Below are 72,089 nucleotides of genomic sequence, written 5' to 3'. Positions count from 1 at the left end.
TTATTACTATATCATTATTACCATCGCTCAATATTTGACCTTAAGCACTATTATTACTAGAATATTACCACCATCACATTCAATCCCACTTTCTTGGGCCTATGAGCAAGACTGTTATATTTTGTTTACACCTTACAGGCTTGGCTTGTGACTGGGTGATTAGTGTACTTTAGTGGATATACAGAGTTCAGCACATCCATGTTCTTTCGTATTTTCAGCAGTGGGAGGGAATAGGCATGCTTCTGCAGTTATGTGTTCGTGTCGGGTTCTTACAAGGGAATGCTTTATTGAGAGGATATGTTAGGTTAAGTATGAAAATATATATATGTCCATTACACTATTATGAATCCTTATCGGGCAATACGTGTAGACAATATTGTTGACGTCTTACTACATTCCCCATGATGATCATCCATTATAGGACCTGTCATGACCTCTTCTGTTTGGCCACTTACCCCTAGTACTGTCTATCTATGCCTTGCTATATAGGATGTGTTTATACCTCTTTAACATCACCACATACCTCCCCAGTCCTAACCGTTTACCTACTTGCCTTAACTTAATCTCCATCTGCCATAGGTTACTTTTACATGTGGAGTTTTATCACGGATACTTTATGTATCTCCCAACTTACATTCTGTGGAGACATAAGTGCATTCTATTCTAGAATGTAATCCAGCTACAAAATAGACACCTATTTGACTATGCAATTCAGCTACAAAATTGACGCCTATTATCTTTTCTATAAGATCCAACTACTGCGCATTCCACTATATGTCTATTTACGATGGATGTGTCCAGTCTGATAGTTAGACTAAGATAGACCATTACACATAGTCGGTCAAAAACACCTTTCAATGACAAGAACAATTCTCCAATTTCTGTATTGTACAGGAGGATTTTGGAGTTATTATGGGAGTGCTGTGTCAGGTTTCATCCACCAGAGGGTGCTCTTGGTCTTCTTTTAGACAAGCCCACAGCTCCTACAGATTAGAAAAACAATTAGATACAATATATACTAACTAAAACTAGACTCCTTATAGTATATATATATTTATAAATAATATTGTGTCTACAATTCAAGTTGAAACAAACACAAAAATTAAAAACTGTACATCTAACAACAATTAATAATATAATTATTAAATAATATATAAAAAAATATCATCATTCCTACTCTAATACCACCAGGCCTTGATAGGAGATAGATATCATTACATACATAGATATTAGCGAGTACACTAACCAGTGGGCAGTCTTTGACTGTCTGCTGTCCTCTCTTAACCTAACCCCGTCAGTGCTGTTTTTATGTTTTGTCATAATATTTATTTCCACATCGAGTGACATTATCCGGCGGTCTCCCCGGGTAGTGTCTTAGTCATGTTGGTTACGAGGGAACACTTTTGTGTCTACCACCTCAAACCTGAAGTTACTTTTATTTCTCTTTTTTCACTTTTCCATGTCCATTGCATGTACAGTATTACCACCGTACGTGTCATTGAGATATAGTCAGACACATAGACTGAGCGATCACTGTCACATCTACCTTTCTATATCTCAAGTTTGTTTTATTTCTCTTTTTTCAGTTTTCCATCTCCATCTCATGTAAAGTATCATTACCATACATGTCATTGGGATATAGCTATGTAATATATGTTTCTATATATTCAGGTAACACTCTTGTGTCCACCACCACTAATCCAAAGTTAATTTTGTTTTTCTTTGTTCTATTTCACATATCCATCTCATGTAAAGGATTACCATCGTGCATGACATTGGGATATAGTAACATATGTAGATGGGCTGTACACTGCCATTGTCACCTCTCTATATTTGAAGTTAATTTTTTTTCATTTTGTTCAATTTTCCACATCCTTTTCATGTCAAGTATTATTACCATACATGTCATCGTGATATAACTGTGTGATATATGTTCCTATATATTGAAGTAACACTCTGGTGTCCACCACCGCTATCTAAAGTTATTTTTATTTCTTTTTGTTCTATTTTGCATGTCCATCTCATGTAAAGTATCACCACCTACATGACATTGGGACATAGTTATATTTATTTCAATATCTATCACGTATACCTACTGTGTAAATGCATAATATGCTTACATATGACTATAGGAAAATGATGTTTCTGAAAGGCCTGTACGAAGCATGTCACCACTCACGATATCCATGATGATCACCCTTTACCCGCTATGGTCCACATCGGCCACGGGTCCAATATAGTCCATTGACGTGGCAATTTTTGTATTGGTGCACAGTATCCTTACGTGCCTAATCCTAAGTCACAGACCCCCCAATTAGATTGTTATTATTATTATTTATTAGTGGAGGTTAACACCTTCCCTTCCCCTTACTCTAAACCTAACCATTCGGGCCTTATGCCTAATCCTAAATTCACATCCATCCATTTCATTCATGTAGTCTTCATTTTCCCCACAATTGGCTTCCATTATTCACGCAGGAGCTTCTGGACTCCTGGAGTCCCTGAATGCAACCATTCACCGGCTCAAACCACCTTTTCTTCAAATTTCCGAGGGCCCCTGAATGCAACCATTTCCGGTCCAATTTTTTACAATTAGTTTATATCCAGTTTAATATTATTTTTTAGGTCTGCGCCCCCCTCTGGGGTCTAGACATTTTTCTAATCCCTTTCCCCTTGGGAAATTTTATTTCTTTACTTTTAATTCGTCCGGGATATCGCCAACTTTAGAGGTCACGGGGTGAAAGGTATATCCGCCCAACCCCCGCTTTCATCTCCCTCTTTCACTTTGGTCTTCATGCTGGAAGCACACCAATTAGCGCTCGTACAGGTACTTTCTCAAGATTGCTAGGCTGATGAAGGTTTTTTTGTAACCGAAACGTCCCGCCGTTAATTGCAACTGTAAATAAACAAATCCTTTTGATTAACATCATTTTCCGATCTTTTTTCGAATTTTTTTCGCAATCTAAGAATATTTACTGACGAGGAAACTTAACCCTAATGGATGAACATTGCTACCCATATCATTGGACTAAGGTCCTGAGCGAAAGAGCTGGTAAGAACCGTGTTTAATCTCTTTATACCAACCAACTGAACTTTATTCACGGAGAGCCACGAGATCCGTTAGGACTACAAAAATGGCGGCCATGAGGTCCGCAAAAACTACAAAAATGGCGGCGGCTGCGAGGCTGAATGTGCGCCATTTTACGCGCCAGTGGTCAGATGGGGCCTTGGAAGATCTTGTCCTTCACCGGACAATCCCGGAACCAGGTACGATTACCCAAATCTTGGGCACGAACCTGCGCTATGGCAAGCACCGAGGTCCTAACATCACTCCATACTGTGTAATGACGACCACTGCCATGAATACCTCCACCTGCCCGACAAGGTTTGCATCACCACCACAGAGGGACAACTTACCTGGAGATGACGTCATTCCTACCTACGGCTTCTCTACTGAAGTTCCAGATGAGAAGAAGAAGACCTCCACTTGTCCTGCCAGGTTTGCAATACCACCACAGAGGGACATTCTACTTGGAGACTACGTCATGCCTACCAGCTGTTTCTCCACTGAAGATATCTATCCCTCCTCCTTCTGCTTGGCTTAACCCCATCGGGGGAATCCAGGTTTTACATTGGGACTGTGAAATTCATATACCTGTCATACCTATATTAGAAATAGAACACCTCCATTGCCTTAAAGGGCGTAAATCACTGTCATAGAGGGGTAGCCTATTTAGATGACGTCATGCCTTTCAGCTGTTTTTCCATTTAAGGTTTTTATTCCCCTCCCCTTATTCCTGGAGGCTAGCTCATAATTTGACCCTAAACACTATTATTACTATATTATGATTACTATCGCTTAATATTGACTCTAACACTATTATCACTAGAATATTATCACCATCACATGTGAAATCTATATACCTGTCAGACCCATATTAGAATCAGAACACCTCCATTTGCCTTAAAGAGCCTTAATTACTGTTATAGAGGTATATCCTATTTAGAAGACGTTATGCCTCTCAGCTGTTTTTCCATTTAAGGGTTTTATTCCCCTCTTCTTATTCCTGGAGGTTAGCTCATAATTCGACTCTAAGCACTATTATTACTATATCATTATTACCATCGCTCAATATTTGACCTTAAGCACTATTATTACTAGAATATTACCACCATCACATTCAATCCCACTTTCTTGGGCCTATGAGCAAGACTGTTATATTTTGTTTACACCTTACAGGCTTGGCTTGTGACTGGGTGATTAGTGTACTTTAGTGGATATACAGAGTTCAGCACATCCATGTTCTTTCGTATTTTCAGCAGTGGGAGGGAATAGGCATGCTTCTGCAGTTATGTGTTCGTGTCGGGTTCTTACAAGGGAATGCTTTATTGAGAGGATATGTTAGGTTAAGTATGAAAATATATATATGTCCATTACACTATTATGAATCCTTATCGGGCAATACGTGTAGACAATATTGTTGACGTCTTACTACATTCCCCATGATGATCATCCATTATAGGACCTGTCATGACCTCTTCTGTTTGGCCACTTACCCCTAGTACTGTCTATCTATGCCTTGCTATATAGGATGTGTTTATACCTCTTTAACATCACCACATACCTCCCCAGTCCTAACCGTTTACCTACTTGCCTTAACTTAATCTCCATCTGCCATAGGTTACTTTTACATGTGGAGTTTTATCACGGATACTTTATGTATCTCCCAACTTACATTCTGTGGAGACATAAGTGCATTCTATTCTAGAATGTAATCCAGCTACAAAATAGACACCTATTTGACTATGCAATTCAGCTACAAAATTGACGCCTATTATCTTTTCTATAAGATCCAACTACTGCGCATTCCACTATATGTCTATTTACGATGGATGTGTCCAGTCTGATAGTTAGACTAAGATAGACCATTACACATAGTCGGTCAAAAACACCTTTCAATGACAAGAACAATTCTCCAATTTCTGTATTGTACAGGAGGATTTTGGAGTTATTATGGGAGTGCTGTGTCAGGTTTCATCCACCAGAGGGTGCTCTTGGTCTTCTTTTAGACAAGCCCACAGCTCCTACAGATTAGAAAAACAATTAGATACAATATATACTAACTAAAACTAGACTCCTTATAGTATATATATATTTATAAATAATATTGTGTCTACAATTCAAGTTGAAACAAACACAAAAATTAAAAACTGTACATCTAACAACAATTAATAATATAATTATTAAATAATATATAAAAAAATATCATCATTCCTACTCTAATACCACCAGGCCTTGATAGGAGATAGATATCATTACATACATAGATATTAGCGAGTACACTAACCAGTGGGCAGTCTTTGACTGTCTGCTGTCCTCTCTTAACCTAACCCCGTCAGTGCTGTTTTTATGTTTTGTCATAATATTTATTTCCACATCGAGTGACATTATCCGGCGGTCTCCCCGGGTAGTGTCTTAGTCATGTTGGTTACGAGGGAACACTTTTGTGTCTACCACCTCAAACCTGAAGTTACTTTTATTTCTCTTTTTTCACTTTTCCATGTCCATTGCATGTACAGTATTACCACCGTACGTGTCATTGAGATATAGTCAGACACATAGACTGAGCGATCACTGTCACATCTACCTTTCTATATCTCAAGTTTGTTTTATTTCTCTTTTTTCAGTTTTCCATCTCCATCTCATGTAAAGTATCATTACCATACATGTCATTGGGATATAGCTATGTAATATATGTTTCTATATATTCAGGTAACACTCTTGTGTCCACCACCACTAATCCAAAGTTAATTTTGTTTTTCTTTGTTCTATTTCACATATCCATCTCATGTAAAGGATTACCATCGTGCATGACATTGGGATATAGTAACATATGTAGATGGGCTGTACACTGCCATTGTCACCTCTCTATATTTGAAGTTAATTTTTTTTCATTTTGTTCAATTTTCCACATCCTTTTCATGTCAAGTATTATTACCATACATGTCATCGTGATATAACTGTGTGATATATGTTCCTATATATTGAAGTAACACTCTGGTGTCCACCACCGCTATCTAAAGTTATTTTTATTTCTTTTTGTTCTATTTTGCATGTCCATCTCATGTAAAGTATCACCACCTACATGACATTGGGACATAGTTATATTTATTTCAATATCTATCACGTATACCTACTGTGTAAATGCATAATATGCTTACATATGACTATAGGAAAATGATGTTTCTGAAAGGCCTGTACGAAGCATGTCACCACTCACGATATCCATGATGATCACCCTTTACCCGCTATGGTCCACATCGGCCACGGGTCCAATATAGTCCATTGACGTGGCAATTTTTGTATTGGTGCACAGTATCCTTACGTGCCTAATCCTAAGTCACAGACCCCCCAATTAGATTGTTATTATTATTATTTATTAGTGGAGGTTAACACCTTCCCTTCCCCTTACTCTAAACCTAACCATTCGGGCCTTATGCCTAATCCTAAATTCACATCCATCCATTTCATTCATGTAGTCTTCATTTTCCCCACAATTGGCTTCCATTATTCACGCAGGAGCTTCTGGACTCCTGGAGTCCCTGAATGCAACCATTCACCGGCTCAAACCACCTTTTCTTCAAATTTCCGAGGGCCCCTGAATGCAACCATTTCCGGTCCAATTTTTTACAATTAGTTTATATCCAGTTTAATATTATTTTTTAGGTCTGCGCCCCCCTCTGGGGTCTAGACATTTTTCTAATCCCTTTCCCCTTGGGAAATTTTATTTCTTTACTTTTAATTCGTCCGGGATATCGCCAACTTTAGAGGTCACGGGGTGAAAGGTATATCCGCCCAACCCCCGCTTTCATCTCCCTCTTTCACTTTGGTCTTCATGCTGGAAGCACACCAATTAGCGCTCGTACAGGTACTTTCTCAAGATTGCTAGGCTGATGAAGGTTTTTTTGTAACCGAAACGTCCCGCCGTTAATTGCAACTGTAAATAAACAAATCCTTTTGATTAACATCATTTTCCGATCTTTTTTCGAATTTTTTTCGCAATCTAAGAATATTTACTGACGAGGAAACTTAACCCTAATGGATGAACATTGCTACCCATATCATTGGACTAAGGTCCTGAGCGAAAGAGCTGGTAAGAACCGTGTTTAATCTCTTTATACCAACCAACTGAACTTTATTCACGGAGAGCCACGAGATCCGTTAGGACTACAAAAATGGCGGCCATGAGGTCCGCAAAAACTACAAAAATGGCGGCGGCTGCGAGGCTGAATGTGCGCCATTTTACGCGCCAGTGGTCAGATGGGGCCTTGGAAGATCTTGTCCTTCACCGGACAATCCCGGAACCAGGTACGATTACCCAAATCTTGGGCACGAACCTGCGCTATGGCAAGCACCGAGGTCCTAACATCACTCCATACTGTGTAATGACGACCACTGCCATGAATACCTCCACCTGCCCGACAAGGTTTGCATCACCACCACAGAGGGACAACTTACCTGGAGATGACGTCATTCCTACCTACGGCTTCTCTACTGAAGTTCCAGATGAGAAGAAGAAGACCTCCACTTGTCCTGCCAGGTTTGCAATACCACCACAGAGGGACATTCTACTTGGAGACTACGTCATGCCTACCAGCTGTTTCTCCACTGAAGATATCTATCCCTCCTCCTTCTGCTTGGCTTAACCCCATCGGGGGAATCCAGGTTTTACATTGGGACTGTGAAATTCATATACCTGTCATACCTATATTAGAAATAGAACACCTCCATTGCCTTAAAGGGCGTAAATCACTGTCATAGAGGGGTAGCCTATTTAGATGACGTCATGCCTTTCAGCTGTTTTTCCATTTAAGGTTTTTATTCCCCTCCCCTTATTCCTGGAGGCTAGCTCATAATTTGACCCTAAACACTATTATTACTATATTATGATTACTATCGCTTAATATTGACTCTAACACTATTATCACTAGAATATTATCACCATCACATGTGAAATCTATATACCTGTCAGACCCATATTAGAATCAGAACACCTCCATTTGCCTTAAAGAGCCTTAATTACTGTTATAGAGGTATATCCTATTTAGAAGACGTTATGCCTCTCAGCTGTTTTTCCATTTAAGGGTTTTATTCCCCTCTTCTTATTCCTGGAGGTTAGCTCATAATTCGACTCTAAGCACTATTATTACTATATCATTATTACCATCGCTCAATATTTGACCTTAAGCACTATTATTACTAGAATATTACCACCATCACATTCAATCCCACTTTCTTGGGCCTATGAGCAAGACTGTTATATTTTGTTTACACCTTACAGGCTTGGCTTGTGACTGGGTGATTAGTGTACTTTAGTGGATATACAGAGTTCAGCACATCCATGTTCTTTCGTATTTTCAGCAGTGGGAGGGAATAGGCATGCTTCTGCAGTTATGTGTTCGTGTCGGGTTCTTACAAGGGAATGCTTTATTGAGAGGATATGTTAGGTTAAGTATGAAAATATATATATGTCCATTACACTATTATGAATCCTTATCGGGCAATACGTGTAGACAATATTGTTGACGTCTTACTACATTCCCCATGATGATCATCCATTATAGGACCTGTCATGACCTCTTCTGTTTGGCCACTTACCCCTAGTACTGTCTATCTATGCCTTGCTATATAGGATGTGTTTATACCTCTTTAACATCACCACATACCTCCCCAGTCCTAACCGTTTACCTACTTGCCTTAACTTAATCTCCATCTGCCATAGGTTACTTTTACATGTGGAGTTTTATCACGGATACTTTATGTATCTCCCAACTTACATTCTGTGGAGACATAAGTGCATTCTATTCTAGAATGTAATCCAGCTACAAAATAGACACCTATTTGACTATGCAATTCAGCTACAAAATTGACGCCTATTATCTTTTCTATAAGATCCAACTACTGCGCATTCCACTATATGTCTATTTACGATGGATGTGTCCAGTCTGATAGTTAGACTAAGATAGACCATTACACATAGTCGGTCAAAAACACCTTTCAATGACAAGAACAATTCTCCAATTTCTGTATTGTACAGGAGGATTTTGGAGTTATTATGGGAGTGCTGTGTCAGGTTTCATCCACCAGAGGGTGCTCTTGGTCTTCTTTTAGACAAGCCCACAGCTCCTACAGATTAGAAAAACAATTAGATACAATATATACTAACTAAAACTAGACTCCTTATAGTATATATATATTTATAAATAATATTGTGTCTACAATTCAAGTTGAAACAAACACAAAAATTAAAAACTGTACATCTAACAACAATTAATAATATAATTATTAAATAATATATAAAAAAATATCATCATTCCTACTCTAATACCACCAGGCCTTGATAGGAGATAGATATCATTACATACATAGATATTAGCGAGTACACTAACCAGTGGGCAGTCTTTGACTGTCTGCTGTCCTCTCTTAACCTAACCCCGTCAGTGCTGTTTTTATGTTTTGTCATAATATTTATTTCCACATCGAGTGACATTATCCGGCGGTCTCCCCGGGTAGTGTCTTAGTCATGTTGGTTACGAGGGAACACTTTTGTGTCTACCACCTCAAACCTGAAGTTACTTTTATTTCTCTTTTTTCACTTTTCCATGTCCATTGCATGTACAGTATTACCACCGTACGTGTCATTGAGATATAGTCAGACACATAGACTGAGCGATCACTGTCACATCTACCTTTCTATATCTCAAGTTTGTTTTATTTCTCTTTTTTCAGTTTTCCATCTCCATCTCATGTAAAGTATCATTACCATACATGTCATTGGGATATAGCTATGTAATATATGTTTCTATATATTCAGGTAACACTCTTGTGTCCACCACCACTAATCCAAAGTTAATTTTGTTTTTCTTTGTTCTATTTCACATATCCATCTCATGTAAAGGATTACCATCGTGCATGACATTGGGATATAGTAACATATGTAGATGGGCTGTACACTGCCATTGTCACCTCTCTATATTTGAAGTTAATTTTTTTTCATTTTGTTCAATTTTCCACATCCTTTTCATGTCAAGTATTATTACCATACATGTCATCGTGATATAACTGTGTGATATATGTTCCTATATATTGAAGTAACACTCTGGTGTCCACCACCGCTATCTAAAGTTATTTTTATTTCTTTTTGTTCTATTTTGCATGTCCATCTCATGTAAAGTATCACCACCTACATGACATTGGGACATAGTTATATTTATTTCAATATCTATCACGTATACCTACTGTGTAAATGCATAATATGCTTACATATGACTATAGGAAAATGATGTTTCTGAAAGGCCTGTACGAAGCATGTCACCACTCACGATATCCATGATGATCACCCTTTACCCGCTATGGTCCACATCGGCCACGGGTCCAATATAGTCCATTGACGTGGCAATTTTTGTATTGGTGCACAGTATCCTTACGTGCCTAATCCTAAGTCACAGACCCCCCAATTAGATTGTTATTATTATTATTTATTAGTGGAGGTTAACACCTTCCCTTCCCCTTACTCTAAACCTAACCATTCGGGCCTTATGCCTAATCCTAAATTCACATCCATCCATTTCATTCATGTAGTCTTCATTTTCCCCACAATTGGCTTCCATTATTCACGCAGGAGCTTCTGGACTCCTGGAGTCCCTGAATGCAACCATTCACCGGCTCAAACCACCTTTTCTTCAAATTTCCGAGGGCCCCTGAATGCAACCATTTCCGGTCCAATTTTTTACAATTAGTTTATATCCAGTTTAATATTATTTTTTAGGTCTGCGCCCCCCTCTGGGGTCTAGACATTTTTCTAATCCCTTTCCCCTTGGGAAATTTTATTTCTTTACTTTTAATTCGTCCGGGATATCGCCAACTTTAGAGGTCACGGGGTGAAAGGTATATCCGCCCAACCCCCGCTTTCATCTCCCTCTTTCACTTTGGTCTTCATGCTGGAAGCACACCAATTAGCGCTCGTACAGGTACTTTCTCAAGATTGCTAGGCTGATGAAGGTTTTTTTGTAACCGAAACGTCCCGCCGTTAATTGCAACTGTAAATAAACAAATCCTTTTGATTAACATCATTTTCCGATCTTTTTTCGAATTTTTTTCGCAATCTAAGAATATTTACTGACGAGGAAACTTAACCCTAATGGATGAACATTGCTACCCATATCATTGGACTAAGGTCCTGAGCGAAAGAGCTGGTAAGAACCGTGTTTAATCTCTTTATACCAACCAACTGAACTTTATTCACGGAGAGCCACGAGATCCGTTAGGACTACAAAAATGGCGGCCATGAGGTCCGCAAAAACTACAAAAATGGCGGCGGCTGCGAGGCTGAATGTGCGCCATTTTACGCGCCAGTGGTCAGATGGGGCCTTGGAAGATCTTGTCCTTCACCGGACAATCCCGGAACCAGGTACGATTACCCAAATCTTGGGCACGAACCTGCGCTATGGCAAGCACCGAGGTCCTAACATCACTCCATACTGTGTAATGACGACCACTGCCATGAATACCTCCACCTGCCCGACAAGGTTTGCATCACCACCACAGAGGGACAACTTACCTGGAGATGACGTCATTCCTACCTACGGCTTCTCTACTGAAGTTCCAGATGAGAAGAAGAAGACCTCCACTTGTCCTGCCAGGTTTGCAATACCACCACAGAGGGACATTCTACTTGGAGACTACGTCATGCCTACCAGCTGTTTCTCCACTGAAGATATCTATCCCTCCTCCTTCTGCTTGGCTTAACCCCATCGGGGGAATCCAGGTTTTACATTGGGACTGTGAAATTCATATACCTGTCATACCTATATTAGAAATAGAACACCTCCATTGCCTTAAAGGGCGTAAATCACTGTCATAGAGGGGTAGCCTATTTAGATGACGTCATGCCTTTCAGCTGTTTTTCCATTTAAGGTTTTTATTCCCCTCCCCTTATTCCTGGAGGCTAGCTCATAATTTGACCCTAAACACTATTATTACTATATTATGATTACTATCGCTTAATATTGACTCTAACACTATTATCACTAGAATATTATCACCATCACATGTGAAATCTATATACCTGTCAGACCCATATTAGAATCAGAACACCTCCATTTGCCTTAAAGAGCCTTAATTACTGTTATAGAGGTATATCCTATTTAGAAGACGTTATGCCTCTCAGCTGTTTTTCCATTTAAGGGTTTTATTCCCCTCTTCTTATTCCTGGAGGTTAGCTCATAATTCGACTCTAAGCACTATTATTACTATATCATTATTACCATCGCTCAATATTTGACCTTAAGCACTATTATTACTAGAATATTACCACCATCACATTCAATCCCACTTTCTTGGGCCTATGAGCAAGACTGTTATATTTTGTTTACACCTTACAGGCTTGGCTTGTGACTGGGTGATTAGTGTACTTTAGTGGATATACAGAGTTCAGCACATCCATGTTCTTTCGTATTTTCAGCAGTGGGAGGGAATAGGCATGCTTCTGCAGTTATGTGTTCGTGTCGGGTTCTTACAAGGGAATGCTTTATTGAGAGGATATGTTAGGTTAAGTATGAAAATATATATATGTCCATTACACTATTATGAATCCTTATCGGGCAATACGTGTAGACAATATTGTTGACGTCTTACTACATTCCCCATGATGATCATCCATTATAGGACCTGTCATGACCTCTTCTGTTTGGCCACTTACCCCTAGTACTGTCTATCTATGCCTTGCTATATAGGATGTGTTTATACCTCTTTAACATCACCACATACCTCCCCAGTCCTAACCGTTTACCTACTTGCCTTAACTTAATCTCCATCTGCCATAGGTTACTTTTACATGTGGAGTTTTATCACGGATACTTTATGTATCTCCCAACTTACATTCTGTGGAGACATAAGTGCATTCTATTCTAGAATGTAATCCAGCTACAAAATAGACACCTATTTGACTATGCAATTCAGCTACAAAATTGACGCCTATTATCTTTTCTATAAGATCCAACTACTGCGCATTCCACTATATGTCTATTTACGATGGATGTGTCCAGTCTGATAGTTAGACTAAGATAGACCATTACACATAGTCGGTCAAAAACACCTTTCAATGACAAGAACAATTCTCCAATTTCTGTATTGTACAGGAGGATTTTGGAGTTATTATGGGAGTGCTGTGTCAGGTTTCATCCACCAGAGGGTGCTCTTGGTCTTCTTTTAGACAAGCCCACAGCTCCTACAGATTAGAAAAACAATTAGATACAATATATACTAACTAAAACTAGACTCCTTATAGTATATATATATTTATAAATAATATTGTGTCTACAATTCAAGTTGAAACAAACACAAAAATTAAAAACTGTACATCTAACAACAATTAATAATATAATTATTAAATAATATATAAAAAAATATCATCATTCCTACTCTAATACCACCAGGCCTTGATAGGAGATAGATATCATTACATACATAGATATTAGCGAGTACACTAACCAGTGGGCAGTCTTTGACTGTCTGCTGTCCTCTCTTAACCTAACCCCGTCAGTGCTGTTTTTATGTTTTGTCATAATATTTATTTCCACATCGAGTGACATTATCCGGCGGTCTCCCCGGGTAGTGTCTTAGTCATGTTGGTTACGAGGGAACACTTTTGTGTCTACCACCTCAAACCTGAAGTTACTTTTATTTCTCTTTTTTCACTTTTCCATGTCCATTGCATGTACAGTATTACCACCGTACGTGTCATTGAGATATAGTCAGACACATAGACTGAGCGATCACTGTCACATCTACCTTTCTATATCTCAAGTTTGTTTTATTTCTCTTTTTTCAGTTTTCCATCTCCATCTCATGTAAAGTATCATTACCATACATGTCATTGGGATATAGCTATGTAATATATGTTTCTATATATTCAGGTAACACTCTTGTGTCCACCACCACTAATCCAAAGTTAATTTTGTTTTTCTTTGTTCTATTTCACATATCCATCTCATGTAAAGGATTACCATCGTGCATGACATTGGGATATAGTAACATATGTAGATGGGCTGTACACTGCCATTGTCACCTCTCTATATTTGAAGTTAATTTTTTTTCATTTTGTTCAATTTTCCACATCCTTTTCATGTCAAGTATTATTACCATACATGTCATCGTGATATAACTGTGTGATATATGTTCCTATATATTGAGGTAACACTCTGGTGTCCACCACCGCTATCTAAAGTTATTTTTATTTCTTTTTGTTCTATTTTGCATGTCCATCTCATGTAAAGTATCACCACCTACATGACATTGGGACATAGTTATATTTATTTCAATATCTATCACGTATACCTACTGTGTAAATGCATAATATGCTTACATATGACTATAGGAAAATGATGTTTCTGAAAGGCCTGTACGAAGCATGTCACCACTCACGATATCCATGATGATCACCCTTTACCCGCTATGGTCCACATCGGCCACGGGTCCAATATAGTCCATTGACGTGGCAATTTTTGTATTGGTGCACAGTATCCCTACGTGCCTAATCCTAAGTCACAGACCCCCCAATTAGATTGTTATTATTATTATTTATTAGTGGAGGTTAACACCTTCCCTTCCCCTTACTCTAAACCTAACCATTCGGGCCTTATGCCTAATCCTAAATTCACATCCATCCATTTCATTCATGTAGTCTTCATTTTCCCCACAATTGGCTTCCATTATTCACGCAGGAGCTTCTGGACTCCTGGAGTCCCTGAATGCAACCATTCACCGGCTCAAACCACCTTTTCTTCAAATTTCCGAGGGCCCCTGAATGCAACCATTTCCGGTCCAATTTTTTACAATTAGTTTATATCCAGTTTAATATTATTTTTTAGGTCTGCGCCCCCCTCTGGGGTCTAGACATTTTTCTAATCCCTTTCCCCTTGGGAAATTTTATTTCTTTACTTTTAATTCGTCCGGGATATCGCCAACTTTAGAGGTCACGGGGTGAAAGGTATATCCGCCCAACCCCCGCTTTCATCTCCCTCTTTCACTTTGGTCTTCATGCTGGAAGCACACCAATTAGCGCTCGTACAGGTACTTTCTCAAGATTGCTAGGCTGATGAAGGTTTTTTTGTAACCGAAACGTCCCGCCGTTAATTGCAACTGTAAATAAACAAATCCTTTTGATTAACATCATTTTCCGATCTTTTTTCGAATTTTTTTCGCAATCTAAGAATATTTACTGACGAGGAAACTTAACCCTAATGGATGAACATTGCTACCCATATCATTGGACTAAGGTCCTGAGCGAAAGAGCTGGTAAGAACCGTGTTTAATCTCTTTATACCAACCAACTGAACTTTATTCACGGAGAGCCACGAGATCCGTTAGGACTACAAAAATGGCGGCCATGAGGTCCGCAAAAACTACAAAAATGGCGGCGGCCGCGAGGCTGAATGTGCGCCATTTTACGCGCCAGTGGTCAGATGGGGCCTTGGAAGATCTTGTCCTTCACCGGACAATCCCGGAGCCAGGTACGATTACCCAAATCTTGGGCACGGACCTGCGCTGTGGCAAGCACCGAGGTCCTAACATCACTCCATACTGTGTAATGACGACCACTGCCATGAATACCTCCACCTGCCCGACAAGGTTTGCATCACCACCACAGAGGGACAACTTACCTGGAGATGACGTCATTCCTACCTACGGCTTCTCTACTGAAGTTCCAGATGAGAAGAAGAAGACCTCCACTTGTCCTGCCAGGTTTGCAATACCACCACAGAGGGACATTCTACTTGGAGACTACGTCATGCCTACCAGCTGTTTCTCCACTGAAGATATCTATCCCTCCTCCTTCTGCTTGGCTTAACCCCATCGGGGGAATCCAGGTTTTACATTGGGACTGTGAAATTCATATACCTGTCATACCTATATTAGAAATAGAACACCTCCATTGCCTTAAAGGGCGTAAATCACTGTCATAGAGGGGTAGCCTATTTAGATGACGTCATGCCTTTCAGCTGTTTTTCCATTTAAGGTTTTTATTCCCCTCCCCTTATTCCTGGAGGCTAGCTCATAATTTGACCCTAAACACTATTATTACTATATTATGATTACTATCGCTTAATATTGACTCTAACACTATTATCACTAGAATATTATCACCATCACATGTGAAATCTATATACCTGTCAGACCCATATTAGAATCAGAACACCTCCATTTGCCTTAAAGAGCCTTAATTACTGTTATAGAGGTATATCCTATTTAGAAGACGTTATGCCTCTCAGCTGTTTTTCCATTTAAGGGTTTTATTCCCCTCTTCTTATTCCTGGAGGTTAGCTCATAATTCGACTCTAAGCACTATTATTACTATATCATTATTACCATCGCTCAATATTTGACCTTAAGCACTATTATTACTAGAATATTACCACCATCACATTCAATCCCACTTTCTTGGGCCTATGAGCAAGACTGTCATATTTTGTTTACACCTTACAGGCTTGGCTTGTGACTGGGTGATTAGTGTACTTTAGTGGATATACAGAGTTCAGCACATCCATGTTCTTTCGTATTTTCAGCAGTGGGAGGGAATAGGCATGCTTCTGCAGTTATGTGTTCGTGTCGGGTTCTTACAAGGGAATGCTTTATTGAGAGGATATGTTAGGTTAAGTATGAAAATATATATATGTCCATTACACTATTATGAATCCTTATCGGGCAATACGTGTAGACAATATTGTTGACGTCTTACTACATTCCCCATGATGATCATCCATTATAGGACCTGTCATGACCTCTTCTGTTTGGCCACTTACCCCTAGTACTGTCTATCTATGCCTTGCTATATAGGATGTGTTTATACCTCTTTAACATCACCACATACCTCCCCAGTCCTAACCGTTTACCTACTTGCCTTAACTTAATCTCCATCTGCCATAGGTTACTTTTACATGTGGAGTTTTATCACGGATACTTTATGTATCTCCCAACTTACATTCTGTGGAGACATAAGTGCATCCTATTCTAGAATGTAATCCAGCTACAAAATAGACACCTATTTGACTATGCAATTCAGCTACAAAATTGACGCCTTTTATCTTTTCTATAAGATCCAACTACTGCGCATTCCACTATATGTCTATTTACGATGGATGTGTCCAGTCTGATAGTTAGACTAAGATAGACCATTACACATAGTCGGTCAAAAACACCTTTCAATGACAAGAACAATTCTCCAATTTCTGTATTGTACAGGAGGATTTTGGAGTTATTATGGGAGTGCTGTGCCAGGTTTCATCCACCAGAGGGTGCTCTTGGTCTTCTTTTAGACAAGCCCACAGCTCCTACAGATTAGAAAAACAATTAGATACAATATATACTAACTAAAACTAGACTCCTTATAGTATATATATATTTATAAATAATATTGTGTCTACAATTCAAGTTGAAACAAACACAAAAATTAAAAACTGTACATCTAATAACAATTAATAATATAATTATTAAATAATATATAAAAAAATATCATCATTCCTACTCTAATACCACCAGGCCTTGATAGGAGATAGATATCATTACATACATAGATATTAGCGAGTACACTAACCAGTGGGCAGTCTTTGACTGTCTGCTGTCCTCTCTTAACCTAACCCCGTCAGTGCTGTTTTTATGTTTTGTCATAATATTTATTTCCACATCGAGTGACATTATCCGGCGGTCTCCCCGGGTAGTGTCTTAGTCATGTTGGTTACGAGGGAACACTTTTGTGTCTACCACCTCAAACCTGAAGTTACTTTTATTTCTCTTTTTTCACTTTTCCATGTCCATTGCATGTACAGTATTACCACCGTACGTGTCATTGAGATATAGTCAGACACATAGACTGAGCGATCACTGTCACATCTACCTTTCTATATCTCAAGTTTGTTTTATTTCTCTTTTTTCAGTTTTCCATCTCCATCTCATGTAAAGTATCATTACCATACATGTCATTGGGATATAGCTATGTAATATATGTTTCTATATATTCAGGTAACACTCTTGTGTCCACCACCACTAATCCAAAGTTAATTTTGTTTTTCTTTGTTCTATTTCACATATCCATCTCATGTAAAGGATTACCATCGTGCATGACATTGGGATATAGTAACATATGTAGATGGGCTGTACACTGCCATTGTCACCTCTCTATATTTGAAGTTAATTTTTTTTCATTTTGTTCAATTTTCCACATCCTTTTCATGTCAAGTATTATTACCATACATGTCATCGTGATATAACTGTGTGATATATGTTCCTATATATTGAGGTAACACTCTGGTGTCCACCACCGCTATCTAAAGTTATTTTTATTTCTTTTTGTTCTATTTTGCATGTCCATCTCATGTAAAGTATCACCACCTACATGACATTGGGACATAGTTATATTTATTTCAATATCTATCACGTATACCTACTGTGTAAATGCATAATATGCTTACATATGACTATAGGAAAATGATGTTTCTGAAAGGCCTGTACGAAGCATGTCACCACTCACGTTATCCATGATGATCACCCTTTACCCGCTATGGTCCACATCGGCCACGGGTCCAATATAGTCCATTGACGTGGCAATTTTTGTATTGGTGCACAGTATCCCTACGTGCCTAATCCTAAGTCACAGACCCCCCAATTAGATTGTTATTATTATTATTTATTAGTGGAGGTTAACACCTTCCCTTCCCCTTACTCTAAACCTAACCATTCGGGCCTTATGCCTAATCCTAAATTCACATCCATCCATTTCATTCATGTAGTCTTCATTTTCCCCACAATTGGCTTCCATTATTCACGCAGGAGCTTCTGGACTCCTGGAGTCCCTGAATGCAACCATTCACCGGCTCAAACCACCTTTTCTTCAAATTTCCGAGGGCCCCTGAATGCAACCATTTCCGGTCCAATTTTTTACAATTAGTTTATATCCAGTTTAATATTATTTTTTAGGTCTGCGCCCCCCTCTGGGGTCTAGACATTTTTCTAATCCCTTTCCCCTTGGGAAATTTTATTTCTTTACTTTTAATTCGTCCGGGATATCGCCAACTTTAGAGGTCACGGGGTGAAAGGTATATCCGCCCAACCCCCGCTTTCATCTCCCTCTTTCACTTTGGTCTTCATGCTGGAAGCACACCAATTAGCGCTCGTACAGGTACTTTCTCAAGATTGCTAGGCTGATGAAGGTTTTTTTGTAACCGAAACGTCCCGCCGTTAATTGCAACTGTAAATAAACAAATCCTTTTGATTAACATCATTTTCCGATCTTTTTTCGAATTTTTTTCGCAATCTAAGAATATTTACTGACGAGGAAACTTAACCCTAATGGATGAACATTGCTACCCATATCATTGGACTAAGGTCCTGAGCGAAAGAGCTGGTAAGAACCGTGTTTAATCTCTTTATACCAACCAACTGAACTTTATTCACGGAGAGCCACGAGATCCGTTAGGACTACAAAAATGGCGGCCATGAGGTCCGCAAAAACTACAAAAATGGCGGCGGCCGCGAGGCTGAATGTGCGCCATTTTACGCGCCAGTGGTCAGATGGGGCCTTGGAAGATCTTGTCCTTCACCGGACAATCCCGGAGCCAGGTACGATTACCCAAATCTTGGGCACGGACCTGCGCTGTGGCAAGCACCGAGGTCCTAACATCACTCCATACTGTGTAATGACGACCACTGCCATGAATACCTCCACCTGCCCGACAAGGTTTGCATCACCACCACAGAGGGACAACTTACCTGGAGATGACGTCATTCCTACCTACGGCTTCTCTACTGAAGTTCCAGATGAGAAGAAGAAGACCTCCACTTGTCCTGCCAGGTTTGCAATACCACCACAGAGGGACATTCTACTTGGAGACTACGTCATGCCTACCAGCTGTTTCTCCACTGAAGATATCTATCCCTCCTCCTTCTGCTTGGCTTAACCCCATCGGGGGAATCCAGGTTTTACATTGGGACTGTGAAATTCATATACCTGTCATACCTATATTAGAAATAGAACACCTCCATTGCCTTAAAGGGCGTAAATCACTGTCATAGAGGGGTAGCCTATTTAGATGACGTCATGCCTTTCAGCTGTTTTTCCATTTAAGGTTTTTATTCCCCTCCCCTTATTCCTGGAGGCTAGCTCATAATTTGACCCTAAACACTATTATTACTATATTATGATTACTATCGCTTAATATTGACTCTAACACTATTATCACTAGAATATTATCACCATCACATGTGAAATCTATATACCTGTCAGACCCATATTAGAATCAGAACACCTCCATTTGCCTTAAAGAGCCTTAATTACTGTTATAGAGGTATATCCTATTTAGAAGACGTTATGCCTCTCAGCTGTTTTTCCATTTAAGGGTTTTATTCCCCTCTTCTTATTCCTGGAGGTTAGCTCATAATTCGACTCTAAGCACTATTATTACTATATCATTATTACCATCGCTCAATATTTGACCTTAAGCACTATTATTACTAGAATATTACCACCATCACATTCAATCCCACTTTCTTGGGCCTATGAGCAAGACTGTCATATTTTGTTTACACCTTACAGGCTTGGCTTGTGACTGGGTGATTAGTGTACTTTAGTGGATATACAGAGTTCAGCACATCCATGTTCTTTCGTATTTTCAGCAGTGGGAGGGAATAGGCATGCTTCTGCAGTTATGTGTTCGTGTCGGGTTCTTACAAGGGAATGCTTTATTGAGAGGATATGTTAGGTTAAGTATGAAAATATATATATGTCCATTACACTATTATGAATCCTTATCGGGCAATACGTGTAGACAATATTGTTGACGTCTTACTACATTCCCCATGATGATCATCCATTATAGGACCTGTCATGACCTCTTCTGTTTGGCCACTTACCCCTAGTACTGTCTATCTATGCCTTGCTATATAGGATGTGTTTATACCTCTTTAACATCACCACATACCTCCCCAGTCCTAACCGTTTACCTACTTGCCTTAACTTAATCTCCATCTGCCATAGGTTACTTTTACATGTGGAGTTTTATCACGGATACTTTATGTATCTCCCAACTTACATTCTGTGGAGACATAAGTGCATCCTATTCTAGAATGTAATCCAGCTACAAAATAGACACCTATTTGACTATGCAATTCAGCTACAAAATTGACGCCTTTTATCTTTTCTATAAGATCCAACTACTGCGCATTCCACTATATGTCTATTTACGATGGATGTGTCCAGTCTGATAGTTAGACTAAGATAGACCATTACACATAGTCGGTCAAAAACACCTTTCAATGACAAGAACAATTCTCCAATTTCTGTATTGTACAGGAGGATTTTGGAGTTATTATGGGAGTGCTGTGCCAGGTTTCATCCACCAGAGGGTGCTCTTGGTCTTCTTTTAGACAAGCCCACAGCTCCTACAGATTAGAAAAACAATTAGATACAATATATACTAACTAAAACTAGACTCCTTATAGTATATATATATTTATAAATAATATTGTGTCTACAATTCAAGTTGAAACAAACACAAAAATTAAAAACTGTACATCTAATAACAATTAATAATATAATTATTAAATAATATATAAAAAAATATCATCATTCCTACTCTAATACCACCAGGCCTTGATAGGAGATAGATATCATTACATACATAGATATTAGCGAGTACACTAACCAGTGGGCAGTCTTTGACTGTCTGCTGTCCTCTCTTAACCTAACCCCGTCAGTGCTGTTTTTATGTTTTGTCATAATATTTATTTCCACATCGAGTGACATTATCCGGCGGTCTCCCCGGGTAGTGTCTTAGTCATGTTGGTTACGAGGGAACACTTTTGTGTCTACCACCTCAAACCTGAAGTTACTTTTATTTCTCTTTTTTCACTTTTCCATGTCCATTGCATGTACAGTATTACCACCGTACGTGTCATTGAGATATAGTCAGACACATAGACTGAGCGATCACTGTCACATCTACCTTTCTATATCTCAAGTTTGTTTTATTTCTCTTTTTTCAGTTTTCCATCTCCATCTCATGTAAAGTATCATTACCATACATGTCATTGGGATATAGCTATGTAATATATGTTTCTATATATTCAGGTAACACTCTTGTGTCCACCACCACTAATCCAAAGTTAATTTTGTTTTTCTTTGTTCTATTTCACATATCCATCTCATGTAAAGGATTACCATCGTGCATGACATTGGGATATAGTAACATATGTAGATGGGCTGTACACTGCCATTGTCACCTCTCTATATTTGAAGTTAATTTTTTTTCATTTTGTTCAATTTTCCACATCCTTTTCATGTCAAGTATTATTACCATACATGTCATCGTGATATAACTGTGTGATATATGTTCCTATATATTGAGGTAACACTTTGGTGTCCACCACCGCTATCTAAAGTTTTTATTTCTTTTTGTTCTATTTTGCATGTCCATCTCATGTAAAGTATCACCACCTACATGACATTGGGACATAGTTATATTTATTTCAATATCTATCACGTATACCTACTGTGTAAATGCATAATATGCTTACATATGACTATAGGAAAATGATGTTTCTGAAAGGCCTGTACGAAGCATGTCACCACTCACGATATCCATGATGATCACCCTCTACCCGCTATGGTCCACATCGGCCACGGGTCCAATATAGTCCATTGACGTGGCAATTTTTGTATTGGTGCACAGTATCCCTACGTGCCTAATCCTAAGTCACAGACCCCCCAATTAGATTGTTATTATTATTATTTATTAGTGGAGGTTAACACCTTCCCTTCCCCTTACTCTAAACCTAACCATTCGGGCCTTATGCCTAATCCTAAATTCACATCCATCCATTTCATTCATGTAGTCTTCATTTTCCCCACAATTGGCTTCCATTATTCACGCAGGAGCTTCTGGACTCCTGGAGTCCCTGAATGCAACCATTCACCGGCTCAAACCACCTTTTCTTCAAATTTCCGAGGGCCCCTGAATGCAACCATTTCCGGTCCAATTTTTTACAATTAGTTTATATCCAGTTTAATATTATTTTTTAGGTCTGCGCCCCCCTCTGGGGTCTAGACATTTTTCTAATCCCTTTCCCCTTGGGAAATTTTATTTCTTTACTTTTAATTCGTCCGGGATATCGCCAACTTTAGAGGTCACGGGGTGAAAGGTATATCCGCCCAACCCCCGCTTTCATCTCCCTCTTTTACTTTGGTCTTCATGCTGGAAGCACACCAATTAGCGCTCGTACAGGTACTTTCTCAAGATTGCTAGGCTGATGAAGGTTTTTTTGTAACCGAAACGTCCCGCCGTTAATTGCAACTGTAAATAAACAAATCCTTTTGATTAACATCATTTTCCGATCTTTTTTCGAATTTTTTTCGCAATCTAAGAATATTTACTGACGAGGAAACTTAACCCTAATGGATGAACATTGCTACCCATATCATTGGACTAAGGTCTTGAGCGAAAGAGCTGGTAAGAACCGTGTTTAATCTCCTTATACCAACCAACTGAACTTTATTCACGGAGAGCCACGAGATCCGTTAGGACTACAAAAATGGCGGCCATGAGGTCCGCAAAAACTACAAAAATGGCGGCGGCCGCGAGGCTGAATGTGCGCCATTTTACGCGCCAGTGGTCAGATGGGGCCTTGGAAGATCTTGTCCTTCACCGGAGAATCCCGGAACCAGGTACGATTACCCAAATCTTGGGCACGAACCTGCGCTATGGCAAGCACCGAGGGCCTAACATCACTCCATACTGTGTCATGACGACCACTGCCATGAATACCTCCACCTGCCCGACAAGGTTTGCATCACCACCACAGAGGGACACCTTACCTGGAGATGACGTCATTTCTACCTACGGCTTCTCTACCGAAGTTCCAGACGAGAAGAAGAAGACCTCCACTTGTCCTGCCAGGTTTGCAATAATACCACCACAGAGGGACATTCTACTTGGAGACTACGTCATGCCTACCAGCTGTTTCTCCACTGAAGATGTCTATCCCTCCTCCTTCTGCTTGGCTTAACCCCATCGGGGGAATCCAGGTTTTACATTGGGACTGTGAAATTTATATACCTGTCATACCTATATTATAAATAGAACACCTCCATTGCCTTAAAGGGCGTAAATCACTGTCATAGAGGGATATCCTATTTAGATGACGTCATGCCTTTCAGCTGTTTTTCCATTTAAGGTCTTTATTCCCCTCTTTTTATTCCTGGAGGCTAGCTCACAATTTGACCCTAAACACTATTATTACTATATTCAATATTGACTCTAACACTATTATTACTAGAATATTATCACCATCACATGTGAAATCTATATACCTGTCAGACCCATATTAGAATCAGAACACCTCCATTTGCCTTAAAGAGCCTTAATTACTGTTATAGAGGGATATCCTATTTAGAAGACGTTATGCCTCTCAGCTGTTTTTCCATTTAAGGGTTTTATTCCCCTCTTCTTATTCCTGGAGGTTAGCTCATAATTCGACTCTAAGCACTATTATTACTATATCATTATTACCATCGCTCAATATTTGACCTTAAGCACTATTATTACTAAATATTACCACCATCACATTCAATCCCACTTTCTTGGGCCTATGAGCAAGATTGTCATATTTTGTTTAGACCTTACAGGCTTGGCTTGTGACTGGGTGATTAGTGTACTTTAGTGGATATACAGAGTTTAGCACATCCATGTTCTATCGCATTTTCAGCAGTGGGAGGGAATAGGCATGCTTCTGCAGTTATGTGTTCGTGTCGGGTTCTTACAAGGGAATGCTTTATTGAGAGGATATGTTAGGTTGAGTATGAAAATATATATATGTCCATTACACTATTATGAATCCTTATCGGGCAATACGTGTAGACAATATTGTTGACATCTTACTACATTCCCCATGATGATCATCCATTATAAGACCTGTCATGACCTCTTCTGTTTGGCTACTTACCCCTAGTACTGTCTATCTATGCCTTGCTATATAGGATGTGTTTATACCTCTTTAACATCACCACATACCTCCCCAATCCTAACCGTTTACCTGCTTGCCTTAACTTAATCTCCATCTGCCATAGGTTACTCTTTCATGTGGAGTTTTATCACGGATACTTTATGTATCTCCCAACTTACATTCTGTGGAGACATAAGTGAATCCTATTCTAGAATGCAATCCAGCTACAAAATAGACACCTATTTTACAATGCAATTCAGCTACAAAATTGACACCTATTATCTTTTCTACAAGATCCAACTACTGCGCATTCCACTCACGATGGATGTGCCCAGTCTGATATTTAGATTAAGATAGACCATTACACATAGTCGGTCAAAAACACCTTTCAATGACAAGAACAATTCTCCAATTTCTGTATTGGACAGGAGGATTTTGGAGTTATTGTGGGAGTGCTGTGCCAGGTGTCATCCACCAGAGGGTGCCCTTGGTCTTCTTTTAGACAAGTCCACAGCTCCTTCAGATTAGAAAAACAATTAGAGACAATATATACTAACTAAAACTAGATTCTTTATAGTATATATATATTTATAAATAATATTGTGTCTATAATTCAAGTTGAAACAAACACAAAAATTAAAAACTGTACATCTAACAACAATTAATAATATAATTATTAAATAATATATATAAAAAAATATTATCATTCCTACTCTAATACCACCAGGCCTTGATAGGAGATAGATATCATTACATACATAGATATTAGCGAGTACACTAACCAGTGGGCAGTCTTTGACTGTCTGCTGTCCTCTCTTAACCTAACCCTAACCCTAACCCTAACCCTAACCCTAACCCTAACCCTAACCCTAACCCTAACCCTAACCCTAACCCTAACCCTAACCCTAACCCTAACCCTCTAACCCTAACCCTAACCCTAACCCTAACCCTAACCCTAACCCTAACCCTAACCTCTAACCCTAACCCTAACCCTAACCCTAACCCTAACCCTAACCCTAACCCTAACCCTAACCCTAACCCTAACCCTAACCCTAACCCTAACCCTAACCCTAACCCTAACCCTAACCCTAACCCTAACCCTAACCCTAACCCTAACCCTAACCCTAACCCTAACCCTCTAACCCTAACCCTAACCCTAACCCTAACCCTAACCCTAACCCTAACCCTAACCCAACCCTAACCCTAACCCTAACCCTCTAACCCTCTAACCCTAACCCTAACCCTAACCCTAACCCTAACCCTAACCCTAACCCTAACCCTAACCCTAACCCTAACCCTAACCCTAACCCTAACCCTAACCCTAACCCTAACCCTAACCCTAACCCTAACCCAACCCTAACCCTAACCCTAACCCTAACCCTAACCCTCTAACCCTAACCCTAACCCTAACCCTAACCCTAACCCTAACCCTAACCCTAACCCTAACCCTAACCCTAACCCTAACCCTAACCCTAACCCTAACCCTAACCCTAACCCTAACCCTAACCCTAACCCTAACCCAACCCTAACCCTAACCCTAACCCTAACCCTAACCCTAACCCTAACCCTAACCCTAACCCTAACCCTAACCCTAACCCTAACCCTAACCCTAACCCTAACCCTAACCCTAACCCTAACCCTAACCCAACCCTAACCCTAACCCCTAACCCTAACCCTAACCCTAACCCTAACCCTAACCCTAACCCTAACCCTCTAACCCTAACCCTAACCCTAACCCTCTAACCCTAACCCTAACCCTAACCCTAACCCTAACCCTAACCCTAACCCTAACCCTCTAACCCTAACCCTAACCCTAACCCTAACCCTAACCCTAACCCTAACCCTAACCCTAACCCTAACCCTAACCCTAACCCTAACCCTAACCCTAACCCTAACCCTAACCCTAACCCTAACCCTAACCCTAACCCTAACCCTAACCCTAACCCTAACCCTAACCCTAACCCTAACCCTAACCCTAACCCTAACCCTAACCCTAACCCTAACCCTAACCCTAACCCTAACCCTAACCCTAACCCTAACCCTAACCCTACTGACGAGGAAACTTAACCCTAATGGATGAACATTGCTACCCATATCATTGGACTAAGGTCCTGAGCGAAAGAGCTGGTAAGAACCGTGTTTAATCTCTTTATACCAACCAACTGAACTTTATTCACGGAGAGCCACGAGATCCGTTAGGACTACAAAAATGGCGGCCATGAGGTCCGCAAAAACTACAAAAATGGCGGCGGCCGCGAGGCTGAATGTGCGCCATTTTACGCGCCAGTGGTCAGATGGGGCCTTGGAAGATCTTGTCCTTCACCGGACAATCCCGGAACCAGGTACGATTACCCAAATCTTGGGCACGAACCTGCGCTATGGCAAGCACCGAGGTCCTAACATCACTCCATACTGTGTAATGACGACCACTGCCATGAATACCTCCACCTGCCCGACAAGGTTTGCATCACCACCACAGAGGGACAACTTACCTGGAGATGACGTCATTCCTACCTACGGCTTCTCTACTGAAGTTCCAGATGAGAAGAAGAAGACCTCCACTTGTCCTGCCAGGTTTGCAATACCACCACAGAGGGACATTCTACTTGGAGACTACGTCATGCCTACCAGCTGTTTCTCCACTGAAGATATCTATCCCTCCTCCTTCTGCTTGGCTTAACCCCATCGGGGGAATCCAGGTTTTACATTGGGACTGTGAAATTCATATACCTGTCATACCTATATTAGAAATAGAACACCTCCATTGCCTTAAAGGGCGTAAATCACTGTCATAGAGGGGTAGCCTATTTAGATGACGTCATGCCTTTCAGCTGTTTTTCCATTTAAGGTTTTTATTCCCCTCCCCTTATTCCTGGAGGCTAGCTCATAATTTGACCCTAAACACTATTATTACTATATTATGATTACTATCGCTTAATATTGACTCTAACACTATTATCACTAGAATATTATCACCATCACATGTGAAATCTATATACCTGTCAGACCCATATTAGAATCAGAACACCTCCATTTGCCTTAAAGAGCCTTAATTACTGTTATAGAGGTATATCCTATTTAGAAGACGTTATGCCTCTCAGCTGTTTTTCCATTTAAGGGTTTTATTCCCCTCTTTTTATTCCTGGAGGTTAGCTCATAATTCGACTCTAAGCACTATTATTACTATATCATTATTACCATCGCTCAATATTTGACCTTAAGCACTATTATTACTAGAATATTACCACCATCACATTCAATCCCACTTTCTTGGGCCTATGAGCAAGACTGTCATATTTTGTTTACACCTTACAGGCTTGGCTTGTGACTGGGTGATTAGTGTACTTTAGTGGATATACAGAGTTCAGCACATCCATGTTCTTTCGTATTTTCAGCAGTGGGAGGGAATAGGCATGCTTCTGCAGTTATGTGTTCGTGTCGGGTTCTTACAAGGGAATGCTTTATTGAGAGGATATGTTAGGTTAAGTATGAAAATATATATATGTCCATTACACTATTATGAATCCTTATCGGGCAATACGTGTAGACAATATTGTTGACGTCTTACTACATTCCCCATGATGATCATCCATTATAGGACCTGTCATGACCTCTTCTGTTTGGCCACTTACCCCTAGTACTGTCTATCTATGCCTTGCTATATAGGATGTGTTTATACCTCTTTAACATCACCACATACCTCCCCAGTCCTAACCGTTTACCTACTTGCCTTAACTTAATCTCCATCTGCCATAGGTTACTTTTACATGTGGAGTTTTATTACGGATACTTTATGTATCTCCCAACTTACATTCTGTGGAGACATAAGTGCATCCTATTCTAGAATGTAATCCAGCTACAAAATAGACACCTATTTGACTATGCAATTCAGCTACAAAATTGACGCCTATTATCTTTTCTATAAGATCCAACTACTGCGCATTCCACTATATGTCTATTTACGATGGATGTGTCCAGTCTGATAGTTAGACTAAGATAGACCATTACACATAGTTGGTCAAAAACACCTTTCAATGATAAGAACAATTCTCCAATTTCTGTATTGTACAGGAGGATTTTGGAGTTATTATGGGAGTGCTGTGCCAGGTTTCATCCACCAGAGGGTGCTCTTGGTCTTCTTTTAGACAAGCCCACAGCTCCTACAGATTAGAAAAACAATTAGATACAATATATACTAACTAAAACTAGACTCCTTATAGTATATATATATTTATAAATAATATTGTGTCTACAATTCAAGTTGAAACAAACACAAAAATTAAAAACTGTACATCTAACAACAATTAATAATATAATTATTAAATAATATATAAAAAAATATCATCATTCCTACTCTAATACCACCAGGCCTTGATAGGAGATAGATATCATTACATACATAGATATTAGCGAGTACACTAACCAGTGGGCAGTCTTTGACTGTCTGCTGTCCTCTCTTAACCTAACCCTAACCCTAACCCTAACCCTAACCCTAACCCTAACCCTAACCCTAACCCTAACCCTAACCCTAACCCTAACCCTAACCCTAACCCTAACCCCCTAACCCTAACCCTAACCCTAACCCTAACCCTAACCCTAACCCTAACCCTAACCCTAACCCTAACCCTAACCCTAACCCTAACCCTAACCCTAACCCTAACCCTAACCCTAACCCTAACCCTAACCCTAACCCTAACCCTAACCCTAACCCTAACCCTAACCCTAACCCTAACCCTAACCCTAACCCTAACCCTACCCTAACCCTAACCCTAACCCTAACCCTAACCCTAACCCTAACCCTAACCCTAACCCTAACCCTAACCCTAACCCTAACCCTAACCCTAACCCTAACCCTAACCCTAACCCTAACCCTAACCCTAACCCTAACCCTAACCCTAACCCTAACCCTAACCCTAACCCTAACCCTAACCCTAACCCTAACCCTAACCCATAGGACCAGACGGGCGCCATTTTACGCGCCAGTCGTCGGATGGGGCCCTCTGGGGTTCTGCCCTTCACCGGAATGCTCCGGGGCCAGGTGTGACTGCCCAAGCCGTGGGCGTGGACCTGTGCTGTGGCTAGATCCCAGAGCCGAACGTCAACCCAGATCCAGGTATGATGATTATTATGACGAAGACCAACTATCACCGAGCAGTGAGGAGGAAGATTACCATTACCAAAATGAGGGGAGGGGCCTCGGTCGCCCAGTGTTTGCGACCAGTGGAGACGGGTCAGGCCACAGACCACATCCGGGCTCACGCACTGCTGGGCATCGGGCTCCTGTTGCGTGCCGCCCCGCACCTCCGAGACGAGCCTCACCACCTCCTAGAGTGCAACCTTGCACCCCACCCCCTAGACCCAGACCACCCAGGACTCGTCCACCGACCACGCCGCCCCCCCAGACTCGTGGATATAGGGGTGCCGGACCAGTGACGCCACCGCCGCCCGACGACCCACCACCGAGAGACCAGAGTTTGGCCACGCCCTCATCTTACGGCATAGATGATCCAGATTTCGTGGCAAAGGCCAAAGCGATATGCAGATTGATCCGATCCACTCATCATATCTCCATCATCGGCGAGTCTTCGGTTCTCAAGATAATTGACACGATCACTGCCAAACTGGCGTACTCCATCAAGGCAGCGGCGTCAGACCCCAACGTCATGTCCATCAGAGATTCTGAGGCCGAACATTGGCTACGTGAGACGCTACTGGTCCTCAAACTCACCACAAAGCCTGCTTGGTTTAACCCCACGTAGGAATCCAGGTTTCATATTGGTAGTGTGAAATTTTATGCCTGTCATACGTATATCAGTAATATAACACCTCCATTGCCTTTAAGGCCTACGTTACTGCCATAGAGGGGTATCCTAGTTGGATGACGTCATGCCTTTTAACCTTTTTGTCCATTCAAGGTTTTTATTCCCCTCTCCTTATCCTTGAGTTTTAACTCTAATTAGACCCTCAACACTATTATACTATAATATTATCACCATCACATGTGAAATCTATAGACCGGTCATATTTGTATTAGAACTATAATACCTCCATTGCCCTAAAGAGTATAATTACTGTTATGGAGGGCCATCCCATTTGGATTATGTCATGCCTCTTAGCTGTCTTTCTATTTTAGGGTTCCATTCCCCTCCTGGAAGTTAGTTCATAATTTCACTTTAAATCACCACTATCACTATACAATCGCCATCGTTATATTGACTTTAAGCAACATGACCACTAGAATGTTACTTCCATCACATTCAATCCCATCTTTTTTCTGGGCCTATGAGCAAGATTATCTTATTTTGTCTAGACCTCACAGGCTTGACGTGTGACTGGGTGTACAGTGTACTTTGTGGACATACAGAGTTTAGCACATACATTTCCATCGTATTTTCAGCAGTGGGAGGGAATTAGTATGCTTTTGCAGTTATGGGCTCGTGGTGGGTTCTCACAAGGGAATGCTTTATTGAGAGGATATGATTGGTTTAGTATGAAAATACATATATGTCCATTACACTATTATGAATCCCTATCGGGCAATACGTGGAGACAATATTGTTGACATCTTGCCACATTCCCCGTGATGATCGTCCATTTTGAGACCTGTCATGACCTCTTCTGTCGGGCCGCCTACCCCTAGTACTGTCTATCTATGCCTTGTTATATATGATGTGTTATACCTCCTTAACATCACCACACACTCCCCTAACCCTAACCATTCACCTGTTTGCTGGAACTCAATTCTTATCTGCCATAGGTTTCCTTTACATGTGGAGACTCTATTCATCTCCCAATTTATATTCTGTGGAGAAATGGGTCGAGCTCATTCTAGAATGTAACTTAGCTACAACATAGTACCTATTTTACAATGCAATTCAATCACAAAATAACGCCCATTATCTTGTCTGTGGGATCCAACCACTGCACATTCCACTATATTCCCATTCACTACGAATGTGGGTAACCTGTTATTTAGATTCAGACAGACCATGACACACAGTCAGTCAAACACACTTCTCAGTGATGATGATAACTCTCCAATCTTTATATCAGACAGGCGGATCTTTTAGTTGTTGTAGGAGTGCTCCGCCAGGGGATATCCACTAGAGGGTGCTCTTGGTCTTCTCCTGGACAAGTCCACATCTCCTACAGTCCAAAACAACAACCATAGACAATATATACCAACTAAAACCAGATTCTTTATAGTATATATATATTTATATACAACATTGTGTCTAAAATTCAATTGAAATAAACACGAAAACTATACATCCAACAAAAAGAGGCGATGTTTGGCCCTTTGGTTCTCAATTGAGAAAAAAACTTGAGTATAGTACTAACTACCAGCAGTAGATACATACTTAATACCAGAAGATATGTACATTTATTGTATACATTTACAAATACCATAAGAACAAAACAATTAATATAATATAATACCTATTAAATCATTATATAATAAATAACAATATCACAATTATCTTCTACTCTAATACCACCAGGCCTTGATAGGAGATAGATATCATTACATACATAGATATTAGCGAGTACACTAACCAGTGGGCAGTCTTTGACTGTCTGCTGTCCTCTCTTAACCTAACCCTAACCCTAACCCTAACCCTAACCCTTTATATGTTGCCAAAAATACACAAGGCCAGAGACAAGTGGAGCCTTCCCAATGTAATTCCACCTGGAAGGCCCATTGTCTCGGATTGTGGTAGTGAGACATATGCCACAGCCCATTTTGTGGAGACATACCTCAATCCCATATCTATCAAACATCCCAGTTACATTAAAGACACATACGACTTTGTCAACAAAATTAAACTACTGCACATTCCAGCTGATGCCTTCCTGTTCACCATGGATGTGGACAGCCTTTACACAAATATTAACACAGACCAAGGCATGGAGGCGGTCAAAAATACCTTTCAGTTATATCCAGATTCCAAACGTCCAGATAAGGAAATATTACAACTCTTATACCTTAACCTTACCAGAAACGACTTTGAATTTGACGATAAATACTTTTTACAAATATCAGGCACGGCCATGGGTAAAAAATTTGCTCCCTCTTTTGCCAATATTTTCATGGCCCAGTGGGAACAATCAGCCTTATCACAGGCTCCCATTAAACCCTTACATTACTATAGATACCTAGATGATATTTGGGGAGTGTGGACACACTCTTTACAGGAGTTTGATACATTCTGCAATTTTCTGAACAACTTTAACAGTTCCATCACCATTAAATCAACACACAGTCTCACTGAGGTGGATTTTCTGGACACGACAACCTTTAAGGGCCCTAATTTCCAGCAAACAAACAGATTGGACATTAAAGTGTTCTTTAAAGCAACAGACACACATGCTCTATTGAATAAAAGCAGCCACCATCCCAAGCACACTTTTGCGGGCTTGGTCAAATCCCAATTTTTAAGATTCCACAGAATCTGCACAAGAATAGAGGACTTTGGGTTTGCCGTGAGGGTGCTGTGCAAGGTCTTGTCCACCAGAGGGTACTCTTGGTCTTTCCTTAGACAGGTCTACAGTACTTTCAAAACAGTTAAACCAATTAACGTGGACCCCATGATACCACTGGTCATATTCTACTCGGAGTCTGCCACTAAATTGGCCAGAGCCTTTAAGAATAATTTCAAAATACTCCAGGAACAAGGTGGTCTATTGGTGGACCACAGAATAATCACGGCCTACAAGAAGAACAACAATATACAGGATATACTCATTAAAGCCAAATTAACACCGTTGACTCAGAAGACTGAGGCTGCTCGCACTGAGTTTTACAAATTTGAACCCTGGGCATACAACAAACACACCAACCAGGTGTTCGCCACCCAAAAAAGTACCAACACTAAAACTAAAAATTGCATATATCTCATAAGTTGTCTCACGTGCTCGATGCAATATGTAGGTGAAACTGGCAATACACTACTGACACGATTCACCCAACATAGATATAACATCAGCCGTAAAAAAGACACTCACCTGCCCTTGGTTAGCCATTTCATTGAGCACGGGTGGAATAATCTGACCACTACTATCTTAGAGGCAAATCCCAATTGGTCCAAGAAACAGAGGAAATATCTGGAAAGACAATGGATTCACAAGTTGAACACCCGTCTCCCCTTTGGCCTCAATGAGAAATAACTCCACAACATGATAATATAATATAATAACATAACAATAATCATATCAAATTTGATAATATATATACAAAAAAACTTTATGTTATCATTCCTACTCTAATACCACCAGGCCTTGATAGGAGATAGATATCATTACATACATAGATATTAGCGAGTACACTAACCAGTGGGCAGTCTTTGACTGTCTGCTGTCCTCTCTTACCCTAACCCTAACCCTAACCCTAACCCTAACCCCTACGGCTTCTCTACTGAAGTTCCAGATGAGAAGAAGAAGACCTCCACTTGTCCTGCCAGGTTTGCAATACCACCACAGAGGGACATTCTACTTGGAGACTACGTCATGCCTACCAGCTGTTTCTCCACTGAAGATATCTATCCCTCCTCCTTCTGCTTGGCTTAACCCCATCGGGGGAATCCAGGTTTTACATTGGGACTGTGAAATTCATATACCTGTCATACCTATATTAGAAATAGAACACCTCCATTGCCTTAAAGGGCGTAAATCACTGTCATAGAGGGGTAGCCTATTTAGATGACGTCATGCCTTTCAGCTGTTTTTCCATTTAAGGTTTTTATTCCCCTCCCCTTATTCCTGGAGGCTAGCTCATAATTTGACCCTAAACACTATTATTACTATATTATGATTACTATCGCTTAATATTGACTCTAACACTATTATCACTAGAATATTATCACCATCACATGTGAAATCTATATACCTGTCAGACCCATATTAGAATCAGAACACCTCCATTTGCCTTAAAGAGCCTTAATTACTGTTATAGAGGTATATCCTATTTAGAAGACGTTATGCCTCTCAGCTGTTTTTCCATTTAAGGGTTTTATTCCCCTCTTCTTATTCCTGGAGGTTAGCTCATAATTCGACTCTAAGCACTATTATTACTATATCATTATTACCATCGCTCAATATTTGACCTTAAGCACTATTATTACTAGAATATTACCACCATCACATTCAATCCCACTTTCTTGGGCCTATGAGCAAGACTGTCATATTTTGTTTACACCTTACAGGCTTGGCTTGTGACTGGGTGATTAGTGTACTTTAGTGGATATACAGAGTTCAGCACATCCATGTTCTTTCGTATTTTCAGCAGTGGGAGGGAATAGGCATGCTTCTGCAGTTATGTGTTCGTGTCGGGTTCTTACAAGGGAATGCTTTATTGAGAGGATATGTTAGGTTAAGTATGAAAATATATATATGTCCATTACACTATTATGAATCCTTATCGGGCAATACGTGTAGACAATATTGTTGACGTCTTACTACATTCCCCATGATGATCATCCATTATAGGACCTGTCATGACCTCTTCTGTTTGGCCACTTACCCCTAGTACTGTCTATCTATGCCTTGCTATATAGGATGTGTTTATACCTCTTTAACATCACCACATACCTCCCCAGTCCTAACCGTTTACCTACTTGCCTTAACTTAATCTCCATCTGCCATAGGTTACTTTTACATGTGGAGTTTTATCACGGATACTTTATGTATCTCCCAACTTACATTCTGTGGAGACATAAGTGCATCCTATTCTAGAATGTAATCCAGTTACAAAATAGACACCTATTTGACTATGCAATTCAGCTACAAAATTGACGCCTATTATCTTTTCTATAAGATCCAACTACTGCGCATTCCACTATATGTCTATTTACGATGGATGTGTCCAGTCTGATAGTTAGACTAAGATAGACCATTACACATAGTCGGTCAAAAACACCTTTCAATGACAAGAACAATTCTCCAATTTCTGTATTGTACAGGAGGATTTTGGAGTTATTATGGGAGTGCTGTGCTAGGTTTCATCCACCAGAGGGTGCTCTTGGTCTTCTTTTAGACAAGCCCACAGCTCCTACAGATTAGAAAAACAATTAGATACAATATATACTAACTAAAACTAGACTCCTTATAGTATATATATATTTATAAATAATATTGTGTCTACAATTCAAGTTGAAACAAACACAAAAATTAAAAACTGTACATCTAACAACAATTAATAATATAATTATTAAATAATATATAAAAAAATATCATCATTCCTACTCTAATACCACCAGGCCTTGATAGGAGATAGATATCATTACATACATAGATATTAGCGAGTACACTAACCAGTGGGCAGTCTTTGACTGTCTGCTGTCCTCTCTTAACCTAACCCTAACCCAACCCTAACCCTAACCCTAACCCTAACCCTTTTAAATAGGGTTTTTTAAAAACTTCACCACAGACCATTACCAGACCACTCAAAATGGCCTGAAACGTGCTCCTAAATACTTTTTGGAAAAATCATTTTTGACTCCACACTTAGTCAAATTTTAACAAAAAAATATTTTATATGGGGTTTTTAAAAAACTTCACCACAGACCATTACCAAACGACTCAAAATGGCCTGAAACATGCTCCTAGACACTTTCCGTGGGACCTTTTTTTTTTTTGGACTCAGCACTTAGAGAAATTTTCAATGACGCCCATTCATTCCTATTGGGCGAACGTTTTCACTTATAACTCCAGAACCGTAGGTCCTAGAGACTTGAAACCAAGTTCCGTCAGACATAATTCGGCAACGTTGAACACACTGGAGTTCTCCCCGAGTCTCTACGACTTACCGTTCCGGAGATATGGCCATTTTAAAGTTTCAAACTAAGATTTTGAATATTTCCCAAGGTTCCACGGGGTCAAACGACACACCATTGGAAAGGTCTGGGGCCAAGGAATCCAAGGAACTTGGTTCCATGATGATAAGGCATTCCTATCCGGAGTTATTGGCAAAAACATTCTTGAGAGGCCTCTCGAAGGACGTATTTATCCCTATAACCTAACCCTAACCCTAACCCTAACCCTAACCCTAACCCTAACCCTAACCCTAACCCTAACCCTAACCCAACCCTAACCCTAACCCTAACCCTAACCCTAACCCTAACCCTAACCCTAACCCTAACCATTGGAAAGGTCTGGGGCCAAGGAATCCAAGGAACTTGGTTTCATGATGATAGGGCATTCCTATCCGGAGTTATTGGCAAAAACATTCTTGAGGGGCCCCTCGAAGGACGTATTTATCCCTATAACCTAACCCTAACCCTAACCCTAACCCTAACCCTAACCCTAACCCTAACCCTAACCCTAACCCTAACCCTTCCACATTCAGATTCCACATTCCACATTCCAATTCCACATTCCACATTCAGATTCCCAATTCCACATTCAGATTCCACATTCAGATTCCACATTCAGATTCCAGATTCCACATTCAGATTCCACATTCAGATTCCACATTCCACATTCAGATTCCACATTCAGATTCCACATTCCACATTCAGATTCCACATTCAGATTCCACATTCCACATTCAGATTCCACATTCAGATTCCACATTCAGATTCCAGATTCCACATTCAGATTCCACATTCAGATTCCAGATTCCACATTCAGATTCCACATTCAGATTCCACATTCCACATTCAGATTCCACATTCAGATTCCACATTCTACATTCAGATTCCACATTCAGATTCCACATTCCAACTTCCGATTCCACATTCCGATTCCAACTTTTTACATAGGGTTTTTAGAAAACTTCACCACAGACCATTACCAGACCACTCAAAATGGCCTGGAACGTGCTCCTAGACACTTTCTGTGGGAAGTATTTTTGACTCCACACTTCGTCAAATTTTCACACAATTTCACTTGTACTCATTTGGCCATAACTTCTGATAGGAAGGTCATAGAGACCTACTTTCAACGGATTTGGAATCAGGAAGAGCCCTTCTTTCAACAGACATATTATGGGCCAAAACTCTACTGCGCATGCGCAGACCAAATCGGCCATAACTCGGGATAGAAACAACATAGAACCAAAATTTCAACGGATTCTGATCCGTCCCCACGCCTAGTATCTTGGTTAAAAATCTTGTGCAGTTGCCCCTCCCCTACCGGACGTTATTCCCAAAAAACCTGTTTTTCCATGTTAAAAAAAGTTTCTCGGAAATGGCTAAAAATTGGTGAGCATGTAGTCCTGGCCAAGGGCTACAACAGGCACTGCTTGGAATTGTGTTGCCCCTCTGCGTTGGGGAGTTACAGAGCTTCAAACTTTTCAAATCGCGATTGCAGTACCCACAATCGCCACCAGGGGGACGAAACTTTTTCGGCCAATGCGCCTGGTCCCAAGGTATCCGAGGATGGTCTCGGTATGAGGTTGCCCCTCTGCGTTCAAAATTTACGTCCAAAAAACCACTTTTGAAAAGTGGGCAGATTGCTCTTAACCTAACCCTAACCCCTAACCCTAACCCTAACCCTAACCCTAACCCTAACCCTAACCCTAACCCTAACCCTAACCCTCCTGGAGTCCCTGAATGCAACCATTCACCGGCTCAAACGTTCTTTTCTCTAAATTTCCGAGGGCCATTGAATGCAACCATCTCCGGTCCAATTTTTTACAATTATTTTTATATCTAGGTTTAATACAATTTTATTTTTTAGGTCTGCGCCCCCCTCTGGAGTGTAGACAATTTTCCAATCTCTTTCCCTTTGGGAAATTTTATTTCTTTATTTTAAATTCGTTCTGGATATCGCCAACTTAGAGGGCACGGGGTTAAAGGCATATCCGCCTAACTCCCGCTTCCATCTCCCTCTTCCGCTCAGGTCTTCATGCTGGAAGCACACCTATAATCGCTCGTACAGGTATTTTCTCAAGTTTGCTGGCTGATGAAGGTTTTTTCTGTAACCGAAACGTCCCGCCGTTAAATTGCAACTGTAAATAAACAAATCAACTTGATTAACATCATCTTCCGATCTTTTTTCGAATTTTTTTTCTACAACATTCTGGAGAATTACCACGAGCTAAAAAATACCACTGGTGCGTTATAACACCTTACTATGGATGAACACTACAACCCACATGAATGGACTACAGTCCAGAGCAAGAGATCTGGTAGGACCCGTTTTAAAGCTCCCTATATCAATCGCAATCGACATTATTCACCGGAGAAAAACGAAGTTCGCCATTATTCACCGGATAAAAACGAGGTCCGTCAAGACTACAAAAATGGCGGCGCCCACAGCCCGGAGCGCGCGCCATCTTACGCTCAAGCGGTCAGATGGGGCCCGCGGAGATCTTATCCTTCACCGGAGTCTACCGGAACCAGGTACGAACACCCACATTACGGGCACAGACCTGCGCCGTGGCAAGCACCGAGGGTTGAACATTACTCCAGATGGAGTCACGATGACCAATACCATGACTATAGATCGTCACCAGAGAGGTATGATCACCGTGAATATCCACACACTACTAGATATCACAGTGGGGGGAGATATGACGATCGCCCATACGGCACCACCAGCAGAGATGGGTCACGGTATAGACCACCGTCTAGTCCCCTTGATGTCAGGCGTCCCGCACCTGCTGCGCCACCGCCTCTGATGCGACCTTCCAGACCTTACAGACGCAGCACGCCACCTCCCAGGGCGCGTCCGAGCACGCCGCCCCCTCGATTCCGACCACCCAGGGGTCGCCGACCGGCCACACCGCCCCCCCAGGTTCGTGGGCCCAGGGGAGCCAGGCCAGGTACGCCACCACCACGTGATCGACCACCGAGGGGTCGCAGACCGACCACACCGCCCCCCCATACTCGTGGGCCCAGGGGAGCCAGGCCAGGTACGCCACCACCACGTGATCGACCACCGAGGGGTCGCAGACCGGCAACACCTCCACCACACTATAGAAGCGACCCGGATTTCGCAGCCAAGGCCAGGGTGACATGCAGGCTCATCAAAGCCACACATCACATGTCCAACATCAGCGGTAGATCCATCCCCATTGCAATCGACAAACTCACCACTAAATTGGCGACCTCGATCAAACCAGCAGCGCCCAACCCTACCACCACTTCCCTCATAGAGGCCAATGCCAAGCAGTGGGAACAGGAGACGCTGCTAATTCTTAAGGATCACTACCAAGAGTGCTTGGACACAGACCTAGAGATCATGACCCATGTTGGGGGCGACGACTGGCAACAGCCCTTTGGGGTGGCCACCACGTGGGCTAAGAAACAGCTGGGACAAAGACTCTCACAACGCACCCTAGACAAAGTACATTCCATGCTGTCTAATGCGCTGTCTTTTCCAGAGGTCAGACCCACCCCCAGATCAACCAACACAGGGTCAGCCCCTCCGGGCCAACACCATGTCTTCACCAGACCTATGAAGGCGGTGCAGAAACGTCGCCACATCAACCCTCCAGATCCAGAGGGACCTAACGTAACCGACTCTTCCACCTGGTGGAATCCCATCCTGCCAACCGGACCGACACCAGAAGAGTCGATCCCACTCAGCCAGAGGGTACCACGGGTGAGAGTCAGAACGCCTGCCAACGCCCTACACTCAAAGCCATTGGACACAGAGCGACGTCACGAAGATCCACAACAGGACAGGGTCCAGCCTCACGCCATGAAGGAAGCACCGCGGACCACGAAGGACACACCCACTTCTCTCCCATCTCTCGTCCCCCTCTCTTCTTCCCCCCTCCCCTCTCCTCTTCCCTCCTCCTCCTCCCTTTCCCTCTCCATCCCCCGTCTTCTCCCTCTCCCCCTAATAACCCCCTCTTCTTCTTCCTCCCCCCCCCCCCTCCCTTCAGTCCCCAGTCCCCCATTCCTCTCTGCCTCTTCTCTCTTCCAGCTCACGTCCACGCCCCTCCTCTTCAGGACAGACCTTCCCTACGGATGCGGGGGCACCTGGAACCCATCCCACGAGCACTGCTCTTCACAATGATGATTGCGGCTCCATGGAGCTTTGGTCGGAGGCCAACGCCCCCCGCATGCCAACCGGCGAGGGACCCACGGTCCCCGTCACGCTTGACAGTGACAGTCCCACACCATCCAGTCCACAACCGGGACCCAGTAGGTCATCGTCACCTACCCTCACTCCACCTATTATTATAGGGAACACTCACACCACACCTAACACAGGCACATCTGCATCACAACCCAAGCAATTATTCTCACCAGTCTACAGACCACATAGACATCTCAGCACAGGCAAAAACAGGGTCAAGGACTGGTCCCTCACCCCCACTAAGAAGTGGGTCATCATGGGGGACTCCAACCTCAATCGCATACCACCCTTCCAAGAGCCTGACCTCCAGATCGAGTCCTATCCGGGTGCAACGTTTAGGCATGCTGAGGCCATACTGGCAAAAACCACACACACTGATCTTGTTGAAACACTCGTGCTGTCCTTTGGCATCAACGACAGAGCTCAGAGAACAGAAGGGGCACTGATCGGCCATATACAGAGGGCTGTGAGAATGGCAACTCTTGCTTTTCCCCATGCCCTCATACTAATACCCGAACTGAACTTTTCTGAGTCCCTTCCAGAGGATGAGCAACGCAACCTGAGACGGCTCAACCAACACATCGTCAGACAGTTCCACTTCATCCCCAGACTGCAGCAGAAGAGCTTCCAGGCTGAGGAAGACGGCGTCCACTGGACCATCCCCACCGCCAGGAAGATCCTCAAAGAATGGGTGGATATGTTAAAAGCAAACGCCCCGTGAAAACTGTTTTGTGTACGGGGTCTAAGAATGTCATTGTGTTAGCGCAGAAGTTCAAAATCACTGCAGCTCAACTTTCCCTGCTTAACAAAGGCCTTAATTTCATACCGATTATCAGAGGAGAAAAAAATGTTAAAAATCAAACACAAATAGACATCAGAACCTACCATAGGAGACTTAAATTAGCTGCACATTTTGAGCACACTAGGGAAACTAGTCCACTCCCATTCATGCCAAAATCCACATGGGTACCACCAGAACCAACCGTGCCTTGGCCCTTAAGGCAACTAATACAGTCAGACGTGGAATGGTTCGACAACCACTATGTTGCTAAATGCAACACGGCAAACTTAGATCAAATTGAATTGGAAGCCCTTAAACAATTAAAAAGCAACAAAAATATAGTCATCAAACCAGCTGATAAAGGCAGCTCTGTTGTCATTTTGGACAGAGAGCAATACCTGTGGGAGGGCTACAGGCAACTTAATGACATAAAGTACTATAAAAGCCTTAGGAAGCCCATCTATAAGGATACCATTCCTTTAGTCACAGAAATACTCCAAAAATTGCAAACCAAAAAATTCATCAATGCCAAACAGAGGTCCTTTTTGATGGGGGATGCCGAACCCAGACCTAGGTTATTTTACATGTTGCCCAAAATACACAAGGCCAGAGACAAGTGGAGTCTTCCCAATGTAATTCCACCGGGAAGGCCCATTGTCTCGGATTGTGGTAGTGAAACATATGCCACAGCCCATTTTGTGGAGACATACCTCAATCCTATATCTATCAAGCATCCTAGTTACATCAAAGACACATACGACTTTGTCAACAAAATTAAACTACTGCACATTCCAGCTGATGCCTTCCTGTTCACCATGGATGTGGACAGCCTTTACACAAACATCAACACAGACCAAGGCATGGAGGCGGTCAAAAATACTTTTCAGTTATATCCAGATTCCAAACGTCCAGATAAGGAAATATTACAACTCCTACACCTTAATCTGACTAGAAACGACTTCGAATTCGATGATAAATACTTCTTACAAATATCAGGTACGGCTATGGGTAAAAAATTCGCTCCATCCTTTGCTAATATTTTCATGGCCCAGTGGGAACAACTAGCCTTATCACAGGCTCCCATTAAACCCTTACATTACTACAGATACCTGGATGATATTTGGGGAGTGTGGACGCACTCTTTACAGGAGTTTGATACATTCTGCAATTTTCTGAACAACTTTAACAGCTCCATCACCATTAAATCAACACACAGTTTCACTGAGGTGGATTTTCTGGACACGACAACCTTTAAGGGCCCTAATTTCCAGCAAACAAACAGATTGGACATTAAAGTGTTCTTTAAAGAAACAGATACACACGCTCTATTGAATAAAAGCAGCCACCATCCCAAGCACACCTTTGCGGGGTTGGTAAAATCCCAATTCTTAAGATTCCATAGGATTTGCACAAGACTAGAGGATTTCAAGTCTGCCGTGAGGGTGCTATGCCAGGTGTTATCCACCAGAGGGTACTCTTGGTCTTTCCTTAGACAAGTCTACAGCACTTTCAAAACAGTTAAACCAATTAACTTGGACCCTATGCTACCACTGGTTATATTCTATTCGGAGTCTGCCACTAAATTGGCCAGAGCCTTTAAGAATAATTTCAAAATACTCCAGGAACAGGGTGGTCTATTGGTGGACCACAGAATTATCACGGCTTACAAGAAAAACAACAATATACAGGATATACTCATCAAAGCCAAATTAGTACCGTTGACTCAGAAGATTGAGGCGGCCCGCACGGAGTTTTATAAATTTGAACCCTGGGCCTACAACAGACACACCAACCAGGTGTTTACAACCCAAAAAAAAAAAAAAAATACAAACACTAAAACTAAAAACTGCATATATCTGATAAGCTGTCTCAAGTGCTCGATGCAATATGTAGGTGAAACTGGCAATACACTACTTACACGGTTCACTCAACATAGATACAACATCAGCCGGAAAAAAGACACTCACCTGCCCTTAGTCAGCCATTTCATTGAGCACGGGTGGAATAATCTGACCACTACAATCCTAGAGGCAAATCCCAATTGGTCCAAGAAACAGAGGCAATATCTGGAAAGACAATGGATTCACAAGTTGGACACCCGTCTCCCCTTAGGCCTCAATGAGAAATAACTCTATAACATAATAACATAATATAATAATATAATAATAATCATATAAAATATGATAATATATATATAAAAAAAACATTATAATCATCATTCCTACTCTAATACCACCAGGCCTTGATAGGAGATAGATATCATTACATACATAGACTCTAGCGAGTACACTAACCAGTGGACAGTCTTTGGCTGTCTGTTGTCCTCTCTTAACCTAACCCTAACCCTAACCCTCTAACCCTAACCCTAACCCTAACCCTAACCCTAACCCTCTAACCCTAACCCTAACCCTAACCCTAACCCTAACCCTAACCCTAACCCCAGCCCCATTCACACTATAACCAGGCCCCATTCACACTATAACCAGGCCCCAGCCCCATTCACACTATAACCAGGCCTAAGCCCCATTCACAATATAACCAGGCCCCAGCCCCATTCACACTATAACCAGGCCCCAGCCCCATTCTTGCTATAACCAGGCCCCAGCCCCATTTACACTATAACCAGGCCCCAGCCCCATTCACACTATAACCAGGCCCCAGCCCCATTCACACTATAACCAGGCCTAAGCCCCATTCACACTATAACCAGGCCCCAGCCCCATTCACACTACACACCGTACCAGGCCTAAGCCCCATTCAGCCCCATTCACACTATAACCAGGCCCCAGCCCCATTCACACTATAAGTTCATAATATTCATTTAGACATTTAGTTTAAGATCTGAGTGGATTCAACTATGTATACATAAATATGAATTATGAATATATATATATTTGTACATACATATATATATATATATATATATATATATATATTTTACGGCCCGACCAAATATTTTATCGGCCGGCCGATTATAGGCGATTGGTTTTCTTTTTCTTATAGAAAATTCCCATTCACACTATAACCAGGCCCAAGCCCCATTCACACTACACAACGTACCAGGCCCAAGCCCCATTCACACTATAACCAGGCCTAAGCCCCATTCACACTACACACACCGTACCACTGGACTCTTTAACCAGGCCCCAGCCCCATTCACACTATAACCAGGCCTAAGCCCCATTCACACTATAACCAGGCCCCATTCACACTATAACCAGGCCCCAGCCCCATTCACACTATACACCGTACCAGGCCTAAGCCCCATTCACACTACACACCGTACCAGGCCTAAGCCCCATTCACACTATAACCAGGCCCCATTCACACTATAACCAGGCCCCAGCCCCATTCACACTATAACCAGGCCCCAGCCCCATTCACACTATAAGGGTTAGGGTTAGGGTCACACTATAACCAGGCCTAAGCCCCATTCACACCGTACTGAACCGTACTGAACCGTACCGAACCGTACCGAACCGTGCCGAACCGTACTGAGCCGTACCGAACCGTACCGAACCGTAACAAATCATACTGTACCAATGTGTGGAAACAAAACTAAAGTAAGACTGCAGTCAGCCCATGTTGGTCCTCACTATCTGTCCCATTGTCCCAACACTCTCCTTGTTTGATCGTCTGTTCAAGTGTTTTCAAAACAACATTTAGTCATTAAGTGTTCTTTATACTGTCATACTGTATGGAATGGTGAAGCCCACTGAGGCAAATGTCTATTTGTGATATTGGGCTGTAGAAAATAAAACTGATTTGATTTTGATTTGTTCAGGTTAGCATTAGCAAGCCATTAAGGACTTTCTTAATCACTGTTCTCCTGGTCGCTCCGTCTGTTGAAATGTTCTCATAATAATGAGACAAACTTTAGCCACAACAGCATGTATCTCAGCAGCTAGAAGTCATCTAGTAATTAAGTTTTCAGGTATTCAAGCCATAAAGACTTTTTTAATCAACCCTTCATGTATTAAATATATTAGATATCCTTTGTAATGTTGTGGTATGAAATACGATTAAAATTATTATTATTAATAATTTTTCATTTTTCTCTTTTCCCTTCTCCTGTCCCGACCCACAGTGTACGCCATAGAGATCAACCGTAAGTATCTCACACTGACAAACCTTTAAACTGTAAAGATAATGATAAAGGTTCTTTAATTACTGTTTATCACATGATACAAAAAACCACATTCAAAGTGCACTGCCTAAGAACTCTGCTCAAAAATATAAATGCTGCTCTCTCTCAACATATATCAATCTCTCTCTCTCTCTCTCTCTGTACTACTAATTTAATGTCTCTCTCTCTCCCTCCCTATCTCCCTCCCTCCCTGCCTCTCTCTCTCTCTCCCTCCCTCTCTCTCTCCCCCCTGTCTCTCTCTCTGCCTGTCTCTCTCTCAGCTCTGTGTGGTGATAATCTTTACGATGAGGATGGAGAGAAGCTTCCTCCCTGTATTCCCGGAGCCGGTCTCACTCCAGCCATCATGGCCTGTTACCTGCTAGTGGCTAATATACTGCTGGTTAACCTGCTGATCGCTGTGTTCAAGTAAGACAGACAGACAGACAGACAGACAGACAGGCAGGCAGACAGACAGACAGACAGACAGACAGACAGACAGACAGGCAGGCAGGCAGGCAGGCAGACAGACAGACAGACAGACACACACACACACACACACACACACACACACACACACATTTGCAGACATTAACACCCAGGCCTCTGACAGTTGGGGTGGTAGGATAGCCTAGAGGAAAGGTGCCCGACCAGTAACAATGAGGTTGCTTGTTCGATCCCCGGCACTGGACAGGAGGGTGTTTTTTTTTTTTTTTTTTTTTTTTTAAGTCTTTATTGAAAATGGTTAAAAAAATAATACAAACTAAAATAAAACAATTTAGCAGTAAAAAAGGAAATAAATAAATTAAAAACAAACAAATGGGGTCCTCAGGATCCTAAGCAACAAATACATAACTCAAATAACATGGTTCATGTTCAAAAGGGAAGAAGTTAAGAAAAACTTTTCTGGTCCTACCCCCTCTTATTTTTTATAATTGTTTACAAAAAAAATAAAGGTTCAGTTTGAATCAGTCAGTGTCTATGATGTTTGGCTCGTGGGTTAAAACAAATCAAAACTTTTCGACTATGACCCTGGAGTGGAATGACTGTGTCACCCCACTTCAACTGCCCAGTCGTCGGATGAAGCAGGGGGTGTCACCGAGATAGCTCAAACTACCTAACCCTTTATATAGGGTTTTTAAAAAACTTCAATACAGACCATTACCAAACGACTCAAAATGGCCTGAAACGTGCTCATAGACACTTTCTGGGGGAACTTTATTTTTTGGACTCGGCACTTGGTAAAATGTTCAACCTTTTTTACATAGGGGGTCAATGGCAGCTATATGAAGGAAGTGAGCTAGAACTCCAAAACTTCGCACACATGTCTAGGGGGCCTGGGGCACCTCCCACACCAAAGGCCGTCCCTATGCCCATCTCCCTCGCCGAGTGGCACAAGTTTGAAATTTTCAAATTCAATTTTCTATACCAAAACAAGCCGCCAGGGAGCCAAGATTTTGCACAGACGTAGCCCTCATCCATACCCACCACCCCATATGCTTCAAATTTCCACATTCCTCTCCCTGTTCCCATGGCAGCACTTTGAAATGTTGTCCCATGTTAAAAAAAGTTGCCACTAGGGGCGCCAAATTTCTCAGGCATATAGAGGGGGCCCAGGGCTACCACGGGCACTATCCAGAATTCCCATGCCCCTCTGTTTCTTTGAATGGCAGCACTTCAAAGTTTTCAAATCAAGATTGCAGTACCCAAACAAGCCACCAGGGGCGCCACATTTCGTGAGCAGGTCCGCTGGGGCCAGACCTATCCGAGGGTGGTCTCGGAATTCCCATGCCCCTCTGTTTGCCTGAGCTAGGTCCAAAAAAACAACTTTTGAAAAGTGGTAAGTAGCCCTTAACCTAACCCTAACCCTAACCCTAACCCTCTAACCCTAACCCCATTCACACTATAACCAGGCCCCAGCCCCATTCACACTATAAGTTCATAATATTCATTTAGACATTTAGTTTAAGATCTGAGTGGATTCAACTATGTATACATAAATATGAATTATGAATATATATATATTTGTACATACATATATATATATATATATATTTTACGGCCCGACCAAATATTTTATCGGCCGGCCAATTATAGGCGATTGGTTTTCTTTTTCTTATAGAAAATTCCCATTCACACTATAACCAGGCCCAAGCCCCATTCACACTACACAACGTACCAGGCCCAAGCCCCATTCACACTATAACCAGGCCTAAGCCCCATTCACACTACACACACCGTACCACTGGACTCTTTAACCAGGCCCCAGCCCCATTCACACTATAACCAGGCCTAAGCCCCATTCACACTATAACCAGGCCCCAGCCCCATTCACACTATAACCAGGCCCCATTCACACTATAACCAGGCCTAAGCCCCATTCACACTATAACCAGGCCCCATTCACACTATAACCAGGCCCCAGCCCCATTCACACTATACACCGTACCAGGCCTAAGCCCCATTCACACTACACACCGTACCAGGCCTAAGCCCCATTCACACTACACACCGTACCAGGCCTAAGCCCCATTCACACTATAACCAGGCCCAAGCCCCATTCACACTATAACCAGGCCCCAGCCCCATTAACACTATAACCAGGCCCCAGCCCCATTAACACTATAACCAGGCCCCATTCACACTATAACCAGGCCCCAGCCCCATTCACACTATAAGGGTTAGGGTTAGGGTCACACTATAACCAGGCCTAAGCCCCATTCACACCGTACCAAACCGTACCGAACCGTACCGAACCGTACCGAACCGTACCGAGCCGTACTGAACCGTACCGAACCGTACCGAACCGTACCGAACCGTAACAGATCATACTGTACCAATGTGTGGAAACAAAACTAAAGTAAGACTGCAGTCAGCCCATGTTGGTCCTCACTATCTGTCCCATTGTCCCAACACTCTCCTTGTTTGATCGTCTGTTCAAGTGTTTTCAAAACAACATTTAGTCATTAAGTGTTCTTTATACTGTCATACTGTATGGAATGGTGAAGCCCACTGAGGCAAATGTCTATTTGTGATATTGGGCTGTAGAAAATAAAACTGATTTGATTTTGATTTGTTCAGGTTAGCATTAGCAAGCCATTAAGGACTTTCTTAATCACTGTTCTCCTGGTCGCTCCGTCTGTTGAAATGTTCTCATAATGAGACAAACTTTAGCCACAACAGCATGTACCTCAGCAGCTAGAAGTCATCTAGTAATTAAGTTTTCAGGTATTCAAGCCATAAAGACTTTTTTAAATATATTAAATATTCTTTGTAATGTTGTGGTATGAAATACGATTAAAATTATTATTATTAATAATTTTTCATTTTTCTCTTTTCCCTTCTCCTGTCCCGACCCACAGTGTACGCCATAGAGATCAACTGTAAGTATCTCACACTGACAAACCTTTAAACTGTAAAGATAATGATAAAGGTTCTTTAATTACTGTTTATCACATGATACAAAAAACCACATTCAAAGTGCACTGCCTAAGAACTCTGCTCAAAAATATAAATGCTGCTCTCTCTCAACATATATCAATCTCTCTCACTCTCTCTCTCTCTCTCTCTCTCTGTACTACTAATTTAATGTCTCTCTCTCTCCCTCCCTATCTCCCTCCCTCCCTGCCTCTCTCTCTCTCCCTCCCTCCCTGCCTCTCTCTCTCTCTCCCTCCCTCCCTCTCTCTCTCCCCCCTGTCTCTCTCTCTGCCTGTCTCTCTCTCAGCTCCGTGTGGTGATAATCTTTACGATGAGGATGGAAAGAAGCTTCCTCCCTGTATTCCCGGAGCCGGTCTCACTCCAGCCATCATGGCCTGTTACCTGCTAGTGGCTAATATACTGCTGGTTAACCTGCTGATCGCTGTGTTCAAGTAAGACAGACAGACAGACAGACAGACAGACAGACAGACAGACACACACACACACACACACACACACACACACACACACACACACACACACACACCTCTCTACACAGCCAAAAATAACCCTTTCTCTCTCGTAACATGTTCTTCGAGGTGAAGTCCATCTCTAACCAGATATGGAAGTTCCAGAGATACGCGTTGATCATGAATTTCCACGACCGGCCCATCCTGCCTCCTCCGCTGATCGTCTTCCCTCACATCTACATCCTCCTGAGGAGACTCTGCTGTCGCTGCCAAACCAAGGAGGAAGACAGACAGGACCGAGAGAGAGACCTACGTAAGAACACAGACAGACAGACAGACAGACAGACAGACAGACAGACAGACAGACAGACAGACAGACAGACAGACAGACAGACAGACAGACAGACAGACAGACAGACAGACAGACAGACAGGGAGAGAGACAGGCAGGGAGAGAGAGAGACAGGGAGAGAGAGAGACAGGCAGAGAGAGAGACAGGCAGAGAGACACAGACAGACACAGACAGACAGACAGACAGACAGACAGACACAAAGACAGAGACAATAATTGACAAAAGAGATATGCATAGCTTTTTTTTCTTTTCTTTTTTCTTTTTTTTAGGATATTTTAACCTATATTTGAAGTAGATTTTGTGACTGAGTTGAAATGTGGAGAGGGAGATGACACACACACACTTAACTTTTTAATCATTTCAATCTTCCAATTATTTTAATTTATTAATTCTTAATCTTTTAATTATTTTAATTTTCTAATTACTCTTAGCAATTTGAAATCATTATTCAAGTTGTTTTAACTTTTTATTTAACCCTGGTCAGCAGCACCCTCTTCTTCTGTCCACTGCAGAGACACCCTGCCTGGGAATCGAACCCTGGTCTCCCAGGTGAAGGGGCAGAACCAATACAAAACTACACTGTATTACGACAAAGGCTGTAAGTCTGTGGAACAACTGCAATGATGAGCTAAAAAAATGTACAACAATATCAAAACTAAAAAAACTCTTCAGAAACAAAACATTGAATTGTTCTGACCTGGAGCAGTGAAGTTCTGTTTTGCTGTTTTCTGTTTGATGGTTTTCGTTCATCTGTTCCATTATTTTATTTTGTTATTGTTTTGTCGAAAAGTTTTGATTTGTTTTAACCCACGAGCCAAACATCATAGACACTGACTGATTCAAACTGAACCTTTATTTTTTTTGTAAACAATTATAAAAAATAAGAGGGGGTAGGACCAGAAAAGTTTTTCTTAACTTCTTCCCTTTTGAACATGAACTATGTTATTTGAGTTATGTATTTGTTGCTTAGGATCCTGAGGACCCCATTTGTTTGTTTTTAATTTATTTATTTCCTTTTTTACTGCTCAATTGTTTTATTTTTGTTTGTATTATTTTTTTAACCATGTTCAATAAAGACTTATAAAAAAAAAAAAAAAAAAAAAAAACACCCTCCTGTCCAGTGCCGGGGATCGAACATGCAACCTCATTGTTACCGGTCAGCCACCTTTCCTCTAGGCTATCCTACCACCCCATCTGTCAGAGGCCTGGGTGTTAATGTCTGCAAATGTGTGTGTGTGTGTGTGTGTGTGTGTGTGTGTGTGTGTGTGTGTGTGTGTGTGTGTGTGTGTGTGTGTGTGTGTGTGTGTGTGTGTGTGTGTGTGTGTGTGTGTGTGTGTGTGTGTGTGTGTGTGTGTGTGTGTGTGTGTGTGTGTGTTTATTTGTTTGACGCCTTTGCTTGTCGATCCAAAAAAAATCTAAAAATCAAAAGGGCAGTTGATTGGTCCATGTGACAGAACAGCTCCATATTCAGCACAGAGAGAAAGAGGTTGACCTGACGGACAGACAGACAGACAGACAGACACACAGACAGACAGACAGACACACAGACAGACAGACAGACAGACAGACAGACAGACAGACAGACAGACAGACAGACAGACAGACAGACAGACAGACAGACACACAGACAGACAGACAGACACACAGACAGACAGACAGACAGACAGACAGACAGACAGACAGACAGACAGACAGACAGACAGACAGACAGACAGACAGACAGACACACAGACAGACAGACAGACGGATCAGGTTCATCCCAGAGACTGAATCAAACTAAAGAAACAAAGTTAAATAATTTAACAATCTGAGCTGATGGATACACACCACAGATCACCATGTGACATCTGTGCGTTTAGAAAAGGAAAAGCAGCTTAAAGCCCCAGTAAATCCTTCTAAACAAAACAAAAACCAATATGTTTTATTATGGAGCAATAAAAACGGAAGAAAAGGGAAGGAAATCAACAGCCCAGAAGTTGACACAAGATCTCCAGAGGTTTGTATTTATCAGTGTTTTTGATCAAATAATATGATTTAGCATAATACAAAAGTGTATCTTGCAATTTCTTTACAAAGCCTAGGTGAAGAAAAAGTGGTCTGACTTAAAAATTGCCACAATGGCGTGTTGCTGCTGTAAATGCATCACCATGGAGACTGGAGGAAGCCAGCCGCAGCCCAGTCTGAAACTGACCCAACTGACCAGCGTGTGACTGGACTCATCAGATCCCATTTATTTGATATTACATACAGTTAAATTTATATTGTTGAAACATTAGCATCCCCAGCTTATCAAAAAAGTGATTGAGACCTTGCAGTGGTGGTAGCCATATGTAAACGTATTCCTATAAGTCTGTCTCTCAGTGGTGTTAAGTCAATAGCTTTCTTAATGTGTTGCCTAGCTAAAGCCTTTATGCACTTACTTGGTTCGTTGAAGTTGATTGTAGTCTGTTCGGTAGGTTTTGTGTGAGCGTGTGCATGTGTTGGCTCCAAACTCTAACATGCAGCAAAATAAATCTAATAAACTGAAAAATATTAATAAACAAAACTTACACTAACATCACCAAACTTTTGTTGTCTATATCTAAAATATAATATATATAATATCTAAAAGTATTGTTCTATACTCTGTCAGTATCAAAGTGTGTCAGGAGCAGTAAAAGACTGTGTGCTCTCTCAGCATTCACTGTGTTTGCACATCTGCATACAAATACTGACCTGATTACAAGGCTTTGCGTCACTACCACTGGTCACCACCAGATGGAGGCATTTCTCATACATTTAAATGAGGAACTTAGTAAAGTATAATAGCTCTAACAATTGGGATTTAGCCCTAGTTTCACTTTTTTTCATGTTTTATCAGTGCATGTAGGCATTGAGTATTGCTGCATTTTTTAAAACTAATATTTGGGTCGCAACTTCATCTGTGTGTGTGTGTGTGTGTGTGTGTGTGTGTGTGTGTGTGTGTGTGTGTGTGTGTCTGTGTGTGTGTGTGTGTGTGTGTGTGTGTGTGAGAGAGAGAGAGAGAGACAGACAGAGAGAGAGAGAGAGAGAGAGAGAGAGAGAGAGAGAGAGAGAGAGAGAGGGTGACAAATTGAGATTTCAAACATTTTATTTATTGAAGTTTATAAAATCTCTGCACAATATGGACTGATGTATAAGTGACAGACGGGTTAGGGCTAGGGGACAAGGAGATGGATGGGTTAGGGTTAGGGGACAAGGAGATGGATGGGTTAGGGTTTGGGGATAGGATGGACAAGGAGACAGACGTTTAAGCTGGTTGTGCTTCTGTAAACGCTGTATTGAAAATAAATTTGTGCTTAAAGTTTCATGATTTGGTTTCCAGCTTTGTCCTCAAACTTCAAAGTTAAATAATTCAATTATTTGTTAAATACAAAAGGTGCAGCTAATCAAACATTCACAATGTGTGACACATCAAACACAAACAAGCTTTTCTTAAGTCACATGTTGCCACAGCGACGTCTCAGGGCTTTGGTCCATCCCATATTTCTACCAATCAGATCATTAACAGACGTCCTGACGGAGGAACACTGTTTAGATAACAGCTAACAGCTAACAGCTAACAGCTAACAGCTAGCGGGTTAGCTCACTGTGGGCGGAGACACAATATGAACAGCCAATCAGAGCGTTCGGTGGTTCGAGGTTTCTGATTAGTGCATCAGGGATCCCAACGCTAGAGCCCAGAAGTCCTCACAGCGTGTTGCTGTGGAGCAAGGCCTTGTGGGTAATCAGGTCAGGAGCAAGGGCTTGTGGGTAATCAGGTCGGTTAGTATTGATGATGTAGCAGATACAAGGCTTAGTGGTTTACGGTCAATGTTCAGGACCAGGGTTAGTAACAATATTCCACAATGATGCCATTATGATGTCATCGATGTGAGTCTTTAACCAATCGGCTGGCGGCTTGTTAGCCAATCACAGGTCCTCATACAGCAGCATGCCACTGAACATAGTGAGCGGCTCCACAGAGTGCGCCAGCTGGCCGGTCACGAGGTCAATGCAGACCGTGTCCCCGCGGTGCAGAGGCAGGATGATGTTGAACACAGCCAGAGAGCCCGACACACTCTTGGCCTCAGCGATGGGGTTGTTCTCCAGACCCTCGGGCTGGTACCCGCCTGAATCCACCCTGGCCATCCCGTAGTTAGACTGGGACAGCACTGCCTCAATCTGCTGGTTCCTGTGTCCCGTCAGCACCGCACTGAAGAAGTAATGTCCATCCAACGGGGCCGTGAAAATACCTGACAGACACAGTATGAGAAAATATATATTTATAGTAATAATGCAAGGGACACACACACACAGACAGCCACACACAGCCACCCACACACACACACACACACACACACACACACACACACACACACACACACACACACAGACACCCACACACACACACACACACACACACAAACACACACACACACCTGTGTGCGCGTCGTAGAAGTCCCCCTCGTTGACAAACAGCCGGTCGAACACGATGGTTCCTGATCGATCCATCGGGACAGTGAGCGCAGCGGAGAAGGAAAGTCTGGGGAGGTGGAGGGCAGCCCCGGGGAGACCTGGAGTTAATTAATATAATATAGTTAATACACACACATTAGTTAGGGTTAGTTCATATCTACTGGACTATCCAGACATGACATCAGAGTAGAACCAACACACACCTGGTTCTCCTTTGGGACCTGGAAGAAAAGCAAACGACACAAATATTAAAATCTACAAGATGTGAGTTCATAATATTCATTTAGACATTTAGTTTAAGATCTGAGTGGAATCAACTATGTATACATAAATATGAATTATGAATATATATATTTGTACATATATATATATATATCGGTCGGAGGTTCGATCCCCCGTCTCCCCGCCACATGTCGAAGTGTCCCTGGGCAAGACACTGAACCCCGAATTGCTCCCGATAGTTAGCTTAGTTAGCTTAGCACCCTAGTGCTAAGCCTACCCTGCGTGGTAGCTGCTGCTATCGGTGTATGAATGTGTGTGTGACTGGGTGAATGTGTACAAAAAAAAAAAAAACAATGTAAAGCACTTTGAGTCTGTGATAAACGGAGATATAGCGCTATACAAGTCCATTTACCATTACCATTTACCATAACCAGGCCTAAGCCCCATTCACACTATAACCAGGCCCAAGCCCCATTCACACTATAACCAGGCCTAAGCCCCATTCACACTATAACCAGGCCCAAGCCCCATTCACACTATAACCAGGCCTAAGCCCCATTCACACTACACACCGTACCAAGCCCCATTCACACTACACACCGTACCAGGCCCCAGCCCCATTCACACTATAACCAGGCCTAAGCCCCATTCACACTATAACCAGGCCCCAGCCCCATTCACACAATAACCAGGCCCCAGCCCCATTCACACTACACACCGTACCAGGCCCAAGCCCCATTCACACTATAACCAGGCCTAAGCCCCATTCACACTATAACCAGGCCCAAGCCCCATTCACACTATAACCAGGCCTAAGCCCCATTCACACTATAACCAGGCCCAAGCCCCATTCACACTATAACCAGGCCTAAGCCCCATTCACACTACACACCGTACCAGGCCCAAGCCCCATTCACACTACACACCGTACCAGGCCCAAGCCCCATTCACACTATAACCAGGCCTAAGCCCCATTCACACTATAACCAGGCCCCAGCCCCATTCACACAATAACCAGGCCCCAGCCCCATTCACACTACACACCGCACCAGGCCCAAGCCCCATTCACACTACACACCGTACCAGGCCCAAGCCCCATTCACACTACAACCAGGTCCCAGCCCCATCCACACTATAACCAGGCCCAAGCCCCATTCACACTACAACCAGGCCCCAGCCCCATTCACACTACACACCGTACCAGGCCCAAGCCCCATTCACACTACAACCAGGCCTAAGCCCCATCCACACTATAACCAGGCCCAAGCCCCATTCACACTATAACCAGCCCTAAGCCCCATTCACACTATAAGGATTAGGGTTAGGGTCACACTATAACCAGGCCCAAGCCCCATTCACACTATAACCAGGCCTAAGCCCCATTCACACTACACACCGTACCAGGCCCAAGCCCCATTCACACTACAACCAGGCCCCAGCCCCATTCACACTACAACCAGGCCCCAGCCCCATCCACACTATAACCAGGCCCCAGCCCCATTCACACTACACACCGTACCAGGCCCAAGCCCCATTCACACTACACACCGTACCAGGCCCAAGCCCCATTCACACAATAACCAGGCCCCAGCCCCATTCACACTACACACCGTACCAGGCCCAAGCCCCATTCACACTACACACCGTACCAGGCCCAAGCCCCATTCACACTACACACCGTACCAGGCCCAAGCCCCATTCACACTATAACCAGGCCTAAGCCTCATTCACACTATAACCAGGCCTAAGCCCCATTCACACTATAAGGATTAGGGTTAGGGTCACACTATAACCAGGCCCAGGCCCCATTCACACTATAACCAGGCCTAAGCCTCATTCACACTATAACCTGGCCCAAGCCCCATTCACACTATAACCAGGCCTAAGCCCCATTCACACTACACACCGTACCAGGCCCAAGCCCCATTCACACTACAACCAGGCCCCAGCCCCATTCACACTACAACCAGGCCCCAGCCCCATCCACACTATAACCAGGCCCCAGCCCCATTCACACTACACACCGTACCAGGCCCAAGCCCCATTCACACTATAACCAGGCCTAAGCCCCATTCACACTATAACCAGGCCTAAGCGCCATTCACACTATAACCAGGCCTAAGCCCCAATCACACTATAACCAGGCCTAAGCCCCATTCACACTACACACCGTACCAGGCCCAAGCCCCATTCACAATACACACCGTACCAGGCCCAAGCCACTGAACTCTTTAACCAGGCCCAAGCCCCATTCACACTATAACCTGGCCTAAGCCCCATTCACACTACACAGACCGTACCACTGAACTCTTTAACCAGGCCTAAGCCCCATTCAGTATAGTCTGACCTCAGCGCGTTCTTCATGTCATTATCGCTGTGTTCTATCGGTCATTAAAGACACATGCGCTAGTTTAACAGCCAGGAAACTCAGATAGGAATATTCAATGTGATTGAAGTTTACATGTCTCAATGATGCGACTGAGATTAGAATACTCTAGTTGTCTTCATGAAACTTCTTATTATGATTAACGTCTGAGTTAGAATATGATCTAAACCATGTTAAGGCCATGTCTTGGTTACGGTTAGGGTTATGGTCTAACCATGTCTTATGCCTCGTTTCCACCGAGTAGAGCGGGTCGGATCGGAGCGGTTCGGTCCGGGTAGTTTGGCTTTTCATTTGCCAAAAGTTGGGTAGGGTACGGTTTAAGCGCGGTACGGTTTATGACTTGTATCAGGCTGGAGTTGAGATTCTTCATCCTGCTTTAAACGTCTTCCTGGACCTTCCAGCGTTTCTCCCTGAAGAACCAGAGACGAGTTCAGGCCAGAGACACAGGACCAGAGGGAGGAAACATGGAGGGTCAGCCCTGAGAGAGAGAGGGAGAGAGGGAGGGAGAGAGAGACATGTTAATACAGAGGGAGGTAGAGAGAGGGAGAGAGGGAGAGGGACATGTTAATACAGAGGGAGGTAGGGAGAGAGAGAGAGGGAGAGAGAGACATGTTAATACAGAGGGAGAGAGAGAGAGAGGGAGGGAGGGAGAGGGACATGTTAATACAGAGGGAGAGAGAGAGAGAGATAGAGAGAGAGAGAGAGAGAGGGTTAGCCCTGGAAAGAGGCCACAGGAATGGTTAGTAATATAGTAGAATACATTAAGCCATAGGGTTAGGGTTAGAGACGCAGGACCAGAGGGAGGAAACATGGAGGGTCAGCCCTGAGAGAGGCCACAGCACAACAGCTTACTGCATCTATAATACGCTTCATAAATACAACAGGGGTAATACGTAGGCTGTATAAATACACCACACAGGAGAGGGTTAGGGTTAGGGGTTAGTAATAAAGTACAGAGGGTAAGAGCTCTAGTTGGTTAGTAATATAGTACATAGGTTTAGAGGGTTAGGGGGTGAGAGGGTTAGAGGGTTAGAGGGTCAGGGGGTTAGAGGGTTAGGGGGTTAGTAATATAGTCAGGGCCGCCGCTCAGATAAAAGTGGACAGGAACACAGGAACACAAAAGTGTTAACACAGAGCGCGTAGGGCACCAAGTTCCTGATAATCATTACATTACAAAAAATATATAAATTAGTTATGAACGTCATTGTTTTTTTCTTAATTGTGTAACCTATCCAGGGGTGGATTACTGCACAAGCACACCGGGCAGGGCCGACGGACTGGGGGGAAAAGTGATACAGTCGTGGGGGGGCCCAATGCAGAGGGCGGCCCATCATTTGGTTAGAGAGTTAGAGGGTTAGAGGGTTAGGAGGTTAGAGGGTGAGAGGGTTAGAGGGTTAGGGGGTTAGAGGGTTAGTTGGTTAGAGAGTTAGAGGGTTAGAGGGTTAGGGGGTTAGAGGGTGAGAGGGTTAGGGGGTTTGAGGGTGAGAGGGTTAGAGGGTCAGGGGGTTAGAGGGTGAGAGGGTTAGGGGGTTAGAGGGTGAGAGGGTTAGGGGGTTAGAGGGTTAGGGGGTTAGAGGGTTAGTTGGTTACAGAGTTAGAGGGTTAGAGGGTTAGGGGGTTAGAGGGTTAGTTGGTTAGAGAGTTAGAGGGTTAGAGGGTTAGGGGGTTAGAGGGTTAGTTGGTTAGAGAGTTAGAGGGTTAGAGGGTTAGGGGGTTAGACGGTGAGAGGGTTAGAGGGTCAGGGGGTTAGAGGGTAAGTTGGTTAGAGGGTCAGGGGGTTAGAGGGTGAGAGGGTTAGAGGGTTAGAGGGTGAGAGGGTGAGAGGGTTAGGGGGTTAGAGGGTCAGGGTTAGAGGGTTATGAGGTTAGGGTTAGAGGGTTAGTTGGTTAGAGAGTTAGAGGGTTAGAGGGTTAGGGGGTTAGACGGTGAGAGGGTTAGAGGGTCAGGGGGTTAGAGGGTGAGAGGGTTAGAGGGTTAGAGGGTGAGAGGGTGAGAGGGTGAGAGGGTGAGAGGGTGAGAGGGTTAGGGGGTTAGAGGGTTAGGGTTAGAGGGTTATGAGGTTAGGGTTAGAGGGTTAGTCAATATAGCAGAGTACAGAAAGCCTTGACGTACCCTCTTTGATCTTGGTTAGAGTTAGAGGGTTAGTATAGTACATAGGGTTAGGGTTAGAGGGTGAGAGGGTTAGGGGGTTAGAGGGTGTGAGGGTTAGAGGGTGTGAGGGTTATGGGGTTAGTAATATAGTAGAATAGGGTTAGGGTTAGAGGGTGAGAGGGTGAGAGGGTTAGATGATATAGTACATAAGTCTTAACGTACCGTCCTTGATCTTGGCTATAGACTCGGACACCCCGTCCAGCCGGCCACACACTCCCTCCAGTTTGGAGAGTCGTTTCTCCAGAGCATCATCAGAGCGTCTGCAGTCGGAGAGGGTTAGGGTTAGAGAGCTCTCTACGCGCTGCAGGGCCCGGCTCACCCCGCCCAGCCGCTCGCCACTCTCCTCTCGCTGGTCCGTCAGGTCCAACTGGATCTTATTCAGCTCCGAGATCAGCTTGTCTTTGGTGCTTCCTGTCACAGGGGCACATTGAAGAGCGAATGAACTTTACCTGGTTTCATAAAGGATAACAATGGCGCTTTTCTAGGCACTTAAGGCGCTTCACAGGGTTCCAGGTTCCATTCATTCACACTCAGTCATACCGATGGCGGAAGCGTGGCTGTCATTCAGCGCCTACGGCCCCTCAGACCACCACCTCAAACATACAGCAGTCATACACATTCACACCAGGCAAGTCGGGGTGAAGTGTCTTGCCCAAGGACACAATGGCCTGAAACGTGCTCCTAGACACTTTCTGTGGGAACTTTTTTTTTGGACTCAGCACTTGGAGAAATTTTCAATGACGCCATTCATTCCTATTGGGCTAACGTTTTCGCTTATAACTCCAGAACCGTAGGTCCTGGAGACTAGAAACCAAGTTCCGTCAGACATAATTCGGGTACGCTGAATACACTGGAGTTGTCTCCGAGTCTCTACAACCTTTTGTTCAGGAGATACAGAACTTTTAAACATAAAAACGCTCGAAACTCAAAGAAGGAAAGCTCGTAGAGCCTCGGGGGTAGCACCATAGGAAAGCCCATCCCAAAATTAGTCTAGTAGGCCTCTTTAAATGTCAACTTTACCTTTTCAAGGAGAGTTATTTGACGATCGCCGTTCCGGCGATCCTGGTTAAAACCCCCTTATCCTAACCCTAACCCTAACCCTCTAACCCTAACCCTAACCCTAACCCTAACCCCAACCCCAACCCCAACCCTAACCCTAACCCTAACCCTAACCCTTAACCCTAACCCTAACCCTAACCCTAACCCTAACCCTTGGCTGATTCCTCTGCCGCTAAGGCTTTGATTGGCTGGTTGTTCTGATTCAAAGACCTCTGAATGGCTGTCTGCAGAGCCTTCTCTTTTCTAAGGCTGTGACAGGCAACAGACCGCAGAAGATAAGGAGAGAATAGTTAAAAAGAGGTCGAGGGGTTAGAAACATGAAAATTTAAAATAGGCTGTTTATTTCAGGTTACCTATTTTTGCAGTCAAAAGATTTATAAGATTTTTAAGAAAGTTTAAAATATATTTATTAAAAAAAAAGAAAAAAAAAAAAAGCTCTCGTGTCCCAGCCTGGTCCCAGCGCCCCCCTGGGTTGTACGAACGCCCCCCAGGGGGCGGTGCCGCCCCCGTTGAGAAACCCTGTAGTAGATGAATGAAAATACTTATGAAAAGACCGACATTTCTGTATTATAAATATTTGTTTTGGTTGGCCTTATGGAATATTCTAATATTTTGAGATGCTCAATTTCTAGTTTTCATGAGCTGTAAGCCTGAATCCTGTACATTTTAACAAAAAAATGCCTGAAATATATCACTATATATCTAATATATCTGTCTCACTGTCTCACCATCAGCCTGTCTCACTGTCTCACCCATCAGCCTGTCTCACTGTCTCACCATCAGCCTGTCTCACTGTCTCACCCATCAGCATGTCTCACTCATCAGCCTGTCTCACTGTCTCACCCATCAGCATGTCTCACTCATCAGCCTGTCTCACTGTCTCACCCATCAGCCTGTCTCACCCATCAGCCTGCCTCACTGTCTCACCCATCAGCCTGTCTCACTGTCTCACCCATCAGCCTGTCTCACTGTCTCACCATCAGCCTGTCTCACTGTCTCACCCATCAGCCTGTCTCACCATCAGCCTGTCTCACTGTCTCACCATCAGCCTGTCTCACCATCAGCCTGTCTCACTGTCTCACCCATCAGCCTGTCTCACTGTCTCACCATCAGCCTGTCTCACCATCAGCCTGTCTCACTGCCTCACCCATCAGCCTGTCTCACTGTCTCACCCATCAGCATGTCTCACTGTCTCACTCATCAGCCTGTCTCACTGTCTCACCCATCAGCCTGTCTCACTGTCTCACCATCAGCCTGTCTCACTGTCTCACTCATCAGTCTGTCTCACTGTCTCACCATCAGCCTGTCTCACTGTCTCACTCATCAGTCTGTCTCACTGTCTCACCATCAGCCTGTCTCACTCATCAGTCTGTCTCACTGTCTCACCATCAGCCTGTCTCACCCATCAGCCTGTCTCACTGTCTCACCCATCAGCCTGTCTCACTGTCTCACTGTCTCACCCATCAGCCTGTCTCACTGTCTCACCATCAGCCTGTCTCACCATCAGCCTGTCTCACTGTCTCACCATCAGCCTGTCTCACTGTCTCACCATCAGCCTGTCTCACTCTCACCCAGCTCCATAGTAGCGTTGTCTTCCTCCATGCTGATCCTCTGCAGACACAGAGCCAGAAGCTGCTCCACGTTCTCCCTCACTCCTTCCATCGCTCAGGGATGTGGCTCAGTATTAAAGGGTCACTGTGTAGTTTCAGAGGAAGGGGCTTTGTTTACATTCACAGAGCCTGCAGTTAGTTTACTAAACATATTTTCTCTACATGTAATTCTTAGTATTGAATAATTCTATCATCATAAATCAAATTATTTTGAGGAACCTGGAACCAAACATAAGACTAGAATATGTTTGTAAACCAAACTGTGGGCCCTGCTGCTGTAAACAACAGCAGTGAAACAGTAACTTTTCAGGAAGCTTTCTAACTTCAAACAGTGTTCCAGGGATCACATTTTCCTGTGAGGAAAGTTGGACAGACATACAGTCATTGTGAAGGAGACAGACACTGATGCAGAAATACGTTTGCTCTTCATGTCCAAGTACGAACTGTAAACAACATTCATTTTATATTATGAACCAATTAAAAATCTAAATTTGATTTAAAGTTGCAGTGAGCACGCTAGACGACTCTTCAGTGTATCCCATGTTTGGTTACTGTCACTCTATGTCTCTTGGCGGGGTAGAACTGTAAACAGATTATCGTTGTTCTGAAACATGTACAATGACAAAATAAATCATCTTGAATCTTGAATCCCACTCTACTGCCACACTGACACTCCCCATCCCATCTCATACACACATGATTGCACTATTGCACTTAAGGACTTGGACTTTTTTTTTTTTAGCATAGTGTTTTTTATTCTGAATGAAAAAGTATAACAATACAATGTATATCACACAATGTGCATGTAACACTTGCAGAATACAAATGAATGAAATTTTTGTTTTTTTACACCCAAACCCCCCTCCCCCCACCCCCCATGGCGAACATACACACTACCCTAGATGACAAACAGTGACCCAAGTACAGAGCACAAACAAAACAAAAAAAGCATTAGAGTGCAGGAGGACATGTCAGTTAATAAATAATAATAAAAGATAACTTAAGAATAAAGTCAAAATAAAATAAATAAAAAATAATAATAACAGCGATTATTTTAGTAAATTAAAAAGGACAGAAGGCTGGATGGGGAGGGGCCTGAGCTACAAGTCTGCAGAGAGATTTTTCAATTTGTCGAAGTGTTGTATAATTGGGCCCCAAGTAGAACCAAATTTGTCAGGTTGACCCCGAAGCGAAAACTTAATTTTTTCTAATTTTAAAAAGAACATAAGATCCTTCACCCACACAGTACAACTTGGGGATCGGGGTGATTTCCAGTCCATCAGAATTCTCCTACGCGCTAGGAGGGTTGAGAAAGCAATAGCATTTTTATGTTTATTGTTTAAGTCTGGATCTTTATCAGAGTCTGTACCAAATATACACATAGAGGCATTGGGTTGAAGGTTTAGGTTCAAGGATTCAGAAAGGAATTTAAATATGCCATTCCAGTAGTCTACCAGTTGTGGGCAGGACCAAAACATGTGCGTAAGATCTGCAGGTGAATTATGACATCGATTGCAGCTATCTTGTAGCCTGGAAATCCTGACCCTGATATCTTGAACGATAGAGGGTCTGGCGACGATCAATAGTAATTTCCAACTCTAGGGGCGGCTCCTACTCGTGCATTTCAAATGCCACTGCACGCAGTTGGATAGCACTACAACCAATCAGAGCGATGCACAAGTGACGTAAGCCCCGTTCGTTTAGCGAACAGCTGTTAAACTGTTCAATTAAACGTTTGCCGTTGTCGGTCGGCAAAACAGAACATTCCACTTACTTGCTAGTGAAAGCTATGAGTCCCGTCTTCCAATTCGTTAAGGGTCGAGGCCAAAGCAGTCTCAAACTCACACAACATATCCGCAGCCATCTTTGATGTTTACTATCACAGCTTCGACGTCGCATGCACGTCACTGTCGTCATCCGGTTACGTCCTCCCCAGAGCACCATATAAAGGGCTCTGGCGCGCCCATATTAGATAGAACCAATTGAAACGTTATACCAGATTTCTGGTAGTCTTGATAAGCTTCAACGGAGCGTCTCCAGACCAACACGCGCAGCAAATTTAATTTGCCAGCGCCTAGTGGCAGGTCTGGGAATGCCAGGCTAGCTATCTTGTACATTTGGGTAAATCTTTGAGAGTTTGGAATTACAGTAGTGTAAGCGATGCAGTACCTTAAACTGTATTATGCTTAAGCGTGAGCATGATGAACTCTTATTCACTCTGATTAAAGCTTGATTCCAAAATGATTCTGATAAACTCACTCCCAACTCTTTTTCCCAATCTCCCTTAATCTTGACAATATTAGTCTCAGCCGCTGAGTTAATAATCTGATATATTCTGGATATACAACCTTTAAGCTTTGGTGGTGAATCCAAGATTCTTTCATATAATGATTCCTGGGGTAAGTTAGGAAAACTAGGGTTTAGAGATTTGGCAAATTGCCGTACCTGGAAATAACGGAACAGATGGTTTCGAGGGATATTATATTTCACAAATACATCTCCGGAGCTTCCAAAAACCCCACCTATATATAATTGACCAATGTTAGTAATGCCGTTTTTAAGCCATAAATTGAATGCATGATCCAGTCTAGAGGGAAGAAAGAGGTGACTATTATGGACAGGAGTTAGACTAGACGCAGCAGAGAGGTTAAATCTTTTGCGGAACTGGGATAAGATTTTCAATGTTGTAATTACTATAGGGCTGGATGAGTATTGTCTTGGGGAAAGGGGGAGACTGGAGGTCACCAACGATACAAGGGAGCAAGAGGGGCACGAATTAGCTTCAATTAGACACCAGTTAATTTGGGGGAATTTAATCCAGTACATTATTTTCTGTATATTTGCAGCCCAGTAGTAAAATCTAAAATTGGGAAGAGAGAGACCTCCTTGAGTGCGATGTCTTTGCAACATCACTTTATTTATCCTCGGTAGTTTATTGCCCCACAAAAAGCCTGTAATGAGCTTATCTAAAGTAGTAAAAAAGAGTTTAGGCAAGAAGAGTGGCAGACACTGGAACAAATACAAAAAGCGTGGAAGAATGTTCATCTTAATAGCGTTAACCCTGCCTGCTAGTGAGAAATATATCGTTTTCCATCTGTCAAAGTCTTCCTTAATCTTAATCAATAATGGAGAAAAGTTCCTATCATACAAATGTTCATATTTCCGAGTGATATAAATACCCAGGTATTTAAATTCAGAATTACATTTATGAAATGGCAGTTGCATTTCTGGGATTTCAGTAGCCAAATTGTTTAAAGGGAAACATTCACTTTTTGCAAAATTCAATTTATATCCGGAAAATGGCCCAAATTGTCTAAGAATTTCTATTAATGCCGGGGCAGATTTAGCTGGGTCGGAAATATAAACCAATAAATCATCAGCATAAAGAGAAGCTTTATGCTCAGTGCCCCATCTAAGAATACCACTAATGTTTGGTGAGGTTTTAAGAGCAATTGACAATGGTTCAATCGCCAAAGCAAAAAGTAACGGGCTTAAAGGGCAGCCTTGGCGGGTACCTCTATGTAAATTAAAATATTCTGAATGTAATCTATTTGTAATGACTGAAACTTTGGGAGAAGAATACAAAAGTTTAACCCATGACACAAATTGGTGACCAAAACCAAAGTTCTCCAAGACCCTAAACAAATATGGCCATTCCACCCTATCAAATGCTTTCTCCGCATCTAAGGAGATAACCATCTCTGGAACCTCTTCAGATGCAGGTGAATAAATAACATTTAGCAGGCGGCGGATATTACTGAATGAGTGGCGATTGGTAATAAAACCAGTTTGATCATCGGAGATGATCTGGTGTATAACTGTTTCCAGCCGCATAGCCAAGGCCTTCGCCAATATTTTATAATCTGCATTTAGAAGAGATATTGGACGATAAGATCCACATGCATCTGCGTCCTTCCCAGGTTTTAACAGCAGAGTAACTGATGCCATAGTAAGAGTTTGAGGCAGGGTTCCTTGGGCCAATGACTCATTAAACATGTTAAGCAAAAGTGGTGATAGTTTGTCTGAAAATTTCTTAAAGAATTCAATTGGAAAACCATCTGGCCCAGGTGTCTTCCCACTTTGCATGGCTTTGATTGATTTTGTTATTTCACTTATGTTCCATGACTGTTCTAGATTCCCGGCTTGATCGTTTCCAATTTTAGGAAAAATTATACCCTCAAAGAACATTTCCATGTCTGTATCATTAGGTGGACTTTCAGATTGATATAAAGTAGAGTAGAATTCTTTAAAGACATTATTAATTTCAGATGGGATTATTGTTAATTGATTTAAGATATTTTTTATTTGGGATATATGCTGTGAATTGGCTTTAACTTTAAGCTGGTGTGCCAGTAATCTTCCCGCCTTCTCACCACTTTCATAATTGAGTCCACGTGCCCGCAGAAGTTGCCTCTCTACTTTACCGGTTGACAATAAATCATATTCCTTCTGTAAATTCAATCTCTGCTTGGAAAGGTCTGGTGATGGTGTCATTGAATTTTGTGAGTCTAACTCTCTTATAGATTTTAAAAGTTTGTCTTGTTTTTCTCTGCGTACCTTATTTTGTAAGGAAGAAAAAGCTATAATTTCTCCCCTGATGACAGCTTTGAGAGTCTCCCAGAGAAGAGAGGGGCTTACATTGTCTTTCTGGTTGTTTATGAGAAACTCATCAATGACCTTATTAATCAAATCACAAAAGCTTTTATCACCTAGCAGGAGAGAGTTGAGCCTCCACAGAGGGCGGGGTTTCTGCAAGAGATTAAATGACAGATCTAGGATTAATGGCGCATGGTCTGATTCCACAATTGCAGAATATTCTGTATTAGCCACTGATGGGAGAAGAGTTTTATCTATAAAAAAATAATCTATACGGGAATATGAATGGTGTACATGTGAATAGAAAGAAAATGTTTTCTTGTTGGGGTTCTGGAACCTCCAGGGATCAATGCATCCAACCTGATCCATAAAGGCTGATAAGGCCCTTGCCATTTTTAATGGAGGTATTAAAGCAGGGTTGGATCTATCTAGATTGGGGTTAATTAGACAATTTAAATCACCTCCAAATATCAAGTAATAAGAATTTAGAGAAGGAATATTGGATATAATTTTCTTTATAAAATCTTCATCATCCCAATTGGGGGCATATACATTAACAAGTATCACTGGTGTATGAAAAAGTGATCCAGAGATTATAATGTAGCGGCCATTCGGATCAGAAATAACATCTGCTGCGGTGAACTGAACTTTTTTATGGAAAAGAATTGCCACTCCCCTTGATTTGCTATTGAAATTGGAGTGGAATATTTGACCGACCCATGGTCTTCGTAATCTAAGATGATCCTCTATTATTAAATGTGTCTCCTGTAAAAAAATTATTTCAGATTTGAGTTTTTTAAGGTGAGCAAAAATTCGAGCTCTTTTAACAGGGCCATTTAGCCCCTTAACATTCCAACTGACAAATCTGGCAGTGTCTCCTCCTGTTATTACTCCACTTAACATTACTTTACTCTGGGTTTATTGTTATATTCTATTTGTGAAAGGTAGAGGTAGTGTGTATCCCAAAAAACTCTGAACACCCTGAGAAAAAAACTAAAAAAACTAAAGAGAACAAAAACAAAACAAAAAGGAACAACTTTAACACGTTCCATTCCTATGCTGGTCTCCCTAACAGGGGCTAGCCGCAGGATTCCCTTATCTTGTCCCCCGAGAGACATTTCCTATATTTCTCCTACTTTGAGAGAAAACACCCAACTTATTCAAATCCTATATTAAATGTAGTGTATAATTTCCCACAACAAGTACAAACCAACTGCATAAAAGCTTACATCTGAGCCACAAATTAGTAAAGATGAGTAGTCGCCTCATTAACAATTAGTGTGAATAGCAGTTACCAATATCTGCATCGGGGCATGAGAAGTGTGTGCGCATTTCTGCGCACCTGCTCACACAGTTCAGCTCTTACATTGTCTTATCCAAATTAGCCTGCAACGCGCCGCTCATAGAAGGCCCTCGCTTCTTCGGGGGTGTCGAAGTAGAACGATTCTCCATCAAAGGTGACGCGCAGACGTGCCGGGTGTAACAGTCCGAAGCGGATGCCTTTTTTGTACAGCTCCTGCTTGATGCCATTAAAAGTAGCTCTCTTTTTGGCCAGGTTAGCACTCATGTCTTGGTACACTCTCAAAGTCACATTGCGGTGTTTCAGTTCGTGTTTCATTGCCCACCTTAATGTTTTTTCCTTGTCAGAGAAGTTATGGAAGCACACGATGAAAGGCCTCGGCTTTGGGGATCCTCGTTCCGGTAGCGGGCCGGTGCGGTGCGCACGGTCGATGGGCGGGGGTGACGTGAATATCTCCCCGAGAGCCTCCATCAGAAAGTCGGCTATGAACTGCTTCGGCTCCTTGCCAGTCTCGCTGCCCTCCGGTATATTCACAATGCGAAGATTAGATCGGCGCGATCTATTTTCCAGGTCTTCTACTCGGTCTAGGAGGTGTTTGTTTTGGGACTCCAGGGATTTTACCGTTGCTTCGGTCAAAGTGATCCTTTCAAAGTTTTCTCCCACTCTCGTTTCGGTTTCGGTGAGGCGTTTATTAAATGAGTTCACATCCTCTCGCAACGCGTCAACGGAGGCTTTCAATGACTGTGACGTGGTTTGTATGAGCTTCGCCATATCCTCCTTCATACTGGCTCGTTGGTTTTCAAGCATGGCTGAGAGTTGTTGAACCGAAGCGGGCTCGTTAACTTCGGTAGCTGGCTGAGTGTTTTCTGTAGCGGAGCCTGCGCTCATCGCCATTTTGGCTAGCTGTTCAGGTTGCGAATTAGCACGAGTTATGTAAGCTTGAATTCCTTGTTGTTTGCGGCGTTTTGATGGCATATCTTATTTATTCCATTTCCAATGCGCATTCGGCGGCTTGTTGTGAGGCAAAGAGTGAAACAACGGGACCGTATTGAAGGTAAATAATGCAAATTAGTCGGGAGCCTCTTCTCGCGCGTCTGTTCACTACATCGTCTAACCAGGACTTGGACTTTTTAAAACATTTTACTTGGATATATATTTTATTTATACATATTGCTGACACCGTTGATAACGTTGTGTTTTGTTTTAAATATTTTCTCATAGTTGAACTGTGCAACTGGAGGAGGACTGCTCCAAACAACATGTTGTTGTCTTGTACAATGACAATAAAGTTCTATTCTATTCTATCTTCTAGTCAGAGACTAAAACTGAGAGTTGTGACAGATTGTCTTTAGATGTGAGAGGCGGTAAGTCCTAGTGATACAGCTGTTTAGTTAAACATTGACTATCCCCTGAGCCTGTGACTCTGATATACTGTATATAATAATAATAATAATAATAATAATAATAATAATAATAATAATAATAATAATAATAATAATAATAATAATAATAATAATAATAATAATAATAATAATAATAATAATAATAATAATAATAATTTAGTGAAATCAGTGAGAATCGGTTTGAGAGTAAAACAGAAAACAATGTTTTTATTAAATAGATTCATCAGACGTTTCTATCGGCTAACGGTTCATACAAAAATACATTAGTTCAGTTTCAACGTAAACAAAGAGATCGATCAGCTGACAGGTGATGTCACACCTGGGGTTAGGGGTCAGGGGTCAGGGGTCAAGGTTAACTTAACCCCTGACCCTTAACCTGAGGGAGAAGAGAGACTGTCAAAATAAAAGCTTTTGTTTGTCAGAGTTAAATCACAAACTGAAGCTGTGCCTCGGATGCGACGTCATGTTTCTACAATAAAAACATTTCAGCCTCAAACTTTATCAGCAAACATTCAGGGACATTCAATAAAACTTTATCGACTAGAACACTGTAAGCCTAGCTTAGCGCAGGGGAACTGTGAGCCTAGCTTATTGGCTTTAAACAGACAGGTGACGCTTTTAACAAACTGAACACTTACCCTGCGTTCCGAATCGCATACTCTTTCTTTTTTCTATTCTACATACTACATCCAACGATAAAAAGAATCTAGTTAGGATGCAGTAGGCATACTATTGGGACATACTTTTAATCTCTTATTTCATCATAACATTGCGCCTTGATCTTGCCTCTTGCTTTTATATCCGGAGCTCACCGCATCAATTTAGCACAGAACACATCGAGATAGATAGGAACACAGGCGACGACAAAACAATAAAAGCTCTGTGTTCACTGCAGGTAACATTCTCAAAACAGAGACACATACGAGCATGTCCACTGTTCTTTGACTGGTTCACATACGAGCATGTCCACTGTTCTTTGACTCGTTCGGATGGGAACAATAACCTTCCGTGCGTTCGTTGTTGTGTAAATACCATATAGGAGAATCATATTATCAAGAGCGATCGCTCGTCACTTTTATTACCGCGGGAACTCCTCGGTCTCGACTCCAGCTGTTCAGTGGAGCTGGCCGTGCTGCAGCTGTTCAGCGGAGCTGGCCGCGCTGCTTTGAAAACGCAGCCGGTGGGTGCTGACGGACGTGGAGCACGGAGCAAAACCGTAGGACAACGCACGCGCAGCCAGTGGAATTCCGGGGTTACAATCTTGGCCGGATGAAGTAGGACATCCGGGTACTTCTAACCATCCTAAATCTGGCCACAAGAATCGGGACATCCTAAATCTTTTTTCTACATACTATATAGTAGAAAGTATGTGATTCGGAACGCAGGGTTAGTGTCCTGTAAGCTAAGTATCTTACTAGCTTAAATACTGTTAACTAATTTGGAGCTAGTGAGATATTGTGGCTGATAAGTGCTAGCATGTTAGCAGTTAGCTCTGCAGAGGACTGAAACCCTGTGCATCATTTATTTCACATTGGTTTCAGGTATGTGTCTTTGGGCTAAGCTAGGCTAAGCTAGGCTAATGTCAAACGTGGGACTTTGCGTTTGCTGTTGTGCTTGTGGCCGGTTCATCTATCGCACAGATTCATCTTTACATTATTTACAGTCTCAGAATGTTTTGGTTCAAATCGTTGACAAAACTTCTTTGGACTTTTATAAGCAAGAAAACTTTGTGTCATTTCACTTCATCACAAATTACATCAAAATCAGTTTCAGAAACAACATGAATGTGTGAAACTTAATTCACAGAAATACCGACTATCATATTAAGAGAGAATACAGTATAGTATGTAGTATACAGTAATACAGTACGTACAGTGCAGCAGGTAGTTTCACACTAAGAACTGAGTTAAATAAATATGTCAGTTTCAGTCATGAAAGGACGACAGTTGGTTTTCAGAGATCGTTAATTCATCAACACAAACAAACAACCTCGGTGCAAACAGCGCATCTGTAAACATGGAAGAAGTGTCTTTAGTTCTGTCCTTCAGTTTGCGACTGAAGTGGAGAAAAGCTCAAAGACCAGAAGGTAAGGGTCAGGGTACAGGGCCTTTATAGAGCAGGGAAAGTTAAGTTAAGTTAAGTTAAGTCAAGTCAAGTCAAGTCAAGTCAAGTCAAGTCAAGTCAAGTCAAGTCAAGTCAAGTCAAGTCAAGTCAAGTTAAGTCAAGTTAAGTTAAGTTACTTTATGGTTAGGATCCCCACACTAGGCCTTTAAGGGTTAGGGCCTTTTAGGGCCAGTTACAGTTTGACCTACAACAATTATGAAAGTAAGATAGTCCTCTTTTAGAAGATGATGGTTTGAAGTCATGTCGAGCTTATTTTACATTTGTTACTAAATGCATGATGTTTCCAAATCCAATGTATTCATCGTGATCTCAACATCAATCAAAATAACCATGATAATAATTTTAGCCCTAATCGAGCAGCACTGCCCCAACTACCCAGCATGCCTTGGTGCTGGGCGGAGCTAGTGATATAAACCATTTAGAGGGTAAGTAGAAGGAGGAGAGGATTCAGCAGGTTGTGGACGTGTTGCGACTCCGATCAGACTCTGCAGTAAACGGTCAAAATCAAAATGCATTTTGAGTTGCGCAGCACAGATCTCA

At 42.2% G+C, this 72,089-nt stretch overlaps 1 protein-coding gene across 1 annotated transcript; it reads right to left on the bottom strand.

Annotated features, from left to right (window-relative positions):
* Positions 1-53,837: 53,837 nt before the first annotated feature.
* On the bottom strand, positions 53,838-62,178 carry LOC307270424 (EMILIN-1-A-like; the record flags this gene model as incomplete). The annotated part of the gene is made up of 6 exons (XM_080054306.1): positions 53,838-54,475; positions 54,662-54,796; positions 54,902-54,919; positions 57,221-57,301; positions 59,620-59,868; positions 62,088-62,178. The coding sequence occupies 6 exons, from the start codon at positions 62,176-62,178 to the stop codon at positions 54,153-54,155; spliced, it is 897 nt and encodes a 298-aa protein (XP_079910432.1). The 3' UTR covers positions 53,838-54,152.
* Between the last annotated feature and the right edge of the window lie 9,911 nt (positions 62,179-72,089).

This window comes from Ammodytes marinus, assembly GCF_949987685.1.
Source record: "Ammodytes marinus genome assembly, contig: scaffold_130, whole genome shotgun sequence".
Classification (NCBI taxonomy): Eukaryota; Metazoa; Chordata; class Actinopteri; order Uranoscopiformes; family Ammodytidae; genus Ammodytes; species Ammodytes marinus.
The sequence above is the reverse complement of the archived record's forward strand: the minus strand, read 5'-3'. Positions and strand labels throughout refer to the sequence as shown.